Source organism: Coregonus lavaretus (assembly GCF_964263955.1).
Source record: "Coregonus lavaretus genome assembly, chromosome: 37".
Classification (NCBI taxonomy): Eukaryota; Metazoa; Chordata; class Actinopteri; order Salmoniformes; family Salmonidae; genus Coregonus; species Coregonus lavaretus.
Window position 1 is genome coordinate 20,332,836 of NC_140024.1, and position 69,173 is coordinate 20,402,008.

Genomic DNA, 69,173 nt, shown 5'->3' on the forward strand with positions numbered 1-69,173 from the left:
GGCGAATCACGGGATCCCATGTGTGGTGCCAGAGTGCATCATGAAAGCGCACCCTTAATCCAGCGTTCCGTGGGATTGGGCAGAGGGAGTGGAGTTTGGGTTAGGGTTAGGGAAAAAACACGATTGGTAGAGTTGAGTCTAACTTGTTGTCTCAGATATTTGTGCAGCCACGTCATCTCTTGCTAACCTCCCCCTCAACGCGTAGCTGTCCATTGGCACTGGTGCTGAAACTCGACTCTTCTCAATCCCTCACAGCCGTGCGCGACGGAGTGTCGAGAGTAAAACATTTGGATGATTGTATTGACTTTATCGCCAAGTTTAATACTTTAATCCATATATTTTTTAGGAGACTCGGTGGATATCCATTGATTTACTCAGCTTTCATCAAGAGCGCATCAAAGATCCACGTTCTGACCCGGTCAGTTAACGGACTCTTAGAGGCAGAAAGATGGCTTTTATGGTGAAACAAATGGTGGGAGGGCATGTGAAGAACCTGACCGGGGGTTTGACTGAGGAAAAGCCCGAAGGAGATAAATCGGAAGCCGCAGCAGCAGGAATGACCCAGGAGGAATTTGAACAATATCAACAACAGTTAGAGGAGGAAAAGTAAGAACAAACCCAAGTTTATCGATCAATTTTGAATAGCCTACTGATTTTGAAAGGGTTGCGTACTATAAAGCGGCGTTTATCTGTGTAATGTCCAATGTAAAGACGCTGCTGAGCGGGTGCCTTTACAAGCCCCCGTGCGCAATGCACTATTTTACGCATCAGTGGGATCCACGGCGTGCTCTCTAGCTCACCACACAGCTGCTACACTCGATAAAGGAGCTTTCTTTCAGGTTTCAAGAATTAGGCTATATAGGACGGTTTTCCATTGGAATCCTTGCAATAGCCTAGTCCAGAAACAAAAATGTGTAAATAATCCCAGTGAGTTGAATGCCCAATTATACTGCAAAATGGACTCGTTTTCCAATAAGCATATACTGTGCTTAATGCTTCAGTTTGGTACCTGTCCTCAGATTCATTCTAAAGCGTGAATTCAGTTACTTTTATGTCCAATTTATCTAAAAATGTATTGATGTAAAATGTGGAATCTCATCCTCAATGAGCTCTCCAAATAGTTTCCTCCCTTTCATGCATGTCCCTGTGATGTAGGCCTACATCTACATTTTGCTCACAAAGAGTAGACACCTCAACAGAATACATTAGTCTGATGTGAGTATCTCTGATCTTGAAATGTATTTTTATCTGGGTATAACAAAGAAACCCATTGCCATAGCCATAAACTGTCCTCTGTCCATATCATAAAATATCTGATAATTTCATTGACCTTACTCCAAATTCCCATGTGAGAGGAGGAGCAGATGTCCTCAAGGTTTGAAACAGATGATTCTACAAAAGCTCATAGATCTGAACATATATATTGTCCTGTGAAAGAAATACCCTTGAAATGTGTCTTATGATGTGCAGTGCCTCCACACACCTGTATCTATATGAAAAGTATACTTAATTAAAAAGAAATGGGTAGTACTACAGGGCACTACCCTGACCTAAGGTCACATGGCTCCAGGCTCCAGGACAAACAGCCTGTTTACTGTTGACATGTCAGGCATGGTGGAGCATCCACTGACTCCCCTCAGAGACGGGCGGCAGGTAGCTTAGTGGGTAAGAGCGTTGTGCCAGTAACCGAAAGGTCGCTGGTTCTAATCCCCGAGCCGACTAGGTGAAAAATCTGTCGATGTGCCCTTAAGCAAGGCACTTAACCCTAATTGCTCCTGTAAGTCGCTCTGGAAAAGAGCGTCTGCTAAATGACAAAAATGTAAAAATGTAGAGACTAGCCTCAACTGTCCACAGCCCACAGCCCACTTTGACCTCAATCCCATACCATCATACATTACACTGACCTTCATGGGAGGTGAGCTATTATAATGTGGCTACCGCCATACAATAGATCACAGCACAAACCCTGGTGTCAGTGCTCTGTATAATCCACAGAGAATGGGGTTGTTTGCAGTGGCATGTCATATATAGTCATGTTATCAGGTACAGTAGTCACAATGACATCCCCTGGTTATATGATGCCCTTGAGAGGAAAAGACACAAGACTCGTCATCTCAGTGCCATCAGAGAAAGGAGCTCTACCATTGGCTCTCACAGAGCGCTGGCTTATGTGCTGCTGTGTGGTGTTTTACATGCTCATGTTCATTCATAGTGGGCAAGATAACAGTAATGCCACCGTGAATATATACTGAGTGAACAAAACATTAAGAACACCTGTTCTTTCCATGACATAGACTGACCAGTTGAATCCAGGTGAAAGCTATAATCCTTTATTTATGTCACTTGTTAAATCCACTTCAAGTCAGTATAGATGAAGGGGAGGAGACAGGTTAAAGAAGGATTTTTAAGCCTTGAGACAATTGAGACATGGATTGTGTATGTGAATGGGCAAGTCAAAAGATTGAAGTGCCTTTGAACAGGGTATGGTAGTAGGTGCCAGGCGCACCGGTTTGTGTCAAGAACTGCAACGCTGCTGGGTTTTTCACGCTCAACAGTGTCCCGTGTGTATGAAGAATGGTCCACCACCCAAAGGACTTCCAGCCAACTTGACACAACTGTGGGAAGCATCCCTGTGGAACGCTTTCGACACCTTGTAGAGTCTATACCCCGACGTATTGAGGGCAAAAGGGGGTGCAACTCAATATTAGGAAGGTGTTCTTGATGTTTTGTACATTCAGTATATATCCCCTCAGGGCCAGCCCTAGCCTTTTGGGGGACCAAGGCAAGATTTGGTTGGGGGGGTCCCAACCTCACGGGCAAAACATTTTAGTGACCCCCTCTTGACAGCGGAGAGAACATTTAGAAGTTTTAAAGCAAGTTTTCTTCATTTTTCCATGGGGCGGAGAGAAAAAAGTACAGTTTTAAAGCAAATTTCCTGAAATTCTACACATTTTGCCATGACTTATGCCATGTTCATATGATATCTGAATGAGAGTGACTAACAAAATCAATTGGGGCCCCCTGGAGGTCAGGCCCTTCGTGCTCGGTCGGTAAATCGGCCATGATTACTACACGTTTAGATAGCTGGGTAGACTAATTTACCAATCTAAAAAATATTAGCTGACATGGGCTAATTGAGTGACTGTCAGTGACTGACATAACAAGGAAAACTGCTGATAGGGCCCTAGGCGACCACCTATGTTGCGTATGCCCAAGGCTGTTCCTGTATCCCCTGGATGATAGGGATATGACCTTATCATTGGCCATGCACATGTATCATGCCATTGTTTACAGTACTGTATGTATGCATTATGATGTCATGCTGTCATTCAGACCACACTGTTGGCATGATCACATAGGTCACATGACGTCATCTCGGTTCATGGAGTCTCTGCTTCGGAATGTTTGGTGCGAGGTGTAAGTCTTGTCCTTTGAAAGATTTAAATCCTATTCAGGTGTTTATATCAGATTTTCACATTTTCAGTGATAGTTTCAATCTGATATTGGAAAATTAGGGACCAAGATTATTTGAGTAATACTTAAAGGGCTGGCACGGAAAACACAAACTGTCTCTTGTCTGCCCTCTGCTGGAGTTACCAAATGGGTAGCATTGCTGGATTGCTGTACGTGGTGGAGAGTATAAATACCTGATTTACCTCAACATAAGGCTTGCAGTATGATGATATTTGTATGGTGGTGTAGGGCTGAGGACATAGGATGGTGATGGGGTGTGTTGTGGTGTCTGGGTGGCTGTAGTGTGCTGTAGAGTGAGGTGATCCAAGGCTTTGGTTTGGCAGCTGTAAAAGGAGGTGTGCTACTCAGTCAGTGTTCTGGAGTGGAGTAATCCTAGGCTCTGGGTTCAGAGTGTGTAGTGTTATGTAGCGTTGTGTCGTCCTAGGTTCTGGGTTGGGAGGGTGTAGAGTTCTGTAGAGTGGTGTCGTCCTAGGTTCTGGGTTGGGAGGGTGTAGAGTTCTGTAGAGTGGTGTCGTCCTAGGTTCTGGGTTGGGAGGGTGTAGAGTTCTGTAGAGTGATGTCATCCTAGGTTCTGGGTTAGGAGGGTGTAGAGTTCTGTAGAGTGATGTCGTCCTAGGTTCTGGGTTGGGAGGGTGTAGAGTTCTGTAGAGTGATGTCGTCCTAGGTTCTGGGTTAGGAGGGTGTAGAGTTCTGTAGAGTGGTGTCGTCCTAGGTTCTGGGTTGGGAGGGTGTAGAGTTCTGTAGAGTGGTGTCGTCCTAGGTTCTGGGTTGGGAGGGTGTAGAGTTCTGTAGAGTGGTGTCGTCCTAGGTTCTGGGTTGGGAGGGTGTAGTATTATGTAGAGTGGTGTGATCCTAGGCTTCTGTGGGTTCACTAAATTGGCAGCTGTGGAAGTAGGTGAGTGCTAGTCAGTGAGTCAGTCAGTCAGTCAGTCAGTCAGTCAGTGCCACTCTACATCCCAGAAGTCTGAATATAATTCCCCAGTAGAGCAGTGGACCGGCAGTAGACTGCATCTGGGTCTCACTGCAAGAGCACAGCCTCCCTCCCTCCCTCCCTCCCTCCCTCCCTCCCTCCTCCTCCTCCTCCTCCTCCTCCACCCCCAGGCGTTACTGCTGCTCGTCCACCTTCTGTTGGCCTAGACTGTCACGCTCGTTCATTAACGTGAAGGACCAAGGCGCAGCGTGATATGCATTCATATTTATTTCCGTACTGAACACACGACAAAAGAACAAACGAAACGTGAAGTCCAAGGTTGACAAATAACATACCTTTACGGAACAAGATCCCACCCAGACTGGTGCCAAAAGGCTGCCTAAGTATGGTCCCCAATCAGAGACAACGAGCTACAGCTGCCTCTGATTGGGAACCACCCTGGCCAACATAGATCTAAACGATCTAGAAAATAAACATAGAAATAAACACAACACGAAATATACACACCCTGACTCAACAAATAACCGTCCCCTGAGTCAGGGCGTGACAGTACCCCCCCCCCCCCCCCCCCAAAGGTGCGGACTCCGACCGCGCCACATAAACCTAATAGGGTAGGGGCCGGGTGGGCATTCCGCCTCGGAGGCGGATCCGGCTCCGGGTGTAACCACCACTTACTCTCCACCTCCCCGTTGCGCCCCTGGTCTGGTCTGGAACCGCTGACTGGAGCTGGATCAGGCACCGGTGGAGCGGACTGCTCTGTCTCCGGAGTGGAGCCGCTGACCGGGGCTGGACTGGACCCCGGTGGAGCGGATTACTCTGGCTCCGGAGTGGAGCAGCTGACCGGTGCCGGACCAGGCACGGGCCGTGCCGGACTGGACACACGCACCACTGGCTTGGTGCGGGGAGCAGGAACGGACCGGACCTGGCTGATGACGCGTACCCCTGGCTTGGTGCGGGGAGCAGGAACGGGCCGGACTGGGCTGACGACGCGCACCACTGGCCTGGTGCGGGGAGCAGGAACGGGCCGGACTGGGCTGACGACGCGCACCCCTGGCTTGGTGCGGGGAGCAGGAACGGGCCGGACTGGGCTGACGACGCGCACCACTGGCTTGGTGCAGGGAGCAGGAACGGGCCGGACTGGGCTGACGACGCGCACCACTGGCTTGGTGCAGGGAGCAGGAACGGGCCGGACTGGGCTGACGACGCGCACCACTGTCTTGGTGCGGGGAGCAGGAACGGGCCGGACCGGACTGGCGACACGCACCACTTGATTAGTGCAAGGAGCGGGACTGGGTTCCCTCATTAACCCCCGCTCCTTCTGCTGCCTAACCAGCTCCTCTCGCCGTGCTTCTACACTTTCCTTCTGCTCCCTCTGCACCAATGACCCCCTTAATCTGGCGGCCTCCTCTGCTAAACGGCTGAACCGCTCTATCGTGGCCTCCTGCTGCCTCGTCGTCCACGGCGTGAGCCCCCCCCTAAAAATGTTTTGGGCTTGTCTCTCCCCCGTGATCATGGCCTCCATCCCTCTTGCCAGACTCTCGCTCATCTCCTCCCAAGTCCATCCTCTCTCCTCATCACGCTGCTTGATCCAGGATTGGTGGGATCTTCTGTCACGCTCGTTCATTAACGAGAAGGACCAAGGCGCAGCGTGATATGCATTCATATTTATTTCCGTACTGAACACACGACAAAAGAACAAACGAAACGTGAAGTCCAAGGTAGACAAATAACATACCTTTACGGAACAAGATCCCACCCAGACTGGTGCCAAAAGGCTGCCTAAGTATGGTCCCCAATCAGAGACAACGAGCTACAGCTGCCTCTGATTGGGAACCACCCTGGCCAACATAGATCTAAACGATCTAGAAAATAAACATAGAAATAAACACAACACGAAATATACACACCCTGACTCAACAAATAACCGTCCCCTGAGTCAGGGCGTGACATAGACTCTTGAGTCAGAGTGCAGTTCAGCAGAGGACTCCCTGTGCTCTTTTCTTTCAACCCTCACTATGAGATCCACAGTGGTATAAAAATCTAATATTGTCACATTCACTGGATAGGTGCAGTGAATTGTGTTGTTTTACAGGGTCAACCATAATAGTACGGCTCCCCTGGGGCAAATTAGGGTTAAGTGCCTTGCTCAAGGGCACATCGACGGATTGTTCACCTTGGCTGCTTGGGTATTCGAACCAGCCACCTTTCGGTTACTGGCCCAATACTCTAACCGCGATGGCTGAGCTATGTGGCTAATCGTAACCAATGAATTTGTGCATTTGTGATACATCACATTTCCAACAAATCTAACGACATTCCATACTAAAGACCATTACATATTTATATTACAAAAAGCCTTATGGATGACAAAAATTATCATTACAGCATCTGTCCTCACATTGCCACTAATGCTATCTAGTATCTACTAATGCCATTAAATCCTTAATCCTTCAGTCTAATTACGGAGGTGGACTGAAGGAGGCGTTCGTTATGAAGCATCAACTTGAGTAAGGCCTCGAGATTATCCCACCTTTGCAGACGTTATGTGTGTGTGTGTGTGTGTGTGTGTGTGTGTTTGTGTGTGTGTTTGTTTACATGCAGCGACACTATTTCATCCACTGTTACACCATTTTCGCTCTGGTTTTCCCCAGGCAGGAACGAGATGCTAGTTTTGCCCAGAAGAAAGCTGAGCGGGCAACAGTTAGAAGTCACTTCCGGGACAAATACAGACTGCCAAAGGTACATCCATTACTGATTCTGCATATTTGATGCAAGCATTTTCTTACTACATTCAAAAATACCATCCAAATGTGTTCTGTTTGTACTCTCTTTCCTTTCTCACTATCGCTCAATCATCTCATTCCTCTCCCTTGCCCTTGCTTCCTACACCCTCACCCACTGGCCTGTGTGTGTGTCCCCGCTGTGTGTGTGACCCAGAATGAGCTGGATGACACTCAGATCCAGCAGGCGGGGGATGACGTAGAGCTGCCCACAGAGCTAGCCAAGATGATCGCTGACGACAACAAGGAGGAGGAGTCCAAAACGTCTGTCCTGGGCCAGCTGACCAACATCCAGAATGTGGACATTGACCAGCTGAAGGACAAGGCCCAGGCCACGCTGGAAGACCTCAAACAGTCCGCTGAGAAGTGCAATCTCATGTGATCTGGCTGGCTGACTGAGTTCCTGCTCTCTCTCTATCCCTTACTCTCTTTCTCTATACAACAAAGGATCTATGTAAGATATCATATGATCTATGACCATGTACAAACGTTGATAGTCATGTTGCTTTGAATACACACACATACAGTCAACACTGCCTCACACACATAAACATACTGTAGCATCTTCTGGCCAAGGAATCAGAGTAAACACTGTCTAAGCTGTAGGGGAAACAGAGTAATAGTCTTATGCCAAAGTCCGTTAGCAGAAAACCGTTCAGACAATGGCACAAAGTATATCAAATAGTAATATTAAGTGTGAGACTAAATAAAACTTCTATGTCTTGGGACCACAATCAGTACATTCCAAACCAAGTGTCTGTTGTATCTATTGCAGGTGTAAATGTATTTGCGGTTAGCCTGTTCTGTTGTCCATCTAGTCTATGGTCATTAACTCGTTGGAGACAGCTCGTGCTCTGTGATGCCAACACATCTAACCTTTCAACTCTGGCCTTTAACCTGTCCTCATATTGACCTCTAACCCCTGACCTCTCCATCTCAGTGCTGTTTTGTGCCAGTGGTTTGGTGTCGTTTAGCCGCTATGATATGTCAAGTGCTGTCTTTGAAAGTGTCATCCTCTGGCTGAGTGCTGGTCATAGTGTTTAATAAGTACACATTACTATGAACATATATTAACATATATATGAACATATAGTACTTGGTATGTGTCTGAATTGTTGTTGTATCACTAAGTAAAGACGCAGGTGAGAGCGGGAGAGGGGTTTGTCAACCTTATTTATATTACAGTAATATACAGTATATATTTCTTCAATACAGTGGTTCATGTCTTGTGATAGTTCAACAGTCCTTTCGTGACGTTACAGTACTTGAATTTGAAGAAAGGATGGTGAACATGCCTTAGTAGCTTATTTTATGTGATAGCTACTTTGTGCTTTCTTGTCAGTTCCATGAAACAAGACAAACAAGTGTGAATATAATTCATTCTTACTCAAGTCTTACAGAGCCTGATCACCTATACATATCTCTCTGTATTAAAGTGTGTGACCTGCAATGATACTTTAAAGCCAACAGCAAGAGCCTCTTTCATTTCCAGTCACCCTATGGGGTGATTCAGGTTGATCTCATGATAATATTTCAGGAAGAGACATGTTGTTCATGATGTTTCTGTTTCCTGTCCACTCTTTGCTTCTTTTACATCATCTTTGTTGTTCAGTGCTGTATGAATCTTATTGATTTTTGACTGACTGTTGAAACCATAATAAACAGAAACCATAATAAACAGATTTGTATTATGTATGCTTCATGTTTCTCCATTTGTTATCCAGCATGCCTGACCATCTGGTCAGAAACTCCAGGACAGAAGATTTATAACATATAATTTACAGTAGCCATGGTTTGAGGCTATAAAACCAAAACCTAATGTTCTGAACACTAGGTGGAGACAAAACTACAATGTCATCGGAATGTTTGTTACTTGATGATTGTTGAATTAATGACAAACTGAATTGAATCCAAAATCCATATTAGCCCCTCATCAGATCAAGGTTTACTATCATGAAATTATTATCATTACAATGATAGGCCAAATGATTATATTATAGTTGTTATAACCGTTGTTATAACCACGTTCTTAAATTAACCTTCATAATGATGTTATTATTATTTTAGTATTATTATTACCATTATTAGTGGCAACTTTACATTCCAGTGAAGTCTGATAATAAGCTCAGCCATCTTGCAGAATCATTGGCTCTGTGCAAAAGTGTACAATGTTTTTCAGGGAGAAGCCAGCCAGAAACTGCTTTGTGAAATTTCTAGACAGCCCGGGTGTCGCTACGGGTTTTTCCAATCGCTTTTTTCCAAAACAAGTTAGTTAGCATTTCAATAGCAGAGAAGCCTGAGCTATTGGTAGTTTTCAAGTGCGGTGTGAAAGGGGAGAGCTGTAAAATATATTGATGCTGAAACCTTCCTCTATTGATAGGCGCAGGGCGTGAACAATCTTCAGCCTAGAAAGACACGGTGCCACTGCATGGCCAATCTGACACAATTGGGGTGAAACGGGCCAGACAATACTATTCTCTTCCATTCTGTTCTATCAATCAGGGCTTAAAAACTCACTAGAATGAAGAGCGAGAGGGAGAGTGAACAGAGCGACAATTAGTAGAACTTTAAGTGAAACCCTCACAGTGCGACGGTTTTCATAGAGGTTTCCCTCCTTGGGTTATCGCTAAAAAGGAACAGATTTGTTTTTTCTGCACTTAAAATTGGAGCTGTGGGTGCAGATGTGAGCTTCTAGCAATGGAATTCCTTCTGTCGACTGCTATGGGGCTTGTGTGCACCCCCCACTCACTACCTCCCCAAACTTTGACGTGTTTTGTAAGGGGGGACCACACAGGTCGTGAGTTTCATTAAATTTATAAACATTTTATTTATCCTGTATGACGAGCAGATTGCCAAAAACTACGTTGCTATAGAAATGAGTCCCACGGACTCCCCAATGACGACCAATCGTTGACCAGGATTGTAAATGGGAGAGGGTGGAAGGAAAACTTTCCTTTCTTTTTCAGGAGAAGGAGGGGTGTTGTGGGGAAAAGATTAACGAAGCGTGAAACGTAACTGCAAGAGGGGGACAAAGACACATAGCGGGAGAAAATGCGACAGTGAGAAGTGGCAGTCCTAATGAATTCAACCAAAATAGTATGGAATACAGAACACGGAAAATATGAACGTTTTTTAAAGCCAAGAAAGTTGGACATATTTTGAAAACAAGAGCAAAAATAGTTATGCTTTCAAACTAGGGCAAGAAATGTGGATAGTAGGTGTCCGAACTTTAGACAGCGCATGTGGTCACTTTTTTGTTCCTTTTTCCTGACACGACTGTGACAGTTTTGCGGAGGAAATTGTTGCTTTATAGCGTAGCTGAATCTATGCAAAGGATTACAACATTCTTACTCATTCGTCCCAGACTGGATTCATTCACCCTCATAAAACGGACTGTTATTCCACAACTGTCAAGCGTGTATTGGAGAGGCAGAGGGACATCTTTAGGTTTGTAGCTAGGCCTACTAAATACATTTCTGTTTGGACCATACATGCCTACTAAATACATTTCTGTTTGGACCATAAATGCCTCATACTAAATGGGTTTATTAGTTACATTACGTTTTGTCCCGCACTAAGTGGAGGAAAATGTGCGCATCGCCGAACTAGAGCTCTCTCCAGCATGAAAAGTTGGTGCAGCGCTCTGGCGCTCTTCTCATCGGTGCTGGTGGCGCTAGATGCCCAGTTAATATGTTGGCAAGCCCTGCTACGATGCCATGAGGAGGCAGACTGTGAGCTTGCATACAGCCAGTATCAAGCCGCCTGTGAAGGAAACATCAGAGGCACCAGGAGGCAATGCCCCAGCCACTGTATAAACGCGTTGATAAGACTGAATCACACCCGCAATGGGCCTTACCTCGAGAGGTGTGACTGTGGCCAGGACATGGAGTGTAGGGATGCAAAGCAGGCGATTGAGCCATGCCTCCCCCGAAGATATCCTGGAGACGCGGGGGGGATAGGATGCACAGAGGCCCGTCAACGCTGCGAGGAGGATACCGGCTGCCACTCCTCCCTGACAGCCTACTTGTCTTACTGTGGGCAACTCTTCAACGGCAGGAAATGCTCGTCCAGGTGCAAGGCCACAATACAACAGATGCTATTCATCCCAAATGGCATGCTACTAAACCGGTGTGTGTGCGACGGGGTGGAAAGGCCGTTCTGTGAGGTAGTCAAGGAGAACATGAGCAAACTGTGCCAGATTGGAGACCACAGTGTTATTTCAGACCAGGCAGATATGGACGATATGTATGAGGATGAAGACTACGATTCGAAAACAGAGGAGATATATCCTCCTGACTCAAATTCTAGTTCCCCGCAGCTGTCGAGCTATATGGCCTTATTCTGCATCACTCTTGCACGGATATTCTATTGAGAATTGAATGTGGCCTCTTGTTGTGACCTCTCAGTTGGACAGACTGGAATGTATGCTCGGGGACGGGTCCAATCTAATGAGCACGTGGGTTTGGTGTAGCGGGAAGACTATTTGCTCCTTATAAACTCCTAAAGGCCTAATGGATATTTCATATTTGATGTGATGCCTTAATCTGGGACACAAGAATGGACAGGACATTCAGAGCACCAATTCAATTTGTAAACTAGGCCTAGGCTACTCATGGAATATCCTAGGTCGAAATGAAAAATAATCATCTTCTAGAGTGTAAAGATCCATAAAGTGATTGTTTAAGGAGAAGTGAACCAAACTTGACTTCATTGTAACACTACTCCTCATTGGGCATTGCATCCATTACTTCTGGGCTACCTTTTAAGCTCTTATGCCTATTTGTTTAGTTTCGTCTCAATGGTCCTTGGAGTGTGGCTTTATTAAGACTTAAGATAAACATTGGACCAGTCCAGTTTCTGTTTGCTTTCCTCTCTATTTTAGAGGCCTCTGCATTGTTGCAGCCATCACACTTCAAATATTTGTGGGGAACTGCTATTGAACAGACAAGGGTTTGGGATCAAGTAGGCCTAGTTAAATTAACTGAAGTGCCTCTCCAGCAGCCCCCCTACCCCCCATGACACATCCCCCACTCTTGATAGTTTTATTTAAAATGTCCCCCCACTCTCCCCCTTTCTTTATTGAGTGGCAATGGGCAGTTGGGCTCCCCCCGGAAAATTGAAGCAAGAAGTCACCCTTCTCATTATAGACTGGCCTCTACAAGGTGAATGCGGACTTATCATAGACTTTTATGTACAAAAGAAGTGGCACTATTGTTTTTCTCTCAGAAAAAATAAGAAATCCCAGTTTATTACTTTGAATGGCAGTACATAAGCTACTTGTTGATAGGCCTAGTTTAATTTATTATTCATTTCATATAAAGTGTAATGGGTTCCTTTCCAGGCTAGAAACATGCTTGACAGTTAGCCTAGATATTTAGTAAGAAGGGAAAAAGCTAAAAAAAAGTTCATTTATTATCTTTCAATGAAGCTAATCATTCCTGTGTCCTTATCTTTACAAGATGTCACTTGAAGTTTTTTCTAAACTAATCTTCGTTTTTGTCATGATTGTCAATGTCATTTCTTTTTTCTTTCACCTTGTCGGGTAGATGCTGGTCCATATGGAAATGTAACTGTCATGTTGATGTTAAATTATATATATATAAAAAAGTAAATACGGAAGGAATCTATGTTTTACATTTATATGTTATATATTAATGCTGTAAATTAGTGTCTCCAATTATGTCCATTGTGACTTTGCAGTCAATACACCACCTCATGAATAATATGGCAGTAGTTTACATTTACAAAAACAATGTTTTTTGAAACAATACTGCAGGTAGATTTGTCATCTCAACCAGTGTGGAAAGAAATAATGGATAGTTGTTATATATGGGAAAGAATGTATGTAATAAAATGATTAAGTGTGAGTCAAAAAGTCCAACTGTTTATTTGACATCTTGTATGTTATTCAAAAGTAGGAATGTTTCCCAACCCCCAACTAAATGAAACATCACACCAAAAGTATCAGACCTAAAGTATAGGCAAATGTAACTGTGCTGGAACTAGAGAAGAAGACTGGAATGTTCAATAAGGGGAAAATGTCATTTTGGATCAGGCTCCAAAGTCACGTGTCGTCTTTGAATGTCAACTTGTGCCATTGCCAAGCAAAGCTAAAGGACCAGCAGACATTGAGTCGGTTTGAATGTCTACTGCGTTGATCTTTGAAATGATACACTTGCATTTCTGGTAGTCTTGTGCAATATCAACTTTTACATAAAAAGACAAAGCAGGACTTCTCACAACTATTGTCTTCTCATATAATCCGTCTTCCCCGGAATTTGTAAAAACATTTTAGAGACGCGTATTTTGTTGACACAATATTAAATCAAGTCCTAGAACAGGGTGATTGCATCTAAATCAATGCCTCCTGTGGCTGCTGAAACAACAAGTAACTGTGTGACTGCTGTGTACCTTTCATAATGCCAGCATTGTGTAATACTTTAGGGATCATGCCCAGTATAACTGAAACCCAAACAGGAATTTTAAGTGTCTGGCTGCACAATACATCTAATTTGGAAGAGACGGCCAGGACTCTCTGTGCTCTTTGAGACATTTCAGGTATACGTTACTGCTTCCTTTGACACTGTGTCTAGGAAACAACCAGGTAAATTGTACCTAATTACTTGTGTACAAACTGCACTTTCTGCGTCCCTGTAGGTGTTAAAAGGTCAGTCATGACCCTTGAGAATGCGGGGTTGTGCATTTGGTAGTTTTGCCTTCTAGTGTTTCTCAGTTCTCTTGGTCTACAATTTCCTTTTCAGAGAAATAACAAAGGAAATATAGCACATTAATATGTCTAGTTTTTATATCACAGTGAGAATGCGATGTGTGTTTTTGTAGACTTTTAGTGTCTACTAATCTCCTAAATCCTGCTAATAACTTTTTAGGTCAGTTAGTAGGTAAATATAAAGCTTTGGCAGAAATAGCTCATAGTAATAATTCATTATTTACAGGTCATTAACAAACTGTGTAAAAGTGTTATGTAATCTATTAAGTTTTAAGTAGTCAAGATAAGTGGAATTTGAAGTCATGAAAGAAAATCTGTGTTGAATTCATGGTTCCTTTGACAATAGACTGACCAAGTTGGGCCCTACCCATCTTCCCCTAAATCAAATTTGATTGGTCACATGCGCCGAATACAACAGGTGTAGACTTTACAGTGAAATGCTTACTTACGAGCCCTTTCCCAATAGTGCAGAGTTAAAAAGTAACTCTGCTCTATAGACCAGCATGTATTTTGTTTAGAAAATAATGTAACGCTTAACAGAGAGTCCTTAGATTGTTCAAAAGTCAGTTTCACTGGTGCATTTAGAAACGGAAGGGAGGGAAATGGATTCTGTATAGTTGAGGTAAGACCCTCCTAACTCGGCTCAGTCCAATCTGTCTAACCATCGCCATGCATCTAAAAGTTCTCCAACTCTAACTCACCCCCACCCCTCCTTAAAATCCCCCACTCAGCTTCTGGGAACAAAATCAAAACAAACATAAGCAGGGGAGCCTTGGGGTGAGTGGGGGACGGCAGAGGGAGGATTTACAGAGGCTGCAGTGTGCTGGAGCCCATTTTCTAAATTATCTTTATTCAACGTTTCTCTGAAACAAACCCCTGCCTGCCCCCTCTCTCTCTCCTTCCCCCAGGCCTAGGAGAGGGGGTGACACAGGGATTTAGGGGAGAGTTGTCTCTCATCTGTACAATGTTCTATTCATGATAGCAGTCTACCCATGGTGAATGGTTGATGTGTGTGTGTTTGGGGGTTGGGAAGTTGAGAGGTCCTTAGTTCCTTACGGATTAACCCCCCACCCACCCCCCTTTATAACTTTAGCTGATGTCAATACAGCTCCACCGTTGTCCCATTAGGAGTACCAACAGAGGCTGATATAGAGCCAGGAGAGGGGGAAAGGGTACAAGTGCTCATGATGGACCTGCACTGAAATGGAGGCCAATTAAACCCACAATGCCACGGGGCTGTGGTTGGTTGGCAAGGGGGTCAGAGGGGTAAAAGGCATAATGGTTCACTATTCAACTTCTTGGCATTCTCTTCTAGCGTATACCTCCATCTCTACTGGTGCTCCTGCCAGTCCTCTACCCGCTCTGCTACCCTGGACTACATTAGAGCTTCCTCTCCTTACGTTATGGAAATGGTCCAGCTGTGTCCTCAGTAGAGGGAACCAAATGGTGACTATGTAGCCAGGAGACAGCAGGAGACCTCCAACAGGCAGCGACAGACTCACCAAGACATCCATGAACCCTTACACTCCTACCACAAAGCTAATGTACCAAGCTTTACATTTCAACCTGAACTACAAGTATGTTAATTTACTCTTGATAAAAATAAATAAAAAATACTTCACGGACAAAGTATGGCCTTTATCTTAAAACACAATGAATACAGGCCATGAGAACACTGTACATAGCAATTTTATTTTCAATTGAATCAGCCATTTTACGGTAATAAATAATTTATAAAATCATACCCATACAAAATGTTTCAACAAAAACAATACACAATTGTCAGTTCTCAATTCAACAGACATTTCTTTGCACTCCCTTCCTTGTCAGTTACACCATTCCATTTCCTGATTACAGACAGCAGATAGCTTCCTATGATACACTATATTCACAAATACTAAAAGTTCCCTTGAAAGTAGATTCATACACACAACCTGGCTGACTGAAAACAAATACAAAGGAAAAGACCCACAACAGCAGTAACTGTTAACCTGTCACCAAATGTCCAACCTTTTGGCAGGCCACTAAAGCAGGCTGAGTAGTGACGCACGCCTTGACTTCACAGTTGCTACTGTATGCCTTCATCCTGACCGGTGCCAAGCCAAAAGTAAATGAAAGTCTAGAGAGTAAATAAGCCAGCAGCCGCACCTCTCCAGTTTTCCTCTCATAGTGGTAGAGGCTGCTCCATCAGCGGAGAGAGCGTGGTGAGGCTGTGGTCAGGCCACAGAAAAGGGATTTCGTTTGTGTGTGTGTGTGTCTGTGGCGACAGATGCCAGAAGGGCTTTCCCAAATATTCATGATCAATTTCGATAACTCCCTTCAGTTACAGACTACAAACTCGTTATGCTGGGTAGCCATTCTGAGTTCAAGTCGCCATCTATTTAGACAACTATAAGCATTTTAGAGGCTCATTATTACCCTTATTCATCCTGCAACATAATACAACAACATGATACAGTCCTAGTTTATCATGACAGTACAGTATTAGCATACAAGCTGTCCAGCCTTTCCATATGAATGGTTTGGCAGGAGGGCTTTGAGGCTGAGCGGTGACTGGAGACTGTGACAGTCTTATGTGTTGTGTTGGTGGTGGTGAGGGGGATGCAAGGCTGATAAGCTGCTAGTTGAAGTCCAGGGTAGATTGTCTCTGATGCCATAGCCTCCATTTCCAGGCTTTCTCACGTTTGTTGGGAAACAACAGCCGTGCGATGATTGAGACTTACAAGTATAGTGATGCGAGACTACTGAGGCCATGGTCTCAGAGGCCTGAGGAATTCCTTAACCTGACATATAGAGAGGCAGGAGGTCTGGGGTTCCGCAGACACGATGGCCGCTCTCTCTGGTTCCTACTGCCAGGCTGGCTCACTGCACACAGCATGCTGTGGAGGGCGAGCATCGACAGACAGATGTTAGAGACTGCATTATTATCATACAGACATGGCTTACCTCAGTACTGATCTGTGAGTAGATTTCTGTTGAGTAATTAAGATGTCCAATGTATTCAACGCACATGGCAAAACAAGTAGAATGCCTGTATTACTGTCCTGTATTATCGGACAAGCTCAGAGACTGAGGCAGTGTACCAAATGGCACCCTATTCCCACATAGCTCACTACTTTTGACCGGGCTGAACTATGTATGGAATAGGGTGCCATTTAGGATACAGAATGAGAGCATTAGGCCTAGACTTTACTGCTGTGTTTGTAGTTAGCGTAGTAGTAGTTTAAAGGTCACCAGCCAGACAGTCTTGGGATTTCTGTGACCCTCCAGCTGGAGAGCAGCCAACATGACATGGCTGACTGTGGCCGCGGGCGTGTTAAAACAACAGCAACGTAACAAGCCATGTTTATGAAATCTGAATCCGTTCCAAATTCATTGAACCCCCTTTGCCCATAATTCCTCTGGAATTTCTAACTCGAAACAGGATATTGTCTGGATATTGTCTGGCTCTACTATATATCAACTAACTCCCTCCCTTGCAGCTAGTGTGCGTGTGTGTTGTGCATGTGTGTGTTGTGCATGTGTGTGTGTTGGGACTGGGGGGGGGGTTCTTCTTCTCCTTGGTTAGAACCAAGTCTCACTTTCACAAGGTGGGTTTTATAGGAGGTCAGAGGGCAGAGCAGCCCAGCGCTGTGCAGGACTGAGCTGAAATCAAAGATCCAGACACTCCCACGGGGAGGTCAGCATGGTAAGAGAACGGCTTGTGTTTTACTAGTGGAAAAACCTCCACTGAAGGGAAATTTCATTACAGCTTCAGGCGGCCATTTCTCACTTAAGCCCTCGTATATCCCACTGCCCAGTCTGCAAGCCCCTCTGGTGGGACGTTCTATGGCGCACACACCTACACCAGCGCGTACACAATATCTAAGGGGAAATGTGAATAGTCACAGCTACTATTCACTGCAGAGAGTAGGGATACTCACAACTTCTCACTGATTCTGATAGAGGCTCTCTATCCATTGACACGTCTTTTTGGGTCTCCAGCATCTTAAAGACACACAAAAGATGACACGACTCAAAATCATGGACATAAATGTTTGCTTGGGATTAAACACACTGAGTAGATATAAACCCTGTACAAACCTACTAATATCTAATATACCTACAGGGTTTATATCTACTAATATATAATATACCTACAGGGTTTATATCTACTAATATCTAATATACCTACAGGGTTTATACCTACTAATATCTAATATACCTACAGGGTTTATATCTACTAATATCTAATATACCTACAGGGTTTATACCTACTAATATCTAATATACCTACAGGGTTTATATCTACTAATATCTAATATACCTACAGGGTTTATATCTACTAATATCTAATATACCTACAGGGTTTATACCTACTAATATCTAATATACCTAAAGGGTTTATATCTACTAATATCTAATATACCTAAAGGGTTTATATCTACTAATATCTAATATACCTACAGGGTTTATATCTACTAATATCTAATATACCTACAGGGTTTATATCTACTAATATCTAATATACCTACAGGGTTTATACCTACTAATATCTAATATACCTACAGGGTTTATATCTACTAATATCTAATATACCTACAGGGTTTATATCTGCTAATATCTAATATACCTACAGGGTTTATATCTACTAATATCTAATATACCTACAGGGTTTATACCTACTAATATCTAATATACCTACAGGGTTTATACCTACTAATATCTAATATACCTACAGGGCTTATATCTGCTAATATCTAATATACCTACAGGGTTTATATCTGCTAATATCTAATATACCTACAGGGTTTATATCTGCTAATATCTAATATACCTACAGGGTTTATATCTACTAATATCTAATATACCTACAGGGTTTATATCTGCTAATATCTAACATACCTACAGGGTTTATACCTACTAATATCTAATATACCTACAGGGTTTATATCTACTAATATCTAATATACCTACAGGGTTTATATCTGCTAATATCTAATATACCTACAGGGTTTATACCTACTAATATCTAATATACCTACAGGGTTTATACCTACTAATATCTAATATACCTACAGGATTTATATCTACTAATATCTAATATACCTAAAGGGTTTATATCTACTAATATCTAATATACCTACAGGGTTTATACCTACTAATATCTAATATACCTAAAGGGTTTATATCTGCTAATATCTAATATACCTACAGGGTTTATATCTACTAATATCTAATATACCTACAGGGTTTATATCTACTAATATCTAATATACCTACAGGGTTTATATCTACTAATATCTAATATACCTACAGGGTTTATATCTACTAATATCTAATATACCTACAGGGTTTATATCTACTAATATCTAATATACCTACAGGGTTTATATCTACTAATATCTAATATACCTACAGGGTTTATATCTACTAATATCTAATATACCTACAGGGTTTATATCTACTAATATCTAATATACCTACAGGGTTTATATCTACTAATATCTAATATACCTACAGGGTTTATATCTACTAATATCTAATATACCTACAGGGCTTATATCTACTAATATCTAATATACCTACAGGGTTTATATCTACTAATATCTAATATACCTACAGGGTTTATATCTACTAATATCTAATATACCTACAGGGTTTATATCTACTAATATCTAATATACCTACAGGGTTTATATCTGCTAATATCTAATATACCTACAGGGTTTATATCTACTAATATATAATATACCTAAAGGGTTTATATCTACTAATATCTAATATCAAGTCATCGCTATTCCTACCTTGATCTGTTCTTTGAGGTATTCAGCTCTGGTCATTAGGCTCTTGATCTGCAAAGTGAGAGGTGGTGTTTAGTCTGTAATCCATGCACAGTGATTCACATTCTCCTATCTATAACGTCTGGGGGCGTGATGAGGATGATGATGAGGGTAGACCAAGGTGGATGGCTTCCTATAATGACCCTTTAAAAGAGGGTAGAATAATCATCCTGACCGAGACAGAGGCAGTTGCATCCACCCAGACTCCAACCTTTTATATCATATTAACCTCAATACCAAGGCTGTAATACTATCAAATTACACCCAAAGTAAGATTACAGCTGTAATATAAATGTGTTAACCTACCAGCTAGATCAAGGCTGGTGTTCTTATATGATAAGCCCAGGCATATTGAACTGGGAATTACAGACCTGAGTTAAGAAAGGCTGAACTGTGCTCAAGAGGAGACATGAACCAACACACATGGAGACCATTCCTAGCTGCAATCGGGGCTCTTTGCATTCTCACACACATGCTTTCGATCTGCAGTCCTCCCCAGCGTTAGATTATTACAGCCACATCTGAATTTGCTTAAGCCAAGCGCCTATAAAACTTCAAATAGGGAGGTCTATGAGCCCAGCTTTAAATCTCTCTCCCTCTGGGGTTTGTTGTCGAAACATTGTTGTGTGTTGTTGACCTGGTTGCTTGCAAAACAAATGCTCAAAACATGAAAGAATATAACTTTTCTTTACCACTGAATATTAATACAGTCAGACTGATTGAATTAACTGTTGCAAGAGTATACCTCTCCACCTAAATGTCAAGGGCAAGGCTTGGCTATTTCACCTGACCATTACTAGTGGAGTGGACACCATTATAGTGTCATATAACTGTGATATATGTGCACCTAACTGCAGTGTCACTGATCTATTACCTTATTAGCTTTTATTCAGGGTAACATTCACGTGACTACCAGAGAATGCTCCTGGGTGTTGTGTCCCAGATATAGCTGTGCTTGTTTGGTCTCAGAGACCTGTGTGTGTGTTTGTCTTCAGGTGATCTATGTGCTGTTACAGTGAGCACTGAACCAGGTGCCTCCTCACCCCCTCACCTCACATTCTCACCTAAACACTCTCATCCACCTCACCCCCAGTAACTCACCTCACTGTGGAGCAGCTCTCTCCTGCGCCCCTGGGCTTCAGCTGGACGACACAGACATAGAGGGGGAGGAGAGGGAGAAAGAGAAGGATGGAGGGAGGGAGGGTGGAGAGAATAGAAAGAGATGGATCACTGCTCTCCCAATCACCATGTTTGCACAAGAGTGGGTCATTTACAGAGCCAGTTTGGTTGTGATAGCCCACTGAGGCTCAGGGGGAACCCTTGAAACTGAAGCAGCATTTCCTCAATTAGCCTGCCTGAGGAGGAGGAGAGGGGACCAGTTCTCCAGCAGAAAGGCATTCTGGGAAGAGAACGTAATCAACAAAAGGCTATAGTGAGACAAAAGGGACATTGTTTTCTCCCACAATCCCCCTGGTCTCGCTGACGTCTGACGTGCCCGATCCCCCTGATCCATCAGAAGATAATTTAACAACTCAAGCCGTCTCTTCTCTATTAGACAGATAATAGTTTTTATTTGTTTCCAGTGTGTAATAACATTGAGAAATGAACTGTTGGGCTCTCAATGGGAACCAGATGGCAGCGAGTGGCTCTATACCACACACAGGGCGCTGGCACCAGGTCCAATCCACAGCTCAAAGACACATCTGGCTCCACCATCATCCCCATCCCTCCTGCCTGCCTGGCCTCCCTCCGCCATTTGGACCATCTCTCAGATGAGGTCATGTGGAGTCAGGGTTAATAGACACCAGGCCACAGCCTAGAGGAGTCTAATCTACATACAGACACTGAGCCAGAGCAGAGGCAGCCAGAGAGCTGAGGAGAGGAGACCATTATGGGCCACCACTGCCACCGTTTCTCTTTAATAACAATAACAGCCAGCCAAAGCTGAGGGCTGGAGACACAGCAGAAACTCAGGCCAGGCTCTGCTGCGGTCTCTGATGTAATAGCCTCTTAATGCTGGAGATTGAATTACTTTGTTACTCCCGGACTCCCCGCAGGGTTGTAAAATCACATCTGTGTTTATTAGAGTCCACGCAGCAGACGCTGTATGTGGCATAGATATGACTGAATAATTGTTTTCTCCATCTAAAGGACTAATATAGTCCTGTGTGATTTTCAGTGAGCAGACCTTACCTGCCAGGGCTAGCAGTAGTTCTCCCAGACTCTGCTGGTACAGAGCCAGTGTGTCATGGTCCTCCATCCCATTCTCCTCCTGGAATGGAATACAAGTGTGTTATGAAAAGGGAAGCCGTACCACTATGGTATAGTAGTCCACTCTCAAGAAAGCCCCCAGATCCCATAGCTGCAGCCTTCACTACAGGCCAAGTTCAAACCTGCTGTAGACAGCATCTACAAGCCACTACCACCCTCCCAGCTCTCTCACTCCTCTCTGGTAGTCTCCCCAGAGCCCCATCATCATTCCATGCCCTGCTCATGATACCCAGTCCCCTCAGCTTACCATGGAGATGGCTGTAGATGCCAGCTCCAGCGCAGCCAGCATGCGTGGTTGGTCACGGGACATCTCTGAGAGGGGGACAGAGAGAGTAAGGTTTGGACCTGAGGCCTTCTCAGAACACCTCTAGGTACTTTTCAATACCCAGTTACACTTGATAACATGCTCCTTGGGAGTGTGTTATGAATGTGTTTTCAAGTCCTTACGAAGGTTCCCTTCAAATAAAGTAGGGTTCAAATTAGGTCCTCTATATAAGGGTAATGGAATACGGTATCTATGCTGTACAACGGCTAAAGTTAGCTGTATTACCTCTCAGGATGTCTCTGGTGGACTTGAACTGCTCAAAGCAGAGTCTGTTGTCTGCACCCACCAGCGCTTTCAGCTCCTCTGCTCTGGACACATACTGACTAACCTGCAGGAGGGGTTTATATTGCTTACATTGACTTAATTCTATTATGTCATCCATAGCATGTGATTTTCATCCATGCCATACGTTATTCATATTATTCAAATAATTTCAGTCCAGCCTTTGGTGTATGAAAATACAATAGACTAAATATACTTTGTGTACTCTGTACCTTTTGCCTAAGGGCATCTTTACGCAGTCTGTCTGTCTCATCTGGAAAGGGGAGAGAATATATATTTCTTAGACAGTTACCAATAGTGTTCTGATCATGTCATCTCCAGTTCTGTGAGCTTGTATCTCTTTTCAGTTGATGTTGGACTGTGGTACGGAATTAGACATTAGATAGATGAGAGACCTGAGAGAAGTTGTGATTGTGGCAGGTAGTGGTTGTGCATGTTGCTCTTACAGTGAACAGCGGGGACAAAGTGCTCCAGCGCACTGCAGTACAGAGACAGAGCAGCCGATCTATCCCCCTCCTGGTCCTTCTGAACAGCTTTCAGGACCAGATCCTTCTGCAAGATGAGACAGACATCGAGTCACACCAACACATCTAACTCTCTCTCACACACCCGCATGCACACGCACACACACACCGCTTTCCCCAGGCTCTCTGCGCTGGGCATGTGCTCGAGGTCCACCCAGGGGTGGGAGAAGAACTGAGTAAAGGTGAGGCGGGTGTCAGGGTCCCTGTCCAGCAGCCGCAGCAGTAAGTCCCTGCAGTTCCTGGATACTCTGGCCCCCACAGGCAGCTGGGACACACAACACAACCAGAGGACCACAATGTTTTTTATAAGAAGTTGCAAAACGTACTTTGAGTTATCCTTGATTTTGAATGCAGGGTGTCCACTTGTGGCTGGAATTATATTTTTAAATTGTCAAATAAATTATATCTATCTTCCAACTAATTACACTCTGTCAGGACCACTGGCTGAGGAGGAGACTGTAGAACCCACTCTGGCACAGGAGTGTCCCTTCCACTGAGAGATAAGGTTTATTGAGCAAGTGTGCCACCCTGTGGTGGCAAATAAACTCACAGGCGAAATAATGTTCATTCTGTGACCACTCTTAGAAGAATCAATCATTGCTACCACACACTTCGTTAGATAGATGTAACAGAGCTTACCTCGATGGGCTTGTCACTGCGGATCTTCTCCTCCAGTTCAGCATAGGATCTGGAGGCAAATGGTGCCCGGCCAAATAGTGTCTCTACATACAGAAGGAAGAACAACAAATAAATGACAAGAGTACGTGAGAAAGCAATATAAACTTAAACCATCTTCGGCATTCAGAGCAGTAACGTTGAAGTTTGATGTCACTGAAATGTCTGGTTTGTGCTTAAGAGAGCATAGAGTGTTCTTGATGGGACAGTGTTCTATTTAATTGCATGGAGAGAGTTCTCCATTTAAATATGTGATCTCACCATACAGGATGACTCCCACAGACCAGAGGTCAACCCTGGAGTCATACTGCCGTCGACACACCATCTCAGGGGCCATGTAGAGAGGAGAGCCCCTCAGAGCACTCTGCTCATCCCACGGAGACATGTAACTTGCAAAGCCAAAATCTGAAAACAGCATAGGGCAAAAATGTGTCAGTGCAAAGGGCACTAGACTAGTCTAAGTCAAGACTGTGATACACCTGGTAATACTAGGAGTAGTATTACAAAATCCTCTAATGCATGATTCAGTGATGCAACTGTTGCATTCCATCTTTTTTTTTGAATGTCACAACTGAATAGTGCAGAGACAATGCCACCAATAACCTCTGGCATATTGGCAATGCTATGATTTCACAGCTATGTTTCATATCACAGTCCCATGGTAATGAAATGCAAGAGATTAATAAAGATAGAAATGTGACCAAAAAAATACTGTATGTAAGTGTGATTGTGGCACTTGGCAGTGCGCAGTACCTGCTAGTTTAAGGACAGAACCACTGAGCAGAATGTTCTGGGGTTTCAGGTCCAGATGGGAGATGTTATGATTATGGAGAAACTGAAGAGCGCAGGCTGTTTTCAGACATGGAGCAAGAGAAGAGAGAGTGGGAGAGAGAGTGCCTTATTGCTGTTGGTCCTACCATTTTTTGTTATATGTATACTTTGACAATGTAAGTAATTTAACTTGTCATGTCAATAAAGTACTGAATTGATTTGAGAGAGAGAGAGAGAGAGAGAGAGAGAGAGAGAGAGAGAGAGAGAGAGAGAGAGAGAGAGAGAGCTTTGACTATGTACAGACTCAGTGAGCATAGCCTTGCTATTGAGAAAGGCCGCCGTAGGCAGACCTGGCTCTCAAGAGAAGACAGGCTATGTGCACACTGCCCACAAAATGAGGTGGAAACTGAGCTGCACTTCCTAACCTCCTGCCAAATGTATGACCCTATTAGAGACACATATTTCCCTCAGATTGCAGCGATCCACAAAGAATTCGAAAACAAACCCAATTTTGATAAACTCCCTTATCTACTGGGTGAAAAACCACAGTGTGCCATCACAGCTGCAAGATTTGTGACCTGTTGCCACAAGAAAAGGGCAACCAGTGAAGAACAAACACCATTGTAAATACAACCCATATTTATTTTCCCATTTGTACTTTAACTATTTGCACATTGTTACAACACTGTATATATACATAATATGACATTTGAAATGTCTTTATTCTTTTGGAACTTCTGAGTGTAATGTTTACTGTTAATTTTTATTGTTTATTTCACTTTTGTTTATTATTTACTTCACTTGCTTTGGCAATGTTAACATACGTTTCCCATGCCAATAAAGCCCTTAAATTGAATTGAGAGAGAGAGAGAGAGTGCGAGAAAAAAGAGAGAGTGGGAGAGAGTGGGAGAGAGAGAATTGCTCAACATCATTAAATAGTGCTCTAAAGAATGTAGGCTACTTATACCTAAAGCACCACTGACTCTGGTGTGACTCACCTATCTGCTGCAGGAAGCGTCGAGCAACCCTCTCAGGTAGCAGGCGCCTACTGTGGATGAAGCGGGACAGGTCCCCACCAGAGCACCACTCCAGGATCAGATAGATGTTCTCACTGTCCCACTGACCAAGGGCAGAGAACGGGTTTAGACTCAATTCACTCAGACAAGGATTTGAAATGTAGCCTGCTGAGTCCCAGATCAGTTTGTGCCGTCTTGTCTGGCAAGCAATGTGGGACTCAGGATAGCCTATATGAAATGTACTTATATGAGTGGGGATGGGCTAATTAAATATTAAACTGATTGTAAACCTGAAAGTCCTTCAGCTGAACAACGTGAGGGTGGCGAACAGTCTTCAGGATCTCAATCTCAGTCAGCAGGTTCTCCATTGACACCTTGTTCAGACTCTTCTTCCCAACCACCTTCACTGCCACCACCTCCCGGTTGTCCCCCTGCACACACATATCCAGTAGACTGAACACTGCTGTAGTACGGAACAGGCTACAGATCCAGCTAACTCGGTCTGCAACGAATGACCTACCTTTCTGTAGGCTTTGTAAACTGTCGCATAGGTGCCACTGCCCAGCCTCTCAGTGAGAATGAAATCAGCCAGTTTCGGTGGGGCGAAGCTCGAAGCCATGATGATGATGTTCACAGTTGCATCAAAGTTGCTGTGTCTGTGGACCCCTTCACTTTAATAAAATGTAGCTACAAAAACAATGCCTAAATCTGACCAGACTGAAGTGAAACAGGAACGAAACAGGAACGTCTACAATGATGGCTGTTGCAGCTAGCTGCTACCTAGTTACAGTATAATACATAGCAGATATGTTGAGCTGACTTGCTGCTACCTAGCAAGCAATTATATTTTTACTCAGCCCATCTTCTATACCTATTCTCAATGTTCTATAACTCTCAGAAATGTGTATATTTAGACAAATATTTACCGTCATTCATGTATAAATACTGCCGAATTTGCAGAATGATTCTTCTTCTTCAAAGTTTTATTGGCAGACTACACCTATTGGTGTTTTGCCGCCACCTACTGTACAGGATATTGAAACCAACAATATTCCATTGCGGGAAGGGGGAGGGTGACATAATACAAAATACAAAAATAAATCAAACAACCATCCCACTCCTTCAGTCACATTCAAATCACATCCCTACTCAGGCTCAAGTACCTGTGAGTTGCAGAATTATTGTTTACATTGATGTCGTTGTCAGCTGATCAAAACACGTCAACACGTCGATGCTCCAAACCCTGGCACATTTTTCTACTGCCCTCTACCGGTTTGATATTTCATACTCGGCTTATCAGTAAAGGCAATCCAGAGAAGACAACCTCACATTTATTGAAATAGTTATCAGTCATTGCTAGAGTGAGACTCTTACTATGTATGTGGCTTTTACAATAGCAGCATCAAGCTGACGTTAACTGATCAAAATGTGAACGTTACAACACAAAACTAAAGCGCAAGAGGGCGCTATGACTCTCCATTCCCATTCACTGTTGACGACAGGAGGACCCAATTCCCACTTGCTGATGAAAGAGAAGGGTAATTTAAAGATGGCGGAGTGCATGGCAGCACGTTTGGCCGCGCAAGAGGAGCAGATAAAGCTCCTCACTCGGGAATTTAGCATCTTACGAGACGGGCTAAATGGTGGTCCAGACGTAGCCAGCATTCTCGCCAGTTCTCCGGAGCTGGAGAGCTTACGGAGCGAGAATGAGAAGCTCAAATTTCGTCTCGTGCACCTCCGCCGGGGTCTCCAGGAAGAGCGAGGGAGGGAGGGACAGGGCAAGGGGGGCACAAACAAAGGCCAGGAGAAAACAGGGAAAGAACAACAACAACAACCAAAGAACCGCAATGCTGATAATAATAAGGTAGCTAGATAACCACCTTAGTGCATGTATAATTGTGTGGTTGTTGTATGTGGCATACAGCTTGCTGTCCTAGTCCAGCTAGTAGTAGCCTAGGCAGCCTATAGTGTTCGCTAGATACATTATCCAGCCATCTGCCAGATAATAATAGGGTTGTCACTAGCTTCCATGGCCACAAAGTAATAATTATGCCTAAACCCCTCCCATTTCTACAATTGATCTTATTAACATTTTATTTTAAACCTAAACACACTGCCAACCTTATGCCTAACCCTCCCCTGCCCTATGGTCTCGAAATAGGTTGACAGCTCTGTGTGTAGTCCACTGAACATGCTTATGGAATATCATATGGATATAAGACCACAGTTCTTTCTTGTGGTTTACACTAAGTTGAACGCCAATGACAATATTTGCATGTTTTTGTTCACCTATAAACGAAACCTTTGATTTTGCACATCTGTGCAGGCAGCAACTCATGAGACCAAACCTGCTGCTCATAAGAACAACAAGAAGGAGAAGCCAGAGAACAACAATAAAGAGAAGCCAGAGAAGGCACAGGGAGGAGGGGGCGGTGGCAGAGAGGTAATAATTAGGAACATTACCTCCTGAAGGTCCAAAATCCCATCCATCTATTCTAGAATTCCCATGCATGCAATCAAGCTTCCCTTCAAAGTTGTGCAATATATTTACCAATACCCAAATAATTCCCCCAGTTGCTTTCCCTAAGTTCCTATAAATCACCATGTTACTCTTTCCAGCTGAAACCGTGGCCTGGCTACATCTCGGAGCGCATGCAGCTGTATGAGGAGCTGAAAAAGGAGAGTGATGCCCTGCTGGCCAGGAGAGCTGCAGACAGCCAGCCCATCACTGTGGAGCTGCCAGATGGACGCAGGGTGGAGGGTCAGGCATGGGTCACTACCCCCTACCAGCTGGCCTGTGGCATCAGGTGAGGGATCTGGAGCTTATCTTGGACCATGATATCCCGGTCCCATATCTTTTTGTGCTGTGCAGTCAACTCCTATGGCCATTGTCATGGCAAAAACGGCAGCATAGACAAACCTGGGACCAGGTTAGGAGGACCATGATGTTACTGGGAGACATCAGTTGCACCCTCTGTCTTTGCCATTGTTTGTATCAGCACATGAGAACTATGTGGTGATGGTGGTATATCGTATTTCTCTCAGTCAGGGCCTGGCTGACAATGCAGTGATTTCCCGGGTGAACGGGGACCTGTGGGACATGGACAGACCTCTGGAGAAGAGCTGCTCACTGGAGATCCTGCGCTTTGACAATGACGATGCCCAGGCTGTGAGTATAATGTGCCCTTTGGGCTATTGTACTCTCTAATCTCTATAGTCTTTGTTCTTGGAGGTAGTAACAGAGATGTTTCCGCTCCTTGTTTCAGGTATACTGGCACTCCAGTGCTCACATCCTTGGTGAGGCCATGGAGCGTTTCTATGGAGGCTGTCTGTGTTATGGACCACCCATTGAGAATGGCTTCTACTATGACATGTTCCTCGATGGACCCCAGTAAGCATCTATCATTGTTAAGAAAAAAACAGGCTTCCAGTCTCCTTTATAAAAGAATGAGCAGAAATGATACAGAGCTGGTGTAGTGAGTAGCCAATGACATGTGTTGTTACTGAGGGTTCTGTTTGACCTGTGTCCTGTCCTGGCCAGGGGGGTTTCGAGTACAGAGTTTGACTACCTGGAGGCACTGTGCAAGGCTGTGGTGAAGGAGAAACAGCCCTTCGAGAGGCTGGAGGTCAGCAAGGAGACCCTACTGAAGATGTTCAAGGTGAAAGGAGAGGACCGCTACACTGCACTACATTGGCATCTCTCCACCCTTTGGTGAAAGATTGTAGCTCGATTATATAATGTGTTATAGATGTTTCTTATTCATTGGGGTTGTGAGTAGATGGGCAGCAATTGGTATCTATTTTTTTCCAATCTGTTTGCGTCCATATTTTCAGTACAACAAATTCAAGTGTCGCATTCTGAATGAGAAAGTCACCACACCCACTACAACAGTCTACAGGTAAGCAGCTCATGATGTTTAGTTGTAAATGACACATCACAGAATATTATTTGGTGTACGGCAAATATTCAGAAGACGGATTTATCATGTTGGTGAATTTGAAGAACAGAAATAGGACAGCACTCCGGTAAATAAACTTCAATTGAAATTTGTACTGCCGCACAAACGTTTCGTGTATGAGCCCTTCAGCGTGCAAGGCAATGGCAATCAATGTCACAACAACAAGACCACACAGGTGGGCATAATTATAAATTCAGTCAGTTTTGGCTCAATCAAGAGATCCCAGCAGAGGGAGCTGTGGGGGAAACATGACAATCAAATAAAGATCTATAGACACACAATACAAATACATTGTCAATACCTAAATGTTTTGCCTATTTATAACCTACTACAAAAAAACAAGAAAAATAACATTCCTCATTAAGGCCTGCTGGGGCAAGAGTGGTCAAGCGGTCTATCCAATATGTCTCTCTTTGGAGAAGTAATTCATCCCTCGCTCCTCCCCTACGTGGCGCTTTCACCAATTCAATGCCCATATAACGTAAGGCACTTAGTTCATGTTTATGGCTATTGAAATTCCTGTCAACGGGTGATTTATTTTTTCATCATGGTTGCGAATGGAGCTCTTATGTTCACATATCCTTGTCTTAAGTTCATGTTTGGTCTTGCCCACATAATAAACGTTACAGGAACTTTTAAGGAGATATACAACATATTTTGTGTTACATGTTATTCTACCTCAGACCTTTATCCTCTCACTGGAATGGGGATGGATAAGAGAGTTCCCTCTGATCAGTTGTGACAAGGGAAATTGCCATCAGGAATGATAGACATTAAATCCAATGCTTTTTTCTTAGGCAAATCTGACTGTACTAAACAATCAGGTAAATTTGAGTGTCTCTTATAGCAAAACCTCAGGAGGGATTCAGACGCTTTACCAAAGCTGGGGTCGCTGTGTAATATATGCCAATGTTTATTAACCACTTCCTTGATCGACCTCGAAATGGGACTGTAGGTGGACACCAAAGTTAAGAGGAAGGAGAGGGATTCCTTTGACGTGGTTGCAGTAATGCAGTCCACTGAGTTTGTCTTACTCTCAAGGGAATTTTCCAATAACTATTCTTTATACCCTCTTGTTTTGAATCGTTCACATAAATCTTTGGCATGTACATCAAATTATAAATCAGTCACAAATGCGCCTAATGCGAAGGAGTTGGCTATATGGTAAACTATTTCTTTAATGAATTTGAAGACCCTCACTGGTCCCTGCCCTGCTAAAATTAGTTATCCACTATTTTAGATGTGGGCCTTTGATTGACCTGTGTCGTGGGCCCCACGTAAGACACACAGGAAAGATTAAAGCATTGAAGATCTACAAGGTATGTGAAGCACACAGACAGATCACAATATCCAATCACTTCTTCAGCTGAAAAACAATGTCACAGTATCTCCTCTCCGCTCCATTCCTTTCCTGTAATATCGACAGAACTCTTCTACGTACTGGGAGGGCCGCTCGGACATGGAGACCCTGCAGCGTATCTACGGCATCTCCTTCCCAGACTCCAAGATGCTGAAGGAGTGGGAACGCTTTCAGGAGGAAGCTAGGAACAGAGACCATCGGAAGATTGGAAAGGTCAGTCCTCACAGTGGGGGAGTCACTTTGGGAGTTGACTGAGGAAGACTATTAGTGGGATCAGGTGTTTGGGTTTCTTCTGCACTGATATCTAAACACAACCATTGAAAGAGACCCTCAATTAATATAAGGATATAATATGTTCGTATATACTGAACAAATATATATAAACGCAACATGCAACAATTTAAAAGATTTGGCTGAATTACAGTTCATATAAGGAAATCAGTCAATTTAAATAAATAATTCATTAGGCCCTAATCTATGGATTTCACATGACTGGGCAGTGACGCAGCCATGGGTGTGCCTGGGAGGGCATAGGTCCACCCACTTGTGAGCCAGGCCAACCCAATGGGAGCCAGGCCCAGCCAATCAGAATGTGTTTTATCCCACAAAAGGGCATTGTTACAGACGGGGATCTTTTATTTCAACTCACGAAACATGGGACCAGCACTTTACATGTTGCTTTTATATTTTTGTTCAGTGTATTTTAGTGGTCACTTTTATCCAAAGTGACTTACAGAACTGTCAACATTGAAAGTAACACATCACTCTAATTTACTCTATTTTACAGACAGACCTATAAAGGCGTCAGCAAGCTTCAGTTCGGCGATCCGAACGAGTGTGCTCGCATACTCCCTTAAATACCTTCGCTTGGAAAACAAAAAAAAGTGGAAATAGTACTGTTTGGCCATTTTGAGATGCCGTAGCCAGTATACACTTCCTAAAAAAAAAGTCTGAATTAATCTAAAATAACTCAAGAACTCTGAAGAATCCCTAAAGTTGACCACTCACGGACGAAGGGGCGTATACTTTGGCTCCCAAACTTCATCTGGCCTCGGAAAAATGTGTGCCCGAACAGCCCAAAAAATACTTTCCGAAATCCAAAACGAACAAAAACATTAAGACACAATGTTTTCATAATATATGCACAAACTCTTCTGAACTGTTTCGACTGGGAAGTATGAGGACGCTTTAAGCACTGCGTGCTTAGTGTTGTTGCTTGGTTGTCCCTGTAGGGGGTGCTGTGTGTCTAACTGCATGTTGTATCAGTGAGTCATGCTATGTGAGCTCCAGCTGGTCCTCAGGCAGGCTGGATCTATCCTCCCTGTGGGAGACACAGATGGCAGCAGCCCCACGGCCCAGCCACAACTGATTAAAACACAACACTGATCTCTATATTAAACCATGGACTCACTGCTGCTTTTATTTTCATTGTTGTTAACCAGGGGGACAAAGTCTAAAGTTATTTCTGAACATGTTACTCCTAAGATGGTGTGATCCTATTCATTTAGAAGTAGAGGAAACGTCTGTGGGTGTCATTCATGGACAGATTTGCTATCGTTTGATTTAACATGTTCCCCACAGAGAGGAAGCTGCCTCACTATCTGTAACTGTCAATATCTGTGAAGTCATGAAGCTTCCTCTCTGTTTGTCTCTACTGTACGACAGGAACAGGAACTGTTTTTCTTCCATGACCTGAGCCCTGGCAGCTGCTTCTTCCTCCCGCGTGGAGCCTACCTGTACAACACACTCACTGACTTCATCAGGGTAAGACAAGACCAACCAGCCTCAACCACCTACACCTGATCCTAGCCAAAAGGCAGAGAAGCAATCCGTTCAGCTTCTGCCAAGAAACTACAATACCCACCTGTAGAATTCACTATTACAGCATGTTCATGTACTACTTTGGTACTTTATAACCATAGTAACCATTAGAATGCTGAAGTTCAGTACCACTCAGTCATGCTGTGATCTGGTGACTGTACTGTGCAGGAGGAGTACTGTAGAAGAGGTTTCCAGGAGGTGGCCTCTCCTAACATCTATAACAGTAAGCTGTGGGAGACTTCTGGCCACTGGCAGCACTACAGCGACAACATGTTCTCCTTCCCAGTGGAGCAGGACATCTTTGCACTGAAGCCCATGAACTGTCCTGGACACTGGTAGGTACATTGGTTTGTTATTGGGCCGATTTCCCGGACACATATTAAGCCTGGTCCTGGACTAAAAACCAACTCCGTGGCCTTGTGGTTAGAGTGTCCGCCCTGAGAATGGAGGGTTGGGAGTTCAATCCCCGGTCGAGTCATACCAAAGACCCAATGTGTCTGCTTGGAACTCAGCATTAAGGAGATAGATTGGGGGTAAGGCCCTGCAATAGTCTAGCGTCCTCTCCAGGGGGTGTACTTATACATCATGCTGCAGAAACAGGAGATGCAAGGCTACTTGCTTGCTTACTTACTTACTGGACTAAAAACCATGCTCAATGGAGAATATCCACTGAAATAACTTTTTACTCCAGGAATAGGCTTAATCTTTGTCTGGGAAACAGGCCCTTCCTATATGTTATTGGTTAATATGAAGGTATGATGGTTTATAAGGAAGGGACTTTCAAAGCATTTACATTACATTTTACATTTTAGTCATTTAGCAGACGCTCTTAACCAGAGCGACTTACAGGAGCAATTAGGGTTAAGTGCCTTGCTCAAGGGCACATTAACGTCATTTAGCAGACGCTCTTAGCCAGAGCGACTCACAAATTGGTGCGTTCACCCTATAGCCAGTGGGATAACCACTTTACAATTTGGGGGGGGGGGGGTTAGAAGGAATACTTTAGCCTATCCCAGGTATTCCTTAAAGAGGTGGGGTTTCAAATGTCTCCGGAAGGTGGTGAGTGACTCCGCTGTCCTGGCGTCGTGAGGGAGCTTGTTCCACCATTGGGGTGCCAGAGCAGCGAACAGTTTTGACTGGGCTGAGGGGGAGCTGTGCTTCCGCAGAGGAAGGGGAGCCAGCAGGCCAGAGGTGGATGAACGCAATGTCCTCGTTTGGGTGTAGGGACTGATCAGAGCCTGAAGGTACAGGGGTGCCGTTCCCCTCACTGCTCCAAAGGCAAGCACCATGGTCTTGTAGCGGATGCGAGCTTCAATTGGAAGCCAGTGGAGTGTGCGGAGGAGGGGGGTGACGTGAGAGAACTTGGGAAGGTTGAACACCAGACGGGCTGCGGCATTCTGGATGAGTTGTAGGGGTTTAATGGCACAGGCAGGGAGCCCAGCCAACAGCGAGTTGCAGTAGTCCAGACGGGAGATGACAAGTGCCTGGACCAGGACCTGCGCCGCTTCCTGTGTAAGGCAGGGTCGCACTCTCCGAATGTTGTAGAGCATGAACCTGCAGGAGCGGGTCACCGCCTTGATGTTGGCGGAGAACGACAGGGTGTTGTCCAGGGTCACGCCTAGGCTCTTCGCACTCTGGGAGGAGGACACAGCGGAGTTGTCTACCGTGATGGCGAGATCATGGAACGGGCAGTCCTTCCCGGGGAGGAAGAGCAGCTCCGTCTTGCCAGGGTTCAGCTTGAGGTGGTGATCCGTCATCCATACTGATATGTCTGCCAGACATGCAGAGATGCGATTCGCCACCTGGTGATCAGAAGGGGGAAAGGAGAAGATTAGTTGTGTATCGTCAGCGTAGCAATGATAGGAAAGGCCATGTGAGGATATGACAGAGCCAAGTGACTTGGTGTATAGGGAGAAAAGGAGAGGGCCCAAAACCGATCCCTGGGGGACACCAGTGGTGAGAGCACGTGGTGCGGAGACAGCTTCCCGCCACGCCACTTGGTAGGAGCGACCGGTCAGGTAGGACGCAATCCAGGAGTGAGCCGCGCCGGAGATGCCCATTTCGGAGAGGGTGGAGAGGAGGATCTGATGGTTCACAGTATCAAAGGCAGCAGACAGATCTAGAAGGACAAGAGCAGAGGAGAGAGAGTTAGCTTTAGCAGTGCGGAGAGTCTCTGTGACACAGAGAAGAGCAGTCTCAGTTGAATGACCAGTCCTGAAACCTGATTGGTTTGGATCAAGAAGGTCATTCTGAGAGAGATAGCAAGAGAGTTGGCTAAAGACGGCACGCTCAATAGTTTTGGAAAGAAAAGAAAGAAGGGATACTGGTCTGTAGTTGTTGACATCAGTGGGGTCGAGTGTTGGTTTTTTGAGAAGGGGAGTAACTCTCGCTCTCTTGAAGACGGAAGGGACATGGCCAGCGGTCAAGGATGAGTTGATCAGCGAGGTGAGGTAGGGGAGAAGGTCACCGGAGATGGTCTGGAGAAGGGAGGAGGGGATGGGGTCAAGCGGGCAGGTTGTTGGGCGGCCTGCAGTCACAAGTCGCAGGATCTTATCTGGAGAGAGAGGGGAGAAAGAAGTCAAAGCATAGGGTAGGGCAGTGTGAGCAGGACCAGCAGTGTCATTAGGCTTAACAAACAAGGATCGGATGTCGTCAACCTTCTTTTCAAAGTGGTTGACGAAGTCATCCACAGAGAGAGAGGAGGGGGGGAGGGGGGGGGGAGGATTCAGGAGGGAGGAAAATGTGGCAAAGAGCTTCCTAGGGTTAGAGGCAGATGCTTGGAATTTAGAGTGGTAGAAGGTGGCCTTAGCAGCAGAAACAGATGAAGAAAATGTAGAGAGGAGGGAGTGAAAAGATGCCAGGTCGGCAGGGAATTTAGTTTTCTTCCATTTCCGCTCCGCTGCCCGGAGCTCTGTTCTGTGAGCTCGCAATGAGTCATCAAGCCACGGAGCTGGAGGGGAGGACCGAGCCGGCCGTGAGGATAGGGGACACAGAGAGTCAAAGGATGCAGAAAGGGAGGAGAGGAGGGTTGAGGAGGCAGAATCAGGAGATTGGAGGGAGAAGGATTGAGCAGAGGGAAGAGATGATAGGATGGAAGAGGAGAGAGTAGTGGGAGAGAGAGAGCGAAGGTTGCGGCGGCGCATTACCATCTGTGTAGGGGCAGAGTGAGTAGTGTGGGAGGAGAGTGAGAGAGAAAAGGAAACAAAGTAGTGGTCGGAGACTTGGAGGGGAGTTGCAGTGAGATTAGTAGAGGAGCAGCATCTAGTGAAGATGAGGTCAAGCGTATTGCCTGCCTTGTGAGTAGGGGGGGACGGTGAGAGGGTGAGGTCAAAAGAGGAGAGGAGTGGAAAGAAGGAGGCAGAGAGAAATGAGTCAAATGTGGACATAGGGAGGTTGAAATCCCCCAAAACTGTGAGGGGTGAGCCATCCTCAGGGAAGGAACTTATCAAGGCGTCAAGCTCATTGATGAACTCTCCAAGGGAACCTGGAGGGCGATAGATGACAAGGATATTAAGCTTAAATGGGCTAGTGACTGTGACAGCATGGAATTCAAATGAGGAGATAGACAGATGGGTTAGGGGAAAAATTGAGAATGTCCACTTGGGAGAGATGAGGATTCCTGTACCACCACCCCTCTGACCAGATGCTCTCGGGGTATGCGAGAACACATGGTCAGACGAGGAGAGAGCAGTAGGAGTAGCGGTGTTTTCAGTGGTGATCCATGTTTCCGTCAGCGCCAGGAAGTCGAGGGACTGGAGGTTGGCATAGGCTGGGATGAAGTCAGCTTTGTTGGCAGCAGAACGGCAGTTCCAGAGGCTGCCTGCGACCTGGAACTCCACGTGGGTGGTGCGTGCAGGGACCACCAAATTGGAGAGGCAGCAGCCACGCGGTGTGGTGCGTTTGTGTAGCCTGTGCAGAGAGGAGAGAACAGGGATAGGCAGAGGCATAGTTGACAGGCTGTAGCAAATGGCTACAAAAATGCAGAGGAGATCGGAATGAAATGGGCTAAGCATCTGGGAGTGGAGAGAGCAGGGCCTCCCTCACCAAATCTTCTAGCTCGGAAACTAAAATTGTTTCACTGAACCACCCGAACAAAAACTCTCCCAACTTCCGCCTTTGGAAATCAGAATTGTTGTGAACCACAGCGGTTCAATGTTTAAAGGAGTAGACTCAACCCACTTTGTTCAGCTAGCCAACTATGACTCCATAGCCAACTAGCAGACTAGCATCCAATAACAATAACACACCGTTTAGCGCCAACACTTGGTCACAACAAACCACCAATATTGTGATATCACACTAAACAGATCATTCGTGTCTGTGTCAAGTTCCTTATATGACGCAGCAATGATTAGACGTTGGCTAGCTAGGACAAGTAAATTGTGGTTAGCTACTACAGTACAGCCAAATGGTCATGTTGGGTAGCTAGCAATGGCCACTGTGTCGACTCTGTTTGAAGAACGGCTAGCTAGCTAGCTTCGTGCTACAGCTGGCACGGCCGAGGACACTGCCAGGACACAGTAACTACCCACAACAACCCACGAAGCCTAGCTATGACGCCGTAGCCAACCTGCAAGCTAGCATCCATTAACACACAACTTAGCATCAACACCTGGCCACAACAAACTGCCAAGAGTGTGTCAGCACACCAAACAGACAATTCAAGTCCGTGTCGAGTTCCCTTCACAACGCAGCAAAAAAATAAAAATAAATAAATAAATAATAATAATAATAATAATTAAACGTTGGAACCAGCTCTCCAGCGTTGCTAATCGTTACCAATAGCTACCCGCTAGCTAGCTAGCCTCGTGCCTCGATACTAGTCCACAATTACCTATGGAAAGCTACTACAACCACAATACTAACCTACAATAAATTCAATACCTAACTACAGCTAGCTACCTACCTACGATCTAATACATGGTTAAGCAAAAGTTAAACGTTGGGTAGGAGTACATTACCGTTGGAACCAGCTCTCCAGCGTTGCTAATCGTTACCAATAGCTACCCGCTAGCTAGCTAGCCTCATGCCTCGAAACTAACCCACAAATTACCCACGGAAAGCTACAATAACAACAATACTAACCTACAATAAATACAATACCTAACTACAGCTAACTACCTACCTACGATCTAATACATGGTTAAGCTTTACTCAACACTATATGTAGCTTACCCCTACTTACCTACTTACCTACTTACCTCCAGCCAGAGAAAAACACGTCCTCTTTTATGTAACCTTAACTCCTCCCATTGCTTCAACGGCATATCTTATCTTCCATCACCCTCTCTTTCCGTCCACCTTCTCCTGGATCCTCCCATCCTCTTCTTCCTCAGTCTGATGTTCAGCCACAGGCCTCGGTCGTGGAGGGAGCTGCCTCTGAGACTGGCTGATTTCGGGGTGCTCCATAGGAATGAGCTTTCAGGGACACTGACCGGCCTTACGAGGGTGCGCCGCTTCCAACAGGATGACGCTCACATCTTCTGCACAATGGAACAGGTAGGTGACCAGACCAGCTATGGCTATTGAAGAGGAACATCTTATTAAAGTAGCTAGGTACCAGGGTTGTGGTCAATTCCATTTCAATTCAGGAAGTAAATAGACATCTTTGTTCCAATTTTCCTCATTGCTTCTTGAAATGGAATTGACCCCAACCCTGCTGGGTACTTAACCTCCTTGCCATTCAGATTACCCTCTGTATTCCCTTGCTCTCTCCTGCAGATTGAGTCTGAGATGAAGGGCTGTCTGGACTTCCTCCGCTGTGTCTACGATGTCTTTGGCTTCTCTTTCCAGCTGCACCTCTCAACCCGTCCAGAGAAGTACCTAGGGGATATCGCTGTCTGGAACCAGGCTGAGAAGGTAGAATTAAACATGCGTGCGTGTCCATGAAATATTCCTGAAATGTCACATAGAGAAACATCATTTAAAGAAAGAATGACTCTCACGAAATGACCCAGAATATATTTTAAATGTATGTTAATTGATTCCCTCTATTTGAAAGCAACTGGAAAACAGCCTGAATGAGTTTGGGGAGCCATGGAAACTAAACCCCGGAGACGGTGCTTTCTATGGACCCAAGGTTTGTATTACAACCACTGATATTTCCTTGCTATATATTTTCTTCACCCCTTCAATTAAATAAGGTCTAGAAACTCTCAGGAAGTAATACTTTTGTTGTGCCATTTCAGATTGACATTAAGATCAAAGATGCTATTGGCCGGTATCATCAATGTGCAACCATTCAGCTGGACTTCCAGCTTCCCATCCGCTTTAACCTGACCTTTGTGGGGTGAGTGAGTCACCTAATCAAACTAGTCGTGACACAATGCTGAGTCTGTATCCTGGAGGCAAGATTAGTCATTAATCCCTCCTTCAATACGAGTTCTCACCTGAACACTTTGTACTAGAAAGTTGATTTAAAAGTCCTTAAAATAATTTTATTTCAAGTAGTTTAATGAGGTAGAGAACATTATGAAGATCTATAAACAACTGTATAAATTATATTCATAAAGGTCATACCAGTCACACTTTTTTATCTCAATGAGACTAACCTTTACAAATAAAGGTTGAATAAATAATGTTTAAATAAGTAGTTGTAATTGAACATGAAGTGGTGCTGTGACTGATAGTGATGTTTAACCTGTTAACCCTGTGACATGCAGGAAGGAGGGGGATGACAAAGTGAGGCCTGTCATCATCCACCGGGCCATTCTAGGCTCTGTGGAGAGGATGATAGCCATCCTGACTGAGAACTATGCAGGGAAATGGTGAGTAGCAAACATAAGATTCAATCATAGACTGGAAAATGTCATGTACAGTGGGGAGAACAAGTATGTGATACACTGCCGATTTTGCAGGTTTTCCTACTTACAAAGCATGTAGAGGTCTGTAATTTTTATCATAGGTACACTTCAACTGTGAGAGACGGAATCTAAAACAAAAATCCAGAAAATCACATTGTATGATTTTTAAGTAATTAATTTGCATTTTATTGCATGACATAAGTATTTGATCACCTACCAACCAGTAAGAATTCCGGCTCTCGCAGACCTGTTAGTTTTTCTTTAAGAAGCTCTCCTGTTCTCCACTCATTACCTGTATTAACTGCATCTGTTTGAACTCGTTACCTGTATAAAAGACACCTGTCCACACACTCAATCAAACAGACTCCAACCTCTCCACAATGGCCAAGACCAGAGAGCCGTGTAAGGACATCAGGGATAAAATTGTAGACCTGCACAAGGCTGGGATGGGCTATAGGACAATAGGCAAGCAGCTTGGTGAGAAGGCAACAACTGTTGGCGCAATTATTAGAAAATGGAAGAAGTTCAAGATGACGGTCAATCACCCTCAGTCTGGGGCTCCATGCAAGATCTCACCTCGTGGGGCATCAATGATCATGAGGAAGGTGAGGGATCAGCCCAGAACTACACGGCAGGACCTGGTCAATGACCTGAAGAGAGCTGGGACCACAGTCTCAAAGAAAACCATTAGTAACACATTACGCTGTCATGGATTAAAATCCTGCAGTGCACGCAAGGTCCCCCTGCTCAAGCCAGCGCATATCCAGGCCCGTCTGAAGTTTGCCATTGACCATCTAGATGATCCAGAGGAGGAATGGGAGAAGGTCATGTGGTCTGATGAGACAAAAATAGAGCTTTTTGGTCTAAACTCCACTCACCGTGTTTGGAGGAAGAAGAAGGATGAGTACAACCCCAAGAACACCATCCCAACCGTGAAGCATGGAGGTGGAAACATCATTCTTTGGGGATGCTTTTCTGCAAAGGGGACAGGACGACTGCACCGTATTGAGGGGAGGATGGATGGGGCCATGTATCGCGAGATCTTGGCCAACAACCTCCTTCCCTCAGTAAGCGCATTGAAGATGGGTCGTGGCTGGGTCTTCCAGCATGACAAAGACCCGAAACACACAGCCAGGGCAACTAAGGAGTGGCTCCGTAAGAAGCATCTCAAGGTCCTGGAGTGGCCTAGCCAGTCTCCAGACCTGAACCCAATAGAAAATCTTTGGAGGGTGCTGAAAGTCCGTATTGCCCAGCGACAGCCCCGAAACCTGAAGGATCTGGAGAAGTTCTGTATTGAGGAGTGGGCCAAAATCCCTGCTGCAGTGAGTGCAAACCTGGTCAAGACCTACAGGAAACGTATGATCTCTGTAATTGCAAACAAAGGTTTCTGTACCAAATATTCAGTTCTGCTTTTCTGATGTATCAAATACTTATGTCATGCAATAAAATGCAAATTAATTACTTAAAAATCATACAATGTGATTTTCTGGATTTTTGTTTTAGATTCCATCTCTCACAGTTGAAGTGTACCTATGATAAAAATTACAGACCTCTACATGCTTTGTAAGTAGGAAAACCTGCAAAATCGGCAGGTTATCAAATACTTGTTCTCCCCACTGTATATAGTGTTTTGATTTGCTACTTATCCAGCCATAATGTTTCTTCTCCAGGCCCCTCTGGCTGTCTCCACGTCAGGTGATGTTTGTGCCTGTCAACCCTACCTGTGAAGAATATGCCAAGAGGGTAAGCCTTCTATCTCCCAAACTTGTCTTCCTTTCATATTTCTACAGTTTATGATCAGGGCCGAATTAAGAAATCATAGGCCCTCCCCCCTTCCCGGTACACCATCATTTTCTGTGAACAAATCTGTGTACCAAGATGCAAATTCGATGCATGGTACATTTACTGTTGAAGAAAAGCCTCTTTATAGTAAAGCCATAATAACGTTTGCCATGTGGCATAGGCACAGTTGAGCAGAGGCAGTTCCTCATCATTTACATGACCGAATCTTTTTGAATACCACACAAATGACTGAAATGAGTGGCTACTCTGACTGACAAACTGAGATCAATCTGGTCTTGAATTCAAACAAACAATAGCCCAGGCCAATGAAACGACAAACAGATTGTACGATATTAGGAGGATATATATATATATATATATATATATACACACACACACACACACACACACACACACACACACACACACACACACACACACAGTAGGCTACTAAATAACATTTCCAGTGGCACACTGACTCACCTAATGAAGATTAAACCATAAGCTACTCACTGCAAAAGCCAAACCGACAGCTGCAACCAACCATAGAAATATAATCCATAGATGGCAGTTCCCATTCAAGTCAGGACTGGCATCCATTGCTAGTGTAGCCATGAGTTTAACAGTCAAATTGCCAGGGTAAGAGGTTACAAAACCCTTCTATGGATTATATGTCTATGGCCACAATGCAACAAGCTGTATATTTGGTGCGCATGCTCCCAAACTGCAGCCTTTGTGACTGTAGGCATACCAGTAACTGCCAAAATAAAGGAAACATTTGAGTAAATGAGGAATACATTTTTACATTTACATTTGTTATGGTGTGGGGTGCAGTTTCCTGGCATAATTTAGGTCCACTTGTAAAATCTATGGCAAGGCGCATTGAAGCTGTTCTGGCAGCTCGTGGTGGCCCAACACACTTTTAAGACACTTTGTGTTGGTGTTTCCTTTATTTTGGCAGATACCTGTATGTGCATGTGATAAATTAATCTGGTTAATTTTTATTAACTATTGATCCGCTATGGTTAAATTATGCTCTGTGGTGTATTTTGAACATTGAGAGTGGGCTCCTGTGGTTGGATAAAAAAAAAAGTGTGTGTGTATGTATGTATGTATATATATATATATATATATATATATATATATATATATATATATATATATATATATATATATATATATATATATATATATCATACAGTGGGGAAAAAAAGTATTTAGTCAGCCACCAATTGTGCAAGTTCTCCCACTTAAAAAGATGAGAGGCCTGTAATTTTCATCATAGGTACACGTCACCTATGACAGACAAATTGAGAAAAAAAATCCAGGAAATCACATTTTTAATGAATTTATTTGCAAATTATGGTGGAAAATAAGTATTTGGTCACCTACAAACAAGCAAGATTTCCGGCTCTCACAGACCTGTAACTTCTTCTTTAAGAGGCTCCTCTGGCCTCCACTCGTTACCTGTGTTAATGGCACCTGTTTGAACTTGTTATCAGTATAAAAGACACCTGTCCACAACCTCAAACAGTCACACTCCAAACTCCACTATGGCCAAGACCAAAGAGCTGTCAAAGGACACCAGAAACACAATTGTAGACCTGCACCAGGCTGGGAAGACTGAATCTGCAATAGGTAAGCAGCTTGGTTTGAAGAAATCAACTGTGGGAGCAATTATTAGGAAATGGAAGACATACAAGACCACTGATAATCTCCCTCGATCTGGGGCTCCACGCAAGATCTCACCCTGTGGGGTCAAAATGATCACAAGAACGGTGAGCAAAAATCCCAGAACCACACAGGGGGACCTAGTGAATGACCTGCAGAGAGCTGGGACCAAAGTAACAAAGCCTACCATCAGTAACACACTACGCCGCCAGGGACTCAAATCCTGCAGTGCCAGACATGTCCCCCTGCTTAAGCCAGTACATGTCCAGGCCTGTCTGAAGTTTGCTAGAGTGCATTTGGATGATCCAGAAGAGGATTGGGAGAATGTCATATGGTCAGATGAAACCAAAATATAACTTTTTGGTCAAATCTCAACTCGTCGTTTTTGGAGGACAAAGAATGCTGAGTTGCATCCAAAGAACACCATACCTACTGTGAAGCATGGGGGTGGAAACATCATGCTTTGGGGCTGTTTTTCTGCAAAGGGACCAGGACGACTGATCCGTGTAAAGAAAAGAATGAATGGGGCCATGTATCGTGAGATTTTGAGTGAAAACCTCCTTCCATCAGCAAGGGCATTGAAGATGAAACGTGGCTGGGTCTTTCAGCATGACAATGATCCCAAACACACCGCCCGGGCAACGAAGGAGTGGCTTCGTAAGAAGCATTTCAAGGTCCTGGAGTGGCCTAGCCAGTCTCCAGATCTCAACCCCATGGAAAATCTTTGGACGGAGTTGAAAGTCCGTGTTGCCCAGCGACAGCCCCAAAACATCACTGCTCTAGAGGAGATCTGCATGGAGGAATGGGCCAAAATACCAGCAACAGTGTGTGAAAACCTTGTGAAGACTTACAGAAAACGTTTGACCTGTGTCATTGCCAACAAAGGGTATATAACAAAGTATTGAGAAACTTTTGTTATTGACCAAATACTTATTTTCCATCATAATTTGCAAATAAATTCATAAAAAATCCTACAATGTGATTTTTTGGAATTTTTTTCCTAATTTTGTCTGTCATAGTTGATGTGTACCTATGATGAAAATTACAGGCCTCTCTCATCTTTTTAAGTGGGAGAACTTGCACATTTGGTGGCTGACTAAATACTTTTTTTCCCCACTGTACACTGAACAAAAATATAAATGCAACAATTTAAAAGATTTTGCAGAGTAACAGTTCAAATAAGGAAATCAGTCATTTCAAATAAAATCATTAGGCCCTAATCTATGGATTGCACATGACTGGGAATACAAATATGCATCTGTTGGTCGCAGATACAGTGCATTCGGAAAGTATTCAGACCCTTTGACTTTTTCCACATTTTGTTAGGATACAGCCTTTTATTCTAAAATGTATTTAAAAAATGTCCCTCATCGATCTACACACAATACCCCATAATGACGAAGCGAAAACAGGTTTTTAGAACGTTTTGCAAATGTATTAAAAATAAAACAGCAGATACCTTATTTACATAAGTATTCAGACTCTTTGCTATGAGACTCGAAATTGAGCTCAGGTGTATCCTGTTTCCATTGATCATCCTTGAGATGTTTCTACAACTTGATTGGAGTCCACCTGTGGTAAATTCAATTGATTGGACACGTTTTGGAAAGGCACACAGCTGTCTATATAAGGTCCCACAGTTGACCATGCATGTCAGAGCAAAAACCAAAAAGAGCAATCGGGGGAGAAGGGCCTTGGTCAGGGAGGTGACCAAGAACCCGACGGTCACTCTGACAGAGCTCCAGAGTTCGTCTGTGGAGATGGGAGAACCTTCCAGAAGGACAACTATCTCTGCAGCACTCCACCAATAAGGCCTTTATGGTAGAGTGGCCATACGGAAGCCACTCCTCAGTAAAAGGCACATGACAGCCCGCTTGGAGTTTGCCTAAAGGACTCAGACCATGAGAAAAAATATTCTCTGTTCTGATGAAACCAAGATTGAACTCTTTGGCCTGAGTGCCAAGCGTCACGTCAGGAGGAAACCTGGCACCATCCCTACGGTGAAGCGTGGTGGTGGCAGCATCATGCTGTGGGGATGTTTTTCAGCGGCACGGACTGGGAGACTAGTCAGGATCGAGGGAAAGATGAACGGAGCAAAGTACAAAGAGATCCTTGATGAAAACCTGCTCCAGAGCACTCAGGACCTCAGACTGGGGTGAAGATTCACTTCCAACAGGACAATGACCCTAAGCACACAGCCAAGACAATGCAGGAGTGGCTTCGGGACAAGTCTCTGAATGTCCTTGAGTGGCCCAGCCAGAGCCCGGACTCGATCAAACATCTCTGGAGAGACCTGAAAATAGCTGTGCAGTGATGCTCCCCATCCAACCTGACAGAGCTTGATAGGATCTACAAACAAGAATGGGAGGAACTCCCAAAATACAGGTGTGCCACACTTGTCGCGTCATACCCAAGAAGACTTAAGGCTGTAATCGCTGCCAAAGGTGCTTCAACACTGAGTAAAGGGTCTGAATACTTTATAAAAAATTTTTTTTGCTTTGTCATTATGGGGTATTGTGTGTAAATTGATGGGGAGAAAAACAATTGAATCCTTTTTAGAATAAGGCTGTAACGTAACAAAGTGTGGAAAAAGTCAAGGGGTCTGAATAATTTCAGAATAAACTACCTTAAAAAATATATATATATACACACACTGCTCAAAAAAATAAAGGGAACACTAAAATAACACATCCTAGATCTGAATGAATGAAATAATCTTATTAAATACTTTTTTCTTTACAAAGTTGAATGTGCTGACAACAAAATCACACAAATTATCAATGGAAATCAAATTTATCAACCCATGGATGTCTGGATTTGGAGTCACCCTCAACATTAAAGTGGAATACCACACTACAGGTCCAACTTTGATGTAATGTCCTTAAAACAAGTCAAAATGAGGCTCAGTAGTGTGTGTGTGGCCTCCACGTGCCTGTATGACCTCCCTACAACGCCTGGGCATGCTCCTGATGAGGTGGCGGATGGTCTCCTGATGGATCTCCTCCCAGACCTGGACTAAAGCATCCGCCAACTCCTGGACAGTCTGTGGTGCAACGTGGCGTTGGTGGATGGAGCGAGACATGATGTCCCAGATGTGCTCAATTGGATTCAGGTCTGGGGAACGGGTGGGCCAGTCCATAGCATCAATGCCTTCCTCTTGCAGGAACTGCTGACACACTCCAGCCACATGAGGTCTAGCATTGTCTTGCATTAGGAGGAATCCAGGGCCAACCGCACCAGCATATGGTCTCACAAGGGGTCTGAGGATCTCATCTCGGTACCTAATGGCAGTCAGGCTACCTCTGGCGAGCACATGGAGGGCTGTGCGGCCCCCCAAATAAATGCCACTCCACACCATGACTGACCCACCGCCAAACCGGTCATGCTGGAGGATGTTGCAGGCAGCAGAACGTTCTCCACGGCGTCTCCAGACTCTGTCACGTGCTCAGTGTGAACCTGCTTTCATCTGTGAAGAACACAGTGCGCCAGTGGCGAATTTGCCAATCTTGGTGTTCTCTGGCAAATGCCAAACGTCCTGCACGGTGTTGGTCTGTAAGCACAACCCCCACCTGTGGATGTCGGGCCCTCATACCACCCTCATGGAGTCTGTTTCTGACCGTTTGAGCAGACACATGCACATTTGTGGCCTGCTTGAGGTCATTTTGCAGGGCTCTGGCAGTGCTCCTCCTGCTCCTCCTTGCACAAAGGCGGAGGTAGCAGTCCTGCTGCTGGGTTGTTGCCCTCCTACGGCCTCCTCCACGTCTCCTGATGTACTGGCCTGTCTCCTGGTAGCGCCTCCATGCTCTGGACTCTACGCTGACAGACACAGCAAACCTTCTTGCCACAGCTCGCATTGATGTGCCATCCTGGATGAGCTGCACTACCTGAGCAACTTGTGTGGGTTGTAGACTCCGTCTCATGCTACCACTAGAGTGAAAGCACCGCCAGCATTCAAAAGTGACCAAAACATCAGCCAGGAAGCATAGGAACTGAGAAGTGGTCTGTGGTCACCACCTGCAAAACCAGTCCTTTATTGGGGGTGTCTTGCTAATTGCCTATAATTTCCACCTGTTGTCTATTCCATTTGCACAACACGATGTGAGATGTATTGTCAATCAGTGTTGCTTCCTAAGTGGACAGTTTGATTTCACAGAAGTGTGATTGACTTGGAGTTACATTGTGTTGTTTAAGTGTTCCCTTTATTTTTTTGAGCAGTGTATATTTTAAAAAAGCAGTGAATCTGAAAACTAGTCAGTATCTGCTGTGACCACCATTTGCCTCATCCAGTGCGACACATCTCCTTCGCATAGAGTTAATCAGGCTGTTGATTGTGGCCTGTGGAATGTTCTCCCAATCCTCTTCTATGGCTGTGTGAAGTTGCTGGATATTGGCGGGAACTGGAACACGCTGTCGTACACTTTGATCCAGAGCATCCCAAACATTCTCAATGGGTGACATGTCTGGTGAGTATGCAGGCCATGGAAGAACTGGTAAATTTTCAGCTTCCAGGAATTGTGTACAGATCCTTGAGACATGGGGCCGTGCATTATCATGCTGAAACATGAGGTGATGGTGGCGGATGAAGGGCACGACAGTGCAATTTTTTTGTCCATTAAAATAACATCAAATTGATCAGAAATACAGTGTAGACATCGTTAATGTTGTAAATGGCTATTGTAGCTGGAAACGGCTGATTTAAAAAAAAAAATGGAATATCTACATAGGCGTACAGAGGCCCATTATCAGCAACCATCAGTCCTGTGTTCCAATGGCACGTTGTGTTTGCAGTCTATTCTTGTTCTGGCAGCTTCATTAAATAGTACCCGCAAAACACCAGCCTCAACATCAACAGTGAAGAGGTGACTCCGGGATGCTGACCTTCTAGGCAGAGTTGCAAAGAAAAAGCCATATCTCAGACTGACCAATAAAAATAAAAGATTAAGATGGGCAGTCTGAGATATGGCTTTTTCTTTGCAACTCTGCCTAGAAGGTCAGCATCCCGGAGTCGCCTCTTCACTGTTGACGTTGAGGCTGGTGTTTTGTGGGTACTATTTAATGAAGCTGCCAGTTGAGGACCTGTGAGGCGTCTGTTTCTCAAACTAGACACTCTAATGTATTTGTCCTCTTGCTCAGTTGTGCACCGGGGCCTCCCACTCCTCTTTCTATTCTGGTTAGAGCCAGTTTGCACTGTTCTGTGAAGGGAGTAGTACACAGCGTTGTACGAGATCTTCAGTTTCTTGGCAATTTCTCGCATGGAATAGCCTTCATTTCTCAGAACAAGAATAGACTGACGAGTTTCAGAAGAAAGTTATTTGTTTCTGGCCATTTTGAGCCTGTAATCGAACCCACAGTTGCAGATACTCAACTAGTCTCAAGAAGGCCAGTTGTATTGCTTCTTTAATCAGCACAACAGTTTTCAGCTGTGCTAACATAATTGCAAAAGGGTTTTCTAATGATCAATTTGCCTTTTAAATGCTCAACTTGAATTAGCAAACCCAACGTGCCATTGGAACACAGGACTGATGGTTGCTGATAATGGGCCACTGTACGCCTATGTAGATATTCCATTAAAAATCAGCCGTTTCCAGCTACAATAGCCATTTACAACATTAACAATGTCCACACTGTATTTCTGATCAATTTGATGTTATTTTAATGGACAAAAAAATTGCTTTTCTTTCGAAAACAAGGACATTTCTAAGTGACCCCAAACTTTTGAACGGTAGTGTATATACAGTATATTTTCTTTATTTTTTGTAAAAAAATAACTAATAATTTGCTTCCTCTTGGGCCCCCCATGGGCCTGGACCCCGGGGCTTCAGCCCCGGTAAGCCCCTGCATGAAGCTGCACATTCATCATTCCTTGAAAGTCTGTGTTTATCATGATATAAACTTACATGTCTGTTGCTAGTTCCATTTGATCAGTTAATCTTCCAGTCATTTTTGATGAATTTGTATTTACTGAGTGTTAATTCTGTCTTTCAGATGTGTAAACAGTTTGTGGAGGCCGGATTCATGGCAGACGCTGATTTCGACTCCAGTTGCCTCTTAAACAAAAAGATCCGCAACGCCCAGTTATCCCAGTACAACTTCATCCTGGGTAAGAATAGTTTGTATAGTAGATTTTTTTAGCCATTCATATATTCATGATGCCTTTTACTATCACAATGTTGTTTGCTAGTAAACCTCAAATATTTTCAGTTTTCTTCCACTGATAAAAACAACATGATTGTACTCATCACTACTGAAATGTTGTTGTTGAAAATGTGAATGTGTTAGGGCAGCTGTGTTTTCTGTGATTTGGCAGTGTGGTGACTGTGAGCTTCTCTATGTGCTTTGTGTCTTGGCAGTGGTCGGTGAGAAAGAGAAGCTGACTAACAGCGTGAACGTACGTACGAGGGACAACAAGGTTCATGGAGAGCTGTCCGTCTCTGAGGTGCTGGCTCGCCTGACCCTGTTGAAAGAGTCACGCTGCCGGAACGCTGAGGAGGAGTTCTGAGGAAAGGCAGGGTGACCACATGGTTCCCAGAAGATGACAAAATGTTTTATGCCAGATAGAATTCTGTGGTTTTCTCTGTCACAATAGATGAACAAAAGGGACATTTTGTGAATGCAAAGAGGTCTGTGTGGGAAGGATAGACATGGAAAGGGGTAGATTAAATGTATTGACATGTTTGAAAAATATACAATATTTTCTACTCACTCACTTGAAACTGACAGAGCCTTTCTGTATTTGGAGTAGTTGAATATGTATATTTCTTTGATTGTCTAATCAGTTTGAAAGAATAGTGTCAAAGTGAGAATGTATTTGGTACAGTAGTGCAGGGTTTCTCAAACTCGGCCCTTGGGTTCCACATTTTGGTTTTTGCCCTAGCACCACACAGCTGGTTGGTTATTTGAATCACCTGTGTAGTGCTAGGGCAAAAAACAAAAACTTGCACCCATGGGAAACCCTGCAGTAGTGTATGAAAGACCATGCAAGAACAGTTTTTTTGTTGTTGTTTTTTAACACTAATCTGAAGGATAGAATGTGGATGAAGGAAGATGTCATGATAAGATTATTTATTGGGTTGAGGTTGAAAGAAGGTTGCAATGTAAAACAAAGGACACTTTCTGGAAATATTAAATACAATCATGAAGTAGCTCTCTCTTGTTGGATTGTATCTTGGAATAAAATATTGACTCAACGTTTTACCTCCCCTTCATTATCTTATTGTTCATTGGAGATGCAAGTAACTACTATCATTATTCATCTGACAAAAAAACACATTTGACCCTCGAGGTCTCTGCTCTTGAATAATCTTGACATCAAGAAGTAAATTCATGCGTCTCCTTTAAATCGCCCACATTTGTGGGCGAGTCACAAGGCTGAGAAAGGGATTGAAGAAGTTGATTTACGTTAGCACAATGGCTACCGTCAGTCAGATTTGGCCATTTGAGAGGAGACGCTGCCTGAAAGCCCATGGAATCATAATACTGTTATTTTTGGATCTATGTTTGCAAGGTGTGAATGGTAAGGCTATGCAACATCACATATGCTAAAACGGATTTGTATATCCCAGGGCTAGGCTTCATCTGTGATATTTTTTTCTTCTGATTCTAGTTAGCTAGCTAGCAAAGTAGTTAGCTGGCGTAAAGCATTAGCTAGCTAGATAACAAGAGTTTATGGCAAATGTCCACACAATGGTAGTCTGCAGGTCTATACAGACGCCTGACAGACAGTTTACTGTATTCTGATCCTACTGTAATTTATCTGGAAAGCTAGCTAACTAATGTACAATTGCTCCAGCTAGCTGTGTTTATTAGATTGTTAGCTGTAACGGCTAGCTACATGATGCACCCTTCCCGTTATCTATGCCAACCCCTCTGTCTTCCAGGGTACCTGAGCTCCCCACGCGTGGGACAGGAGCCCCCTTACAGCCAAGATGCTCAGCCAGTCATCACCAGCCCGGTGGTTCCTGCTCCATCATCTGGTAAAATCTCCTCCCTAGCCTCCATCCATGGGATGTTTTTATCATGTTGACGCTGACAGTGTCTCTTTGGTGTGCTGTTACTGAATGAGGTCCATGGGGCAACATACAATCTTGTGCATTGTTTTGCAGCATCTCCAACTGATTCAGACAGCTATGCTTCCAAATGCCCCAGTGGGGGTCAATGCAACAGACTGCCCGCTGACTGCATCAACTGCAGCTATCACCACAACTGTAGCTATGGCAAACCAGCCTCTTTCTCTTGCAAGGCCAAGAGAGGAGTCCACTGCACAGTGAGTTCAGTTTGCCAGTTGGACACAGATTGTTCTTGACAAAGAACAAGGAGCTCCATTTACAAAGAAAATATGTAACTGTAGCACTTTGTCATTGTGGTGTTGATGCTTCAGTATGCTGTTTATTTTTCTCTGCTTGCAGGGGGAGTCGGGGCAGCAGCAGACCAACTTCTCCCTGTCCATCACGTGCCAGTTCTGCTGGCAGCTGGACCCATCTCAGTACAGGTGCTCCAACTCCACCAACTGTATGACGGTCGCCTGCCCTCGCAAACGCTACAACGCCAAATGCCAAGTACTGGACCACGTACACTGCTTAGGTATACACTTACTGTACAGTGTATCTGGGTCATTTATTGTTCAAATACATACACGCCCCTCCATATGTATTTGGACAGTGAAGCAATAAAAAATATATATATTTGCTCTATACTCCAGCATTTTGGATTTGAGATCAAGTGTTTCACGAGGCAACAGTGCAGAAGAATGCCACCTTATATTTGAGGGTATTCTCATACGTTTTACCATTTTAAAAATGAAAGCACATTATGTATCTAGTCCCACCCATGTGAAGAAGTCATAAGTATTTTGACAAATTCACTTATAGTATATTAAAGTTGTCAAAAGTTTATTTGGTCCCATATTCCTTGCACGCAATGACTACATCAAGCTTGTGACTCTACAAACCCATTGGAAGCATTTACAGTTTGTTTTGGTTGTGTTCTGGGTTATGTTTTGTCGAAAAGTAAATTAATGGTGAATGATGATTTTCTTTCTAAGTGAGTAGATAAGATACTTCTGAACACAATTAATCCTGATAATGCCATTATTAAGAAAAATCATGAATGAATAATGAGTGAGATGCCATTCAGAGGCTACAACAAAACATGCTAACCTCTCACCATTACCAATAACAAGGGAGGATAGTATTTTTTTGGGGGGGTATGATCTTTGTGCCTCTGTAACCTTCTCACGTTGTTAGCATCTACATGAATGTAGAAGTGTTCAGAAACGTCTTCTATTCTTACTTACAATAAAAGTGACCCCAAAATGGCACAAGACATTATTCACCATTCAGTTCCTATTGGGCAAAACAAACCGCAAATGCATCCAAGTTTGTAGAGTCACAAGCTTGATGTAGTTATGGTGTGCAACGAATATGGGACCAAATACTAAACTTTTGACTACACTATAAGTTAATTTGGCCAAATACTTATGACTTCTTAAAATGGGGGGACTAGATTCAGGAAGTGCTTTAAGACCGATATGTATAAAAATACCCTCAAATAAAACATTCTATCTCGAATCTAAAATGCTGGAGTATAGAGCCAAAGAAAAAAAAAATGCTTCACTGTCCAAATACGTATGGAGGGGAGTGTATACTGTGCAGTGCATTCATTACAACTGTCTTTTGTTCTCAGGTAAAAGAGTATTTCATAAACGTTTGTATTGCAACTGGACAGGAGGGTACAAGTGGTCTACAGCACTGGCACTCAGGTAAGACTCCTGCACAAGCGCACAAAAAAAAAGACATCTCTGGTTGAAAACGCCCTATGTGGCATCGATATTAGTCAGAAACATTTATTTTGGTGCCAAAATTGACTACAGAGTGTAAATAGGACAATTTTGGTCATAAAGTCAGTATCTTACAAAACGGAGATTTCAGGAATCGAGAACAACAGCGTTTTCCTTGGGTTGGGTTTAGATTTCCATCCTGCCCACACAGAACCGCTGTCTGGCACGGTTTGCGGTACTCATATCATCCGGTGCGCGTGTGCTGCAGTGCATGCTATCCAATCGTAGCAGCAGAATCAACTTACAGCCCTGCCCATTTCTTTACACACAGCAGATCTACCAATAATCGACAGTGTTGGGTTGAAAAAACGAGACGTGTTAATTATATACTGATGTTTTTTCCAACTCAAGCGTTCGTGAGCTAACGTTAGCATCACAAACAACTGTCATTAAAGATACTCTAGAAAGGAGGAAATGCATAATGCGCGGAGCTTGGGATTCTTGACCAATCACGTTAAGGTTGTCATGCTGCGTCACGCAGTTGCTAAGCCATTCGTCACCCAACCCCTTGTTGAACGTACAGTGGCTGTTTGGGATGTTTTAGCTACAGTGACTGTAGAGGGACAAACAACAATAGCGGCCAGGGTACGATATAGCTAACATAACACACACACATCGAACCACACCCCCAAGCTGCAAATCTTTTTTTTTCATAATGAGTAGCAGAAAAACAGCACCCCTTTAAGACCACCCCAACTAGCTTAAGTGTGTTAGAGCTTTCTAATAGTTTAATCGGTTTCTTATACTTTGAATCTTTTATAAAACATCTTTATCCTTGAGAAAAAAATTCATGAAAATCTTGTCATTTGTAAAGTAAATTAGTGACTTGGTAGCACAACAGTCACTCAAACCTCTTAAGGACAAAACAAGCCATGCTGATAAAGGTTAAAAGCAGCGAGTGTCCATCCTACCGCCTCTGACAACAGAACATCAGCCGTCATTTTATTTTAATTTCCCAACGATTGTACACGTTGACTCGCCACCCTTCGTCAACACCAAGCAGGTGGTCTACTGCGCAAGGAGGACATTCAATATGGCGCGCCTTCCCGCTTAGATGTCCAGGTCTGCTATGCTCTTAACTGTGATTCTACTGGTAAAAGTGACGTTATTGTTTTGTCTATCTGCAGCATTACACTAGGTGGATTTGGGGCTGACCGGTTCTATCTAGGCCAGTGGAGAGAGGGTCTGGGCAAGCTGTTCAGCTTCGGTGGCCTGGGCATCTGGACCCTGATTGATGTGCTGCTGATTGGGGCGAGCTATGTGGGGCCAGCCGATGGCTCCCTCTACATCTGAAACCTGTGATTGATGCCCACTCCACAGGCATGATGGTTGTAGGGTTGATACCCTCTCCATTTCTGTTCAGACTGCCTGACTGTAAAGATCCACTCCATGGAGATGCCATCCCATTATCACACCGTCTGCCTGCCCAAACTCCCACTGTCTGCAAAGACAGACTTCTTGTCCCATCTGCCACCAGTGCAGCTTCACTGTCAGCCTTGTCAGGTCCGCCTCTACCTACACATGTCAGATCATCAAGCCCAAGCAGCCTTCAGTGGTATACTGTAATACAAGCTGCACTGAGCATAGTTTTGGAGTTGTTTGGTTAATGGTGATTAGAGTTGGTCAGGCTGATGTGGACTGACTGGAGAATGGGAGGTAGGCACAGTTGAGCAGTGCTTGGAATTATACTGTAACCATGGCCACCTATGGGGATCCTTACTCACTGCATGGTCATGTATAGGAGACCATCAGTAACTATGGCTACGGAACACAAAATGAATGGAGTTATTATTATAATTCCGATAAAAGAAACAAAAAGTGCTTGGAAGAAAAACATAGTGTTTCTTCCCTGCAGGTTTTGTAAATGCATGTGGCACCTGCTAAGTGTGATGGATGGTTATGTGCATCGGTGGATAGCAGATCAACCGTCCAGTGTTCTGTCTACAAACCAACCAGCAAAAATATACTTGAACAGTTATTTTCTTTGGAGTGTAACATTGCAACATGAATGTCAGATTGCTTGGTTGAAAATGTGGTTGGGATACAGATTTGGGGAAATTACATGGTGGTTATTATGGCTTGGGCTTATATTGTGTATTTATATTTATTGCATTGTGGATGTGCACCACAGGAGGCTGCTGAGGGGAGGACGGCTCATAATAATGGCTGGAACGGAGCGAATTGAATGGCATCAAACACATAGAAACCATGTGTTTGATGTATTTGATACTATTCCACTCCACCAATTACCATGAGCCCGTCCTCCCCAAATAAGGCGCCACCAACCAAATATGTGCACCAATATGCATGTCAGATTTCAGCATTACATGGCATTGCACTACAGCTCTGCATTTCCAAAACACACGAGAGAAAAAAAGCTGTTCTCGTAAAGCTGTGCAGGCTTAAACTAGGTCACTAACTGGTTCAGAAGGTTTTTAGCACTTGTTTTCAAAGAACTTGTACAACAGGATTTTTTTTGTTCCTTCATATAGCTTCCATTACGTTATTGTTCATGGCTAATCGTCCAACCCTAATGGTTACGATATGTAACTTCCCATATCCAGAGCTTGAGTAAGTGTGCTGCACAAACTGGTAACCTATACTTCTGCTGAAAATGTGTTCATGTTCTGGAGGTATGATTTTTTTGTTTTTCTGTTGGAACACTGTAATGACAAAGATGTTTTAAAAAATGATGTAAATATTAAACTTGTGAAATGTTGAGCTTTGCCTTGTTATTGTCTTCTGTTTGCTGTTAGTATTGTCTAGTATTATACCCATACATTTTGAGATCAAAATAAGCTTACTTGAATAAACAAAATCATCTGGTCTGTTATTTCCATGAGTGACCTAGAATTCACCTCTACATTCTTTCACAGATGCCTGTGCTTTTTCATTAAATGCCCTGCCTCATTGTAACAATACTGTGCCACTTCTTTGAGGCAGTGCCTTTGCATACAGAAGTACAGGCCTAAAGAAAGAGAGAAGCGCACTCCTGTAATTCAACATCTCACTGACTAATGGTTATGTAATTTATATACATACAGTATCTCCTGCATTGGTCCTAGCATTGCTAGCATGTGTTAGCGCTTTCTCATTGGCTGATCTGCAGTAGAATCAGAAGTAAATGTGTATACGCTCCCCATCCCCAGTTCCTCACTCCCACATCACCTACTGTACTGTACCTCCAACAGAATAGAAGTGTTTGGCTCACAAACGATTGAACAGAATCGACTGGGAGCCACCTCTACATTTTGTCTGGTAAGGCTACCCAGTTAGAATAATAAATACCAGTCATCCTCATTATGCCACCTGTCTAACTGAGCATGAAGACAACCTATAAGAAATTAAGTTTCATATTGGGGTATGTTATTTATTTTATAATCAAACACTTGTTCTCAGTTGAGGCTGACGTTTATCTCAACGAGTAGCAACTCAAAATACAACAGAAATAGAACCACCATATCACCTAGTCATTTCCAAAATACTGTCCAATCGATGATATGAATCATGGATGCTATACTAGACAACCAGTGCTGAACACAACACAACAGGGTAATTATTTAATTAAATGAAAGCGGTCACTGGGTTAATTGACATTTATGGAAACATATTGTGAATATGATTACTCCTATGAGCACGTGAATTCTCTAAGAAATGGGACAGTCATTTGCATGTTCAAACCCATCGAGAGTTAACAATCCTAGGTGAATCAGAACACAACTTCCATTGTGGTGAATTACCCTATGATTAGTTTAGAATTGCTCATCATGAGTGATGAGGACAAAAGATCATTAATTCATTCCTGTCTTATGCAAGAAACAATTAGTTTGGCATCATTTCACTGGATCTCCCACCAACAGCATGTAAAGTGTTATTCACATGTTTCATGAGCTGAAATACAATATCCCAGAAATTTTCCATAAGCACAAAAAGCTGATTTCTCTCAAATGTTGTGCACACATTGGTTTACATCCCTGTTAGTGAGCATTTCTCATTTGCCAAGATAATTAATCCACCTGACAGGTGTGGCATATCAAGAAGCTGCTTAAACAGCATGATCATTACACAGGTGAACCTTGTGCTGGGGACAATAAAAGGCCACTCTAAAATGTGCAGTTTTGTGACACAACACAATGCCACAGACGTCTCAAGTTTTCAAGGAGCATGCAATTGGCATGCTGACTGCAGGAATGTCCACCAGAGCTGTTGCCAGAGAATTTAATGTTCATTTCTCTACCATAAGCCTCCTCCAACATCATTTTAGAGAATTTGGATGTACGTCCAATCGGCCTCACAACCGCAGACCACATGTATAGTGTTGTGTGGGCCAGCAGTTTACTGATGTCAACGTTGTGAACAGAGTGCCCCATGGTGGCGGTGGGGTTATGGTATGGGCAGACATAAGCAACAGACATCACAATTGCATTTTATCGATGGCAATTTGAATGCAGAGATACCGTGAAGAGATCCTGAGGCCCATTGTCGTGCCATTAATCCGCCGCCATCACCTCATGTTTCAGCATGATAATGCACGGCCCCATGTCGCAAGGATCTGTAGGTTTGAGGTTTTATTTATTCACACCAAAGAAAAGTGAAAGACAAAACAGTACAGATAAAGAAACTGGTAAAAATGGTGTGCAGGTGAGGTTAAAAGCCCAAAAGGGCTTATATGAAAACCAAACCACAAATATAAGTACAAAAAAAAGTTTGTTCAATCAGTTAAAAAAGCATATTATAATTGTACATAATATACTCAGTAAACAATAAAAAAAACGTGTGATTATGTGTGTGAGAGTTAGGCTACATGGAAGGGATTATTGGGTAGTTTGGTCATCAGGCTGACCCCCAGTCTTCACTTGAAGTTTTTGAGGGATGATGTTGTTTTGGCAATGTGAAGTTAAGAATTTCAGAGTATGGTACCTCTTTATCTGATAGAGAATTGACTATGTGAGGTGCAGCAGTGGGGAGGGTGAAGGTTATTGTGTTATATAGATGGATTTCAGAATTAACCTGGAAGAATCCATTGAAGGGTTTAGGTGTCTGGGAGGTACACAATTCCTGGAAGCTGAAAATGTCCCAATTTTTCCATGGCCTGCATACTCACCAGACATGTCACCCATTGAGCATGTTTGGGATGCTCTGGATCGACGTGTACGACAGTGTGTTCAAGTTCCTGCAATTTTGCGCAGCCATTGAAGAAGATTGGGACAATATTCCACAGGCCACAATCAACTCTATGCGAAGGAGATGTGTCGCACTGCATGAGGCAAATGGTGGTCACACCAGATACTGACTGGTTTTCTGATCCATGCCCCTACTTGTTTTTTTAGATACCTTAAAAAACAAGTAGGTATCTGTGACAAACATATTCATATCTGTATTCCCAGTCATGTGAAATCCATGCATTAGGGCCTAATGAATTTATTTCAATTGACTGATTTTCTTATATGAACTGTAACTCAGTAAAATCCTTGCAATTGTTGCGTTTATATTTTTGTTCAGTAGTTCCGACTTCCAATAGTCTTCATAATGTGGTCATACAGTAATTAGTAAGTTGGTAAATGTAGTATCTGTATCCAGATAAAGCTATATCACACATTTTGATGATTTCATAGCATTTCAGCATGAGATACTGTATTTGCTTCAGACCTTTATGGTTGCTAAGGAACATTTGAAAGCAATATTTCACAGTAATACCAATTAGATCCAGCTATGTAATAGACCTGAATAATAGCTTGTGTTATCAAATCCGACTGCAATCTGTACAGTTTTTACCCAATTTTGCAGAGAAGGCTGGTATTGATACTGTAACATCCACGCTTTCTTACAGCTCATGCGCTTCCCATCTGTGCCATCAATCTCGTGATAATGGTGGCTCATTGTGGAATGTAGCCAATTCTGTCAGTCTTGTACATGTGATTAGGGTATTGATAGGATATTAATTTAAATCTTGCACAATCGTCTAAACTAAAAGAAACACTTGACCTTGTTAGGAATGGGCATTAATCCCAGTCGGCCGATGTGTTCCTAATCAAATGTAAATGAAAATGTTGCCACAAGCGAAATGCAATTTTAGTGATTTATTTTGTACAATAAAGAAAGTGCCCTGTACGTTACCCCAGCTCAGATGTCAAAGCAAGAGTTCAAGCGCATCTACATTTTGCACACTCAAACCTCATATACCCCACTACACACTGATTAACCCAACATAGCAGGCGTAAAAGCAACGCCTGAAACCAGATCCCCTACATACTGGTCTTGACGAGAAAAATAAACAAGTGTCAGGGGAGGTTCTCTTCTGCACTGTTCAACCAATCCAGTAAATGTGGAGGATTTAAGATGGAGTGTCGTCTTGTTAACGTCCAAAAGTAGAAGTCGTGTCACAGGCATTCTTTCCATTTCCCCTGAAAGCTGGAACATCCGGTTGTTGGGGACTCGGTAGAGGCTACACACTGATAAACAGATTCCAGCCAAGGAGGGCCCCCCCCCCCAATCCAGTATTTTTCATTTTTACAGAGCTAGGAGTGTAACCCCTACTTTGGAAGCTTAAGTTTGGCATACAGGAAAAATAATTAAATTTAAAAGGCAAAATAAAAAAAGTAGTCCATGTGATAACTGTTCAACCTTATGGCTGGGAAATATGGCCACAGTTTAAGGAGCAAATAACATTGATACTCACAATAGACAAATATAACAAAAGGCATATGGCGATATCAACTCCATTGGCCCATACCACTGTTCACACAATCCACAGACAAAATGTTATGAGATTTCACACACATACTTCAAGACTGAGGACACTTTCCAATAAAAAAATCTCCACCCTGCCCCATGCACAACACCTCAGATAGCAATGGAGGTGACAAATACCATTACTCTGGTGTCTGAAATACAGTACTCAACTTTGAATTTCTTCAAAACTCAAAATGTAGCTTAAATATTCATAAATTAGGCGTCACCATGTTTTTAAACCAAATATTGTATAAAAGTATAACAAAGACTGGCAAAACTCCAAACTACTATAACACAGAACAAATCTACGATCATTGAAATGTGGGGCGGGGGATGAAGAATGTCAATGTAGTGGCCAAAGGACTGGGTGAAATCTCATCGCTGTACTCAGTGTACCGCTTTAGAACTGGGGGCATAGGGGGTACAAGTGTCAAGTTTGGGTAGAAGCAGTCTTCTCTCCCCTCTCAGCAACACCAATGGACACACCACAGTGAAAACCACGTGTTCCATCAGGCCCACGCGGTAGCCTCATCACGCCCGGCGGAAGCCCGTCTGCGCCCTGGATCTTTCGACCCAGCATGGGACTCCCTACTGGGCTGCTCTCCTGGGAGGCCACCTGCCTGCGCCTCTGGACCCAGGGGCTACCGGACGGCGTCAGGCTGCTGTCTGAGGAGTAGTCCGCCCAACGTCGCCCAGCCTCAGGGCTCAGTCTGCCCTCACTGGCCAAAGGAGACTTATGGGAGTGGGGAGACTTGCGTTGGGAGCAAGGGCTGGCCCGGGGACTGGACCAGGGGCTGGTGCGTGGGGACACAGCTGGGCTCAGGTGATTGTTCTGGAAGGTGGCACCCCCTCCAGTGGGACTTAGCTTATTGACAGAGCGGGATTTGCGGGCCAGTCTGGGGGAGGTGGGGTTGCTCTCAGTCTCTGAGGAGCTACAGGCAGAGTCTTCGTGATACTGAAGCTCCCGTACCCGGCTGTTGAGTGAGTGGCTCTTCCTCATCCCTCCTACTCCCTCCTCACGCTGACCTTTGGGCACCTTCTTCTTGGGAGGCTTGGTGCCGATCAGAACCACTTTCAACCCCAGAGACCCTGTCCCCTCCTCGCTGCCCACAGCCTCATTGGCTTTGACCGCAGCCTCCACCTCCTCATACTCCACTATGGCACACTCCTCAGTGCCCAGCTGTGTGTAGCGGCCACTCAGCTTCTTCAGATCGGCTGGCAGGTCCTTGCCAGGCTTCAGCACCCTCACAGAGGCGATGGCGCCATATGTTCCAAACGCTTTCAGCAGCAGCTTCATCAGTTGTTCCTGTTGGGTAGCTCCGCCCTCGCTCCCATCGCCAGCCCCACACTCCATCGCCACGCCCAGCTCTGGCCAGCTCTGCAGCTCGCTGAGGAGTAGCATGCGGCTCGGCAGAGACTCGCTGGCAAACACGGGCACTGTTGATCTGCGACGCACTTTGCGCCCCTCATCGTTTAGCTCAAGTATTGTCGAGTGGCGCAGAGCATATGCAGTTGTTCTCCAGTCTCGCGTCAAGTGCTTCACCTGGGAGGAAAATAACTTTGTGTTAGAGATAATCGGAAGTGAAAGTCAGTACTTTGTTTACAGGCAGCATCCTGTATGTTAGAACTTCCTATTTTTTATCATACATCCTGAAAACTAAAAAGCAATTGTTCTGATGGCAGTATAACGTATAAGCAGCCACAGATCTAGAATTAGATTATTTATATGTAAGCAACAGCTGTCAAAAGGCAAATCAAGTTACTGGCTACTACAGAAGTGTTGTTTCACAGTTCTTAAAATTCCCACATTTCTGTTTGTAAATAAAGCAACAAATATTGCTGTTATTGTTAGCGCCTCCTAGAAACAAAATAAACATTCACAGTATTCATCCAGCTGTGAACATTGGACATTAAACCAGTAGAGGAGAAAAACTGATCTTATTCTTGGAAGTGTAAACAAAAAGGAAACGGGTAAAATCAATGAGTATGTATGAGCCTCAGTCACACCAGCTGCTCCCGCTTCCAACCCATGTGAGAATGCACTTCCTAGCCCCAACGGCTTGCCATACTGACACTAGGAACAGCTGTTGCATTCAGTTATATTAAATCCCCATGAGCCCCCAGGGAATTCAATTGCTATTCCAATTTCAATATCAAGAAACCAAACTGTCAGCAGGAGATCAAACATTACCTTCTTAAAGGAGGTGAGCAGTTTGACACTGACGAAGCCCAGCTTGTTGCGTCGGACGTGTTTGAGCAGGAAGGCATCGTGCTCCAGGTTCTCATCCGACAGGTAGTACTCGATCTGGGCCACCAGCTTCTGGGTCAGCTCTGGGTCTGGGGGCTGCCAGCTCTCCTCCTCCAGTTCCCCACCACTCGTGCCAGCACCACTGAGAAAGAGAAAACGGATAACATGCCAGTTCACAGAGCCACAAGGCAGGAGCTTAAACGATTTGGCAGGAGAACTGATCAGAACAGCCTCAGCCATTACCCATAGCAACATGCTGAAAAGAGCTGCTGGAGATCTGCCATCTTGACTCTTTCCTCCTCAGATTTCATTTTCAGATTCTTCCTGTGACAGTAGTGACAGGCTGCCGAACCACGATGTGACCGTCACACTGCTCTCTGCCAGAACCTCAACACCACCGGGTGTCCCGCCAACATGAACAGAAATCGCTAAGACCTCTCCATCTGAAGAGTGCAGAGTCACTGATCTCCACACACCACGCCTCCCACACAGGGACAGGGCTATTTACCATATCAGCCAGACTTCAAAACAGTCATTTACTGCCTGCCACACCAGAACAAAGGTTTAATCAAAGTTCTATTGACAGAGGGCTTTAAAATGTGCACAGGTATGCCGGGCCGGCATTGGCTGCTGCGATCAGAGTGAAGGTCTGAATGACATCACTGTGTGGATGAGTCATCCTCCTCCAGCCTCCTCACACAGCGATCCCATCCCGCAGGCTAGGCAAGACACTGGTCGAACACCCCAGACAGAACAGACAATGTAATGATTGCAGCATCCAACCCACTGTGTTCAAGTCAGGGGAAGCCCTTTGACAACAAAAAAATAAATGGAGTCAACCCCTCCCACACACCACTGTAAAGGGACCAATTATTGTAGACCGAGTCATACTCGGAGATTCTCTCCTGCCAGAATAATAAGCTGGTCAAGGAGTATTAACGAGTAGTTCACTGGTTAAAGGTATCCTGTGAAAAACAAAAATGTTCCATGCCCCCAAACAAGTGCAACATTGTTGCAAGTGAAGAACATGCCTCTGCAAGACAGACTATGATGCATTGGTAGACCTGGTTAAGAATATGAATGTATTATTTCAGACTACCTGAATTAAACATACTAACCACATTGCCTATACATTAGCACTGGGTCACAGGAATTTACAAGGGCAAAAATAGCCAGCCTGGTCTCAGACTAGACGTAACATAGTAAATGTAAATCCAAACCCTGAAATTAGTACGATACGTTTCATTTTGTATGGTTAAGACAGAATGTTAGTTAAGGCAAAAAAAATTAAGTAGGGTGGTTAGTGGGCGAATCTCTAGCAACCCAAAGGCTGTGTGTTAGAATTTCATCAAGGACAACTTCAGCAACTACTTACTACTGTTTAGCTACTTTGCATGTTAGCAAACCCTTCCCCTTCCCCTTTAACCCAGTGTTTCCCCAACTCCAGTCCTCGAGTACCCCCAACAGTACACATTTGTATTGTAGCCCCAGGACAAGCAGACCTGATTCTACTTGTCATTAATCATCAGGCCCTCAATTAGTTAATTCAGGGGTTTTATGTCAGGGGCTACAACACAAATGTGTGCTGTTGGGGGTACTAGAGGACTGGAGTTGGGAACCACTGCTTTAACCTAACTCCTAACTTTAACTCTAACCTAGCTAACGTTAGCCACAACAAAGTGGAAAGAAATGTACAGTGAGGGAAAAAAGCATTTGATCCCCTGCTGATTTTGTACGTTTGCCCACTGACAAAGACATTAACATTCTATAATTTTAATGGTAGGTTTATTTGAACAGTGAGAGACAGAATAACAACAACAAAATCCAGAAAAACACATGTCAAAAATGTTATAAATTGATTTGCATTTTAATGAGGGAAATAAGTATTTGACCCCTCTGCAAAACATTACATATTACTTGGTGGCAAAACCCTTGTTGGCAATCACAGAGGTCAGATGTTTCTTGTACTTGGCCACCAGGTTTGCACACATCTCAGGAGGGATTTTGTCCCACTCCTCTTTGCAGATCTTCTCCAAGTCATTAAGGTTTAGAGGCTGACGTTTGGCAACTCGAACTTTCAGCTCCCTCCACAGATTTTCTATGGGATTAAGGACTGGAGACTGGCTAGGCCACTCCAGGACCATAATGTGCTTCTTCTTGAGCCACTCCTTTGTTGCCTTTGCCGTGTGTTTTGGGTCATTGTCATGCTGGAATACCCATCCACGACCCATTTTCAATGCCCTGGCTGAGGGAAGGAGGTTCTCACCCAAGATTTGACGGTACATGGCCCCGTCCATCGTCTCTTTTGATGCCGTGAAGTTGTCCTGTCCCCTTAGCAGAAAAACACCCCCAAAGCATAATGTTTCCACCTCCATGTTTGACGGTGGGGATGGTGTTCTTGGGGTCATAGGCAGCATTCCTCCTCCTCCAAACACGGTGAGTTGAGTTGATGCCAAAGAGCTCGATTTTGGTCTCATTTGACAACAACACTTTCAACCAGTTCTCCTCTGTATCATTCAGATGTTCATTGGCAAACTTCAGACCGGCCTGTATATGTGCTTTCTTGAGCAGGGGGACCTTGCGGGCGCTGCAGGATTTCAGTCCTTCACGGCGTAGTGTGTTACCAATTGTTTTCTTGGTGACTATGGTCCCAGCTGCCTTGAGCATTGACAAGATCCTCCCGTGTAGTTCTGGGATGATTCCTCACCGTTCTCATGATCATTGCAACTCCACGAGGTGAGATCTTGCATGGAGCCCCAGGCCGAGGGAGATTGAAAGTTATTTTGTGTTTCTTCCATTTGCGAATAATCGCACCAACTGTTGTCACCTTCTCACCAAGCTGCTTGGCGATGGTCTTGTAGCCCATTCCAGCCTTGTGTAGGTCTACAATCTTGTCCCTGACATCCGTGGAGAGCTCTTTGGTCTTGGCCATGGTGGAGAGTTTGGAATCTGATTGATTGATTGCTTCTGTGGACAGGTGTCTTTTATACAGGTAACAAGCTGAGATTAGGAGCACTCCCTTTAAGAGTGTGCTCCTAATCTCAGCTCGTTACCTGTATAAAAAGACCCCTGGGAGCCAGAAATCTTTCTGATTGAGAGGGGGTCAAATACTTATTTCCCTCATTAAAATGCAAATCAATTTATAACATTTTTGACATGCGTTTTCTGGATTTTTGTTGTTGTTATTCTGTCTCTCACTGTTCAAATAAATATACAATTAAGATTATAGACTGATCATTTCTTTGTCAGTGGGCAAACGTACAAAATCAGCAGGGGATCAAATACTTTTTTCCCCATCACTGTATATAAAAGTGGAATTCGTAACGTCACACATTTTGCAAATTCGTAACATATTGTACAAATTGTAATTCCTAACACATCATAAGAAATGGATGATGAACATCCAGAAATTAATACATACCATACAAAACGTAACACATCATACTAATTGGGGTGTCCCAGATTTACGTTTACTATGTTAGGTCTCACCCGAGTCCAGGTTGCAAATGCATGGGTTGACGCAAGGGAATTAGAGCAATGAGTGTCAAGGTGCCATCCAAATCGGCTTATCTGTCTTATACGTCAATGGGCTTACAATGCCCGTCTACAGGTGGTTAGAAGCTGTCTGGCAATTACCATAGCCCTTCACTGTGGAATTAAAGTTCACATTAAAATAACACACCAAACAAAAACAAAAAAAATATTGCAGTATTTTAGCCTACAGGTTTATTTAAAAAAACAATCAGATAAAGTTAAAAGGAGGATACAACTGGCAGACATGCCATTACAAGACAATGCATTTACCTGGATTTATCATGTCTTCCAAATTCGTCTTCACTACAGCTGCCTCCGAGGAAATCGAGATTGTTTGAGGACACCTCCTCCTCTGGTTCCTCGTCGTCTGCCGCCTGAATAGCCACTGTTATCGTCACTTGAGTCCCCATCTCTTGCAGGTGTTGATCCACAATTATCACCTCATCGATTTCCCGTCCCGCCGACGAACCTGATACAGATTCGATATGTTTCTGAAACTCCATGGTGGCACTCGTCATTTTACCCGAAATAAATGTGTTTTCTCCCGGTTCGTTCACTTCCTCCTCGGCTACACCAGTGGTAGTGCTTTCCTGGAAGCCTTTATTCCTTGTACTACAACAATTGAAGTCGGCAGGATATGGGGCAAATACACCTCGACGCTTTTGACACCCACGCCGGTGGATGGCCAAGGAAGCCCCAAAGATGCGCTCCACAGCTGGCCAGAGCCCCCAAATTCTACCCCACGAAGAACCCTGGGGTGGCGTGGAGCTAGCAGCTAGCGAGACGCAGCTAGAAGCTGGGGAGACCGAGGGGATGGAGCCGTCTTGTGTTGTTACTTCCTGATTTGTAAGAGGCTTTCTGCTTTTGAAACGAGCTCTGGGATTGGGCCATGTCATCTTTCCGCACTCATCCCCAACCCACCAGCAAAACCCAAGCTGAAGCCAAGAGGGAGGGAGGAGAAAATAGAGACAACGGATAAATGCGTTTACCAATGCTTGCATTTTTGTGTATTTTTCCCTTTGTCACTATTTCTAGTAAGAAATGGCTGCTATTTCACACGTGTCCTAAATAGGGGGAAGTACAAGTGTAAATTCCACGTGCTGTCCTGCAATTGGGGAAATTGCAATACACCAATCATGAAGGCCGACCCATTTCTCAGAACGCGCAAATTGGATAATAGGCTTTTAGCATTAGACGAAGGGGTTGTTGAGAGATTTGCTATGGGGAAGGACACAAATAAATGACACCAGTGTATACAGTGTCATGAGGCATTACTGTCAGCAGTGGCTTTTACTATGAGAGGATGTGTAGGCCTATAATACAATAGCCCATTGCAACAAAATTATAAACACAGATTTGAAGATGTCAGGATTTGGCATTGGCAATTATCCAATTCATGGTCTGTTATCTCCAAGCCTACACCCCATTGGCCCAAACCTTTAGTGCACTTATGACTAGCTGACTGTTTTTAATTGTATGTGTGTATCATATCCTACATGGACTCGTAAATAATCACCCACACCACAACCGCTACATCATTGCTAATACAGTTGCTGAGATGACTTGATGTTTTCTCCACCCTGTTGGCAAGAGTTGTACAGCTAGTGGACTGACTCATCCTCTGAACCACATGTCCTGCTGCAGCAGCCACAGTGACTGTGCCATACCTCCCAGTGCCACAAGCCAGGAGCAAACATCAATCAGATAATGGCCCTGCAGCAAGATGTTCCAACCACCCCATCAACAGCTTATCTGTCAGGTGTCTGCAGCAGGAAACAGCCCCAATATAGACCTGGGTTACACCCCAAATGGCACCATATTCCCTTTAAAGTGCACTACAATTGACCAGGGCCCATAGGGAATAGGCTGCCATTTGGGACACCTTTGGCAGGAGTAAATTGATTGCCATAAACTGAGCTGAGTTAAAATGAGCTCCCCTCTCTTGATCAGAGCAGAGCTGGTATTTCCTCTTTGTCCAGACTGAATGCAATTGTGACCACTATTCACCTGCACTTAACATTCAACAACAAGGGTGTTAATTTGTAATCCTTATCGTCACTACAAACATGTGTTGATTTATTTTAAATGTACATCTGGATAGAGAAAGCTGAACATTTGCTTTCTTATTCTGTCTTTACTAGCTTTCATTTACCATCTACACTTTAGTTATATCTGATATGTGTTTTTCATGTGTCCCAATTGAGAAGAATTTGAAAGGAAGTATATAAATCAGTAATCATGAGATTCTTAGGAACATTGTGAAACATTTTGCTTTTTGAGCTTGTGAATGTGATGCAATCTTTCACAAAATCATCTGACTCACGATCGGGCAATCCTGCCTTGAATGAAAGACACTTTGGAGTAAAGTTGAAGGAACATATGCATGCAGGTCTTTGTAAATATACATGCCCTTGTGATCATAGAAGAATCCTTTGTGAGTCTGTCCTAGGTGACTGTCAGAAGGTGTGCTTCTCATCCATGCACGCATTTACATCAGCTATTAATGTATGTGGAACAAACTGACTCTGTGGGGCTACTATCCACCACCTTTCTTTGACAGAAACTCTCAATTGTTCGCAGTCTGTAAATGCCCTGTGCTATAGCCTACAGTATATAATCCACTACTGATATTGAAGTGTTTGCTTAGTGTTATAGTCAACAAAAAATACAATGTTTCTTTCTTTTGCCATATACAGGATTCTGGTACTCACAAAAGGCAGCTAGATCTTATGTTTTTCGATTTACAGATGAGTGCAGCATTTTACTTCTGCTCCACATCACTCCCTCATTCTGAGTCAGACAAGATATTTATAGACCGCTGTACCCCAGAGAGCTCTGACTGGCCAAGTCCCCATGCATAACACATAACGACAGACAAATTACATTGATCCCTGTGTCTAAGCTGCATGTTTTTATTGGCAATTGTGAGATATATATCACATTCATACAATCCACTTCATCATGCCCTTATAAAATGCCTGCATAAGTGGTTGACTGCAGAACCATAATTATGAGCTTTGATGTGGGACAATTATCGCTTAAGTATACTGACCATTATTTTTGGTGTATGTGGTAAATAAATTATTACAAAATGGACATTGTGTCACAACAGAAGTAGCTGGGTCAATTGTGGAATAACTGTTATTTATATAGAGCATTCCATTATCTGCTTGTCACATAAGATTACAACATCATCTCCCACAAATGTGTCAGCTTTATGAATAGATGATCCTTGTGATGAGCATGTGTGTGGGATGTCGCTTTGATGAGTCTGAGTGAGAGTCCTTTCCTAGCACTTATCCTTTCCAGCTGAGAGACAGTGTAACCAAAGCTTTATAACACTGAGAGGGTCACCGGTGGAGAGTTTTTTTCTTTAAAAAAGTGTTTATGAATGCATCAATAATAGTGTGAGAGGACATGGCTCTGAAAGAAGTGTGAAGGCAGAAAATATTCTGGGAAATCTGCCCTTGTATTACTTTCTTACTTGTATTGCTTATGCAAATGAATAATGGAGGTGGTTCGGTGCGTGATAGCCTAGCCTAACCTTACCTGAAACCGGAGACCTAGGGTTTATTTAGCTCAACAGACTAACACAATCTTGTCAAATTGGTGGTGTGACCCAGATTTGGTCAGTGATGCCTATAAACTGGGTTCATTGCAGAGAAGGTGATAACCTTGCCTGAGACTTGATAACAGGTAACCTAATACCTAGGCTTTAGCTCAGGGGATAACAGCATAGTGGAATGCAGAGTAGAAGACATCTAACAAGTCGATTAGGCAGAAGTTGGATTTTCTGTCCTAACCAAATTAACAATAATGATCTATTCCAT

The 69,173-nt window shown here is 43.9% G+C and overlaps 6 protein-coding genes across 8 annotated transcripts; 4 read left to right on the plus strand and 2 right to left on the minus strand.

Moving 5' to 3' along the window:
• Positions 1–448: 448 nt before the first annotated feature.
• Positions 449–7,567, plus strand: LOC311111256 (complexin-3-like; the record flags this gene model as incomplete). The annotated part of the gene is made up of 3 exons (XM_084153970.1): positions 449–606; positions 7,057–7,144; positions 7,343–7,567. 3 exons carry the CDS (start codon positions 449–451, stop codon positions 7,565–7,567), a joined length of 471 nt encoding a protein of 156 aa, XP_084010096.1.
• Positions 7,568–10,807: 3,240 nt separating this feature from the next.
• LOC311111376 (growth arrest-specific protein 1-like) lies at positions 10,808–11,557 on the plus strand (the record flags this gene model as incomplete). The annotated part of the gene is made up of 1 exon (XM_084154093.1): positions 10,808–11,557. One exon carries the CDS (start codon positions 10,808–10,810, stop codon positions 11,555–11,557), a length of 750 nt encoding a protein of 249 aa, XP_084010219.1.
• A 4,026-nt stretch (positions 11,558–15,583) lies between these two features.
• On the minus strand, positions 15,584–26,787 carry LOC311111482 (serine/threonine-protein kinase ULK3-like). Of its 3 annotated transcripts, XM_084154217.1 has the most exons (17): positions 26,525–26,787; positions 26,119–26,254; positions 25,889–26,029; positions 25,581–25,701; positions 24,565–24,660; positions 24,073–24,216; positions 23,776–23,858; positions 23,246–23,401; positions 23,059–23,164; positions 22,825–22,865; positions 22,556–22,658; positions 22,253–22,317; positions 21,928–22,006; positions 20,836–20,876; positions 19,699–19,746; positions 17,836–17,899; positions 15,584–16,791 (listed from the first exon to the last, which is right to left on the minus strand). In XM_084154217.1, exons 2-17 carry the CDS (start codon positions 26,215–26,217, stop codon positions 16,775–16,777), a joined length of 1,404 nt encoding a protein of 467 aa, XP_084010343.1. In that variant the 5' UTR covers positions 26,218–26,254; positions 26,525–26,787; the 3' UTR covers positions 15,584–16,774. The 3 variants fall into 3 exon arrangements, with proteins under 3 accessions (XP_084010343.1, XP_084010344.1, XP_084010345.1); XM_084154218.1 differs by lacking the exon at positions 26,119–26,254 and having other exon boundaries at positions 26,525–26,575; XM_084154219.1 differs by lacking the exons at positions 15,584–16,791; positions 17,836–17,899; positions 19,699–19,746; positions 20,836–20,876 and adding an exon at positions 21,433–21,550 and having other exon boundaries at positions 26,525–26,583.
• Positions 26,788–27,123: 336 nt separating this feature from the next.
• On the plus strand, positions 27,124–50,198 carry LOC311111198 (threonine--tRNA ligase 1, cytoplasmic-like; the record flags this gene model as incomplete). Its single annotated transcript, XM_084153901.1, has 19 exons — positions 27,124–27,462; positions 27,925–28,041; positions 28,218–28,405; positions 28,644–28,767; positions 28,865–28,989; positions 29,140–29,257; positions 29,433–29,497; positions 30,798–30,876; positions 30,984–31,130; positions 32,583–32,681; positions 32,907–33,073; positions 38,075–38,237; positions 38,460–38,597; positions 38,740–38,817; positions 38,927–39,027; positions 39,401–39,505; positions 41,212–41,284; positions 48,980–49,094; positions 49,345–50,198. 19 exons carry the CDS (start codon positions 27,124–27,126, stop codon positions 49,491–49,493), a joined length of 2,490 nt encoding a protein of 829 aa, XP_084010027.1. The 3' UTR covers positions 49,494–50,198.
• Positions 50,199–50,385: 187 nt separating this feature from the next.
• LOC311111923 (TM2 domain-containing protein 3-like) lies at positions 50,386–55,550 on the plus strand. The gene is made up of 6 exons (XM_084154847.1): positions 50,386–50,507; positions 50,872–50,967; positions 51,097–51,257; positions 51,400–51,574; positions 52,676–52,751; positions 53,957–55,550. The coding sequence occupies exons 1-6, from the start codon at positions 50,402–50,404 to the stop codon at positions 54,120–54,122; spliced, it is 780 nt and encodes a 259-aa protein (XP_084010973.1). The 5' UTR covers positions 50,386–50,401; the 3' UTR covers positions 54,123–55,550.
• A 3,345-nt stretch (positions 55,551–58,895) lies between these two features.
• On the minus strand, positions 58,896–66,344 carry LOC311111258 (la-related protein 6-like; the record flags this gene model as incomplete). The annotated part of the gene is made up of 3 exons (XM_084153972.1): positions 58,896–61,104; positions 61,753–61,951; positions 65,614–66,344. 3 exons carry the CDS (start codon positions 66,342–66,344, stop codon positions 59,992–59,994), a joined length of 2,043 nt encoding a protein of 680 aa, XP_084010098.1. The 3' UTR covers positions 58,896–59,991.
• Between the last annotated feature and the right edge of the window lie 2,829 nt (positions 66,345–69,173).

What these genes read in the sequence shown, in the direction of transcription:
- LOC311111482 (XM_084154217.1), bottom strand. Translation starts at nt 26,217, where the DNA reads ATGGCTTCGAGCTTCGCCCCACCGAAACTGGCTGATTTCATTCTCACT. An exon ending in GAGAGCTGCTCCACAGTGAG is followed by an intron (nt 19,747 to 20,835) that starts GTGAGTTACTGG and finishes CTCACTTTGCAG; the next exon opens with ATCAAGAGCCTAATGACCAG. An exon ending in ACCTCAAAGAACAGATCAAG is followed by an intron (nt 17,900 to 19,698) that starts GTAGGAATAGCG and finishes TGTGTCTTTAAG; the next exon opens with ATGCTGGAGACCCAAAAAGA.
- LOC311111923 (XM_084154847.1), top strand. Translation starts at nt 50,402, where the DNA reads ATGGCTACCGTCAGTCAGATTTGGCCATTTGAGAGGAGACGCTGCCTG. An exon ending in ATGTTTGCAAGGTGTGAATG is followed by an intron (nt 50,508 to 50,871) that starts GTAAGGCTATGC and finishes TCTGTCTTCCAG; the next exon opens with GGTACCTGAGCTCCCCACGC. An exon ending in TCTACAGCACTGGCACTCAG is followed by an intron (nt 52,752 to 53,956) that starts GTAAGACTCCTG and finishes GTCTATCTGCAG; the next exon opens with CATTACACTAGGTGGATTTG.